Below are 72,089 nucleotides of genomic sequence, written 5' to 3'. Positions count from 1 at the left end.
AAATGTAAAATAAATCTCATAGTTCTTGAAATCCAACGGTTTTCGTGTCCTTACAACCAAGAAAGAGAGTTTAGTCTTCCATATCTACTAAATTATTAATCAAAAAGAAGGAAGAAAACATGATTTTGGGTTCTGTTGGAGGAATGCACGTTTTTCTTCTCTTTGCTAGCCGTCCTCTCTTTTCCTTTCTCTCTTACTTTTTATATTCTAGGAAACCCTAATCCCTTTTCTACAAAATAATCATTTCCTAAGTAGACAATTTATATTTAATTAAGCCTTTCAATAACTATTTTCATAAAAAAAAGGAGAAATAATCTTGCATAAAATTTTTAAGCTTTGAATTTTGACTTAGAAGAGCTAAATTATCGAAATAAAGACTTGGATGATGGTTTGGATACTTTAAGAAGTACTTTGGACTTGTTTCTTCACAAAACCTATCTGCTTGCAGAATTCACGAGTCATCTTAGAAAAATCATATCTCTTTCATATGAGCTCTTTTTTTGTTGAACTTTGGTAAGTTGATAGGTATTTGAGTTAGGATTCCAATAAAATTGTATCAAATGGACTTCTGTAGATCAATATATTTAAGTGAATGGCTAAAGGTCAACATTGGTATAGAATACGAGATTTGACTTTGAAGGATGTGATTTCCATGCTCTTTCTCTTTTTATTTTTCTTTCCTTATATATATAGAAAGGTATGGATGTTAGCTTTCTTATGCAACTAGAATCACTTCATTTCGACCTCTAAAGCTCAAGCTCTAATCAAAACATTGACTGGAGCTCAAATATGCTAATTATCTTCAATTTACTTCTTTTTTAATCTTTCATCCAAAAGTTCCTTTAAAACATAAAACATAGCAAAACACTAGGTAAATATGGGTAAAACTATCAAATAATATGGTTACATCAAATACCCCCCACACTAACTCTTGCTCGTCCTTGAGAAAGGATAGATAAAATCATACTTAAACTTAATTAATAAAATAACCATGACCAATCTTTTAATCTCCCATTAATGTCCAAGAATATATGCATTATAAACAAGAATACAATAAAAAAGGATAGAGAGTACAAATTTTCATGAATTCATTTACATGCAAACTTCAAAACTCAATTATTATTGAGATTTAAATGAAATCTATGCCATGCCAAAGTGATAGGTCCTCTCATTGGTATACACTCCAACACTCATGTGTTTAGGGCTTATGTATTTAAATTTCTGAAATTCAATTAATGAATATGTTCTACCATAAGCTTGCTCTTCAATCTCATCTATATTATTAAATTATTACAAGCAATGCATTAATCAAAAGGTCTTAATTTTTGTTGTTGTAATGGGGTTAGGGTTAAGGTGAGGTAAAATAAAGGAAAAGAAAAGGCTAAAACCAAAGGAAGTAGAGCATTCTAAAAAAAATTGATCTTTCAAACAAGATATTCCATTAAAGCACATGAACTTTTTATCTTTAACCACCAATACTTAACTTCTTTTTGATTTCAAGCTCCATCAAAACATAAAAAATTTAAGAAACTATAAACATAGTAGAACACTTTTTCTTTTCTTTTTCTTCTTTGGCAACTTTGCCTTTTTTTTTTTTTTTCATCAAGCATCACTTTTTCTTTCTTTTCACATAATTTCCAACCATAATCCCATGAGATATCAACAAGTACATGCTCTACTAATCCTTGGCCAGGGGAAAAGGAAAACATATAAAAAGTTAAGGTTTACACATAGGTAAAGCAAGGAAAGAATAAACAAGCTCAAAGGGCCTTCACTAAGGATAATATGCTTTAGGTTGTGATTAGTACTTAAAAGTGCATTTTTATCAAGGTTTTGTATCATAATTTTGCACTTGAAGTATCAATAACTCCTTAACTAGAGCATGTTTTATAATAACATATCTAATAATATAAGATACCTTAATTTATGATAAATAATCATCTTAAATGCAGGCCTATCACATAAATGAAATGATTGATTGGTGAGTTTATGTACTGAAATTAAAAGGACAAATAGAGGGCCAAACTTAGAAAAGAAATGTTGGTGTAATCCAAACTAGAACACTGTTCGGTAATTGGGTCATATCTGGAGCTGTAAATCTCAGATTTAGGTCTGCTTTATATGGATGGAAAGGTAAGACATAGGCCTACAACTTTCATGTGGAGTATAAGATTTAAAAAGGCTGTTTTCAAGTCCAAATTATAGCAACAATGGAAAAGTCCAAATATGTCCTGCAACCCAGACATTGTTTAGTGTTCAGCCCATATTTCGAGTTCTGGAAGTCCAAATGACCTCAATTTTTTTTTCTAAAAAGCTAAGATAATTTCCTAGAACTTTCTTGAGTACAATTGATTCCAATTCTGATGTTAGCAATAACATTTTACTCAAACAAGAAGATAAGGATTTTCACAAAGTCAAGAGTTGGCCACCCACTCAATAATTAGTCATCAAATCAATAGTTCCAAATTTTGGCCTATAAAAGGAGGCATTTGCCATGCATTTAGAGGCTTGGTTATTCAGATCGAGAACTTGCTCTTGCTCTCTCTCTTTATATTTTTTTATAATTCTTAAGTTTTGCTTTCATTAATATCTTGTTTATGCTTTTCATTCCTTTCCTTTACTTAGTTTGCTTGTATGTTTTTATTTTGTTTATTTATGTTTCTCTCTTTCATTATGTTTAGCAAAGTTTATTATGTCAAGGTGAAAATGTTACACTAATGGTGCAAGAAGAAGTATATTATAAACTCAACATGGACCTTAATGTTTAATATTAACACGTCTTATCTTTTTATCTTACTAATTCTTAATACCTTGCTTGTTAAATGGTTAATCTAGATTTGTGTTGTCTAACACTTGGTACAACAAATGCTTGACACTATCATAGCCCAATCGTATGATATTACCTACACCTATGCTATGAAAGACACTTGATTTGTTGTTGTTATAAGTTAGCATCATGAATTCCTGACAATATTTAAAAGTTTGGTGTTACTTAAATAAGATAATTAATATGATCATGTTAACAATTTATAATGAGCTATTAATGACAAATCATCCAATTGGAACCTCCTTTGTGTGTGGTTTCCAGTTGGGTAATAAAAGTTTATACTATACTTGTTTGAAATACCATTAGTAAATCCTCTAACCTTGACACTTGTTTTTATTATTGTTTAATTCTCACATTGATCTTCTATCTCAAAATTCTCATCAACTTCTTCTTCTTCTTCTTTATTATTATTATTATTATTACCATTAATATTAGTATTACTATTACTATTACTATTAATATTAATATTACTACTACTACCACCACCACCACGACTATTATTATTATTTATTATTATTAATATTATTATATTACTATTGTTGTTGTATTATTGTTATTCATAATTTATATAATTAACCTCCATGTGGTTCGACCTCGGTCTTGCCGGGTTATTTATCTTACACTTGGGAGAAGACATAAATCTTTTGGTCGTGTCATGTTTTTGGCACCGTTGCCGAGGAGGTAAATTCTTGTATAAATTATAGTATTTATTTTATTTTCTATTTTCATTTTTCTTGTATCTAACTTTTGTTTTTGGTTTTCTTTTGATTTTCTTCTTCCTTTTATTCTCCTTCTACACATGCATGAGTGTTTGGCCACGTACATTAAGTGGTAGACTTTGTAGGGTATCTTCATCATTTTCAAAAAATATGGCCGAAGAAGATAACCAGTGACTTTCTAATGAGAATAACCGTGTAGAATGCTTAGAGACCACATGAATCCCATAAGAACAAGTGCACCCTCATGCATAGTTTTCCCTCCTAATGCATCTCATTTTAATTCTAAGCCAGACATTATTCAACTTTTACCTTCTTTTCGTGGCTTAGATCTAAAAAATCTATACTTGCATTTGAGAGAATTTGAAGAAGTTTGTAACACCTATAATAACTTAAATTGTAGCATGCATACCATTAGATTAAAGCTTTTTCCTTTTTCATTAAAAGATAAAACTAAAACATGGCTACAAAATCTTAGGTCAGGATTCATTCATGCTTGGGATGAAATGCAAGAACAATTTTTAAAAAAGTTTTTTCCATCTTACAAAACCAACTCTTTCAAAAGACAAATCACCACTTTCACTCAAAAACCAGGTGAAACATTACCAACATTGGGATAGGTATCGAGACTTTCTTAATACTTGCCCTCATTATGGTTTTGAAACATGGAGATTGGTTTCATAATTTTATGAAGAGCTAACACCTAGAGATAGGCAAATGGTTGAATTGATGTGCAATAGAACTTATAAAGATAAAGACCCTAATGAAGCAATCGAGTACCTAGACTTGCTAGCTGAAAATGCACAAAATTGGGACACTACAGGCACTTATAAGGCACCAAGTAAAACCCAACCTCATACATTTAGTGGAGGTATACATAAACTTAGTGAAGATCATGACCTCCAAGCCAAATTTGCATTTTTAGCTAGAAAAGTCAAAGCACTAGAATTGAAAAAGAGTGGTCAATTAAAATCTATTCAAGACATTGTGTGTCAAATATGTGAAACAAATGAACATGCAACCAATGACTGTCCAACTTTGCCTTTTTCCAAGGAATGCCTCCATGAACAAACCCATACTTTAAACAATTTCCAACACTTCCATTTCCTCATGCCATGATCAAACAAAGGAAAGTCAATCACAGTTCTGAAATCCATGAAACTTTCAAACAGGTAAGGATCAATATACCTTTATTGGATGCTATTAAACAGGTACCTTTTTATGCTAATTTTTTGAAAGATCTGTGCATCGTGAAGAGAAAACTGAATGTGAAAAAGAAAGCATTTTTAGCCGAACAAGTAAGTGCTATTCTTCAAAACAATAATGCTTTGAAATATAAAGACCGTGGTTGTCCTATAATTTATTGCTTTATTGGAGAACATAAAATTGAAAGAGCTTTACTTGATCTTAGAGCTAGTGTGAATTTACTTCCATATTCGGTTTTTCAAAGTCTCAATCTAGGTGAGTTAAATCTAACTTCTGTAACTCTTTTACTTGCTGATAGATCTATAAAAGTACCTAGAGGAATAGTTTAGGATGTGTTAGTACAAGTTGATAAATTCATTTACCCTATAGATTTTGTTGTCTTAGATATACAACCTGTTGAAGCATGTAATTCAATTCTTGTTATTTTAGGACATCCATTTCTTACAACTTCTAATGCATTGATTAATTGTAGGAATGGACTGATGAAGCTATCATTTGGAAACATGACATTGGAGATGAATATTTTCAATATTTGCAAGCAACCTGGAGATGATAATGATTTATAGGAAGTGGACTTTATTGAAAAATTAGTTCATGATCAATTTCAAACCACTTCCAGTGAAACTAAGATTGATGAATCTGACGATTTGCAAATGTTCTATTTCTAGAAAGAATCAAAGGCATGTAATTGAAGACCACAAATTGAAGAATTGCCACCACGATCAATCGAGTCCATACCTTCAAGTGTTCAACCATCAAAACTTGATTTGAAGCCGTTTCCATTCAATCTCAAATACTATTTTTTGGGAGAAAATGAAACTTTCCCGGTAATAATCTCTTCAAAACTTAATGCACATCAAGAAGGTAAGTTATTACAAACTCTGAAAATGCACAAAAATGCATTAGGATGGACCATAGTTGACATAAAAGGAATTAGTTTTTTGATTTGCACACATATGATTTATTTGGAGGAAAATGCTAAACCCTCTAGAGAAATGCAACGAAGACTTAATCCTAGTATGAAAAAAAAATAGTGAAAAAATGAAGTCATTAAGCTTTTAGATAATGGAATCATTTATCCTATTTCTAACAGCAAATGGGTAAGTCCTACCCAAGTTGTACCCAAGAAGTTTGGAGTCACTGTGATAACAAATGAGAAAAATGAGTTAATTCCAACTAGGACTATTACTGGTTAGCGCATGTGCATTGACTATAGGAAACTTAATTCAATAACTAGCAAAGATCATTTCCCTTTACCTTTCATGGATCAAATCCTAGAAAGAGTTGCAAGTCATGAATTTTATTGTTTCTTAGATGACTATTCAGGTTACAATCAAATTGAAATTACAATGGAAGATCAAGAAAAGACTACTTTTACATGTCCATTTGGTACTTTTACATATCAAAGAATGCCTTTTAGATTCTGTAATACACCAGGCACATTTCAAAGATGTAGGCTTAGCATATTCAGTGATATGTTTGAATGTTTCCTTGAGATTTTTATGAATGATTTTTTTGTTTTTTGTTGATTCATTTGATGATTGTTTAACTAACTTGGAAAAAGGTTTTGAACAGGTGTGAAAAGAAGAATCTTGTACTGAATTGGAAAAAATGTCACTTTATGGTAACAAACGGTAGTGCACTTGGTCACATTGTTTCATCGAAAGGAATTGAGGTTGACAAATCTAAAATCAAGTTAATTGCTAACTTGCCAATACCAAAATCTATTAAAGATGTTAGATCATTCTTAGGACATGTTGGTTTTTACAAAAGGTTCATCAAAGATTTTAGTGTAATATCTAAACCATTATGTAACCGTCTAACAAAGGAAAATATTTTTGAATTGACTGAATAATGTGAAGAAGTCTTTATTAAACTTAAAAGCTTGCTTACTTTTGCTGTTGTCATTCAACCTCTTGAATAGTCACTACCTTTTGAAATAATATGTGACGCTAGTGATTATACCTTGGGTGCTGTCTTGCAACAAAGAAAAGATAAGAAACCTTATGTGATTTACTATGCAAGTAAAACTTTAAATAGTGCTCAAATGAATTACATTACCACTGAAAAAGAATTACTTGCAGTAGTATTTGCATGTGACAAATTCAGATCTTATCTTGTTGGCTCACCTATTGTTGTTTTTAGTGATCATGCAACATTGAAATATCTTCTCTCTTAGAAAGATTCTAAGGCTAGATTGTTGCGGTGGATTTTGTTACTTCAAGAATTTGATATCACAATCAAAGACAAGAAAGGTACTGAAAATGTTATCGTAGATCATTATCAGGTGAGTCCTCCAATTCTTTCATTTCAAACATGCCTGGAACATGTAAAAGCACTTTTGCAAAGAAATGTCGTGCAAATTGATTGAAAGTCTGTCACAAATATGCCAGATGGACTTGTAATGCAACATGTTGTTTTTTAAGAATGGTATCCGTAAACCGTGAAGATAAAATACAATTCATTAAGGATGGCCTAAGTAACCCTGTCTTTAGATAATCTTCTATTGACTCTTGAGACGCACCCTAATGGAAATGTGCATCATGCAATTCATGATTTATGGCCACAATTCCATAAAGAACATGCTAGACATAGTCTTAGGAATCTGACTAAAAAAGACCATATTTGCCAGTTTTTAAAAACTAGATGAGAAGCCTATCCTCGACCCATAGAGGGCGTTTAAGCCGTTCTTGGATGTAAAACCAAGGGAAGATGTGAGCCACAATCACAACTACCTGTACATACACATGCTTTTTCAAAATAAGTAAATAAATAAAGAGAGAGTGAGACTCCAGTTGGCCTACATATAGGTGGTATGATTTCATTTTCAATTTCTTATCTATAAAATTTTCTCTTCCTTCCCTTCATTTCTACTCAACCCATACATTCAATAAATATAGAAATGTGTAAAAATGACAGGTTCCTCAAGTGATCACATACGAAATATTTGTGTTTTCGGTGGATCTAGTCTTGGGAAAGAAAAGGAGTTTTTAGAATCAGGAAATCATCTTGGTCGGGTACTAGCTTCGCGGAAGATTCATTTTGTGTATAGGGGAGGTAGCCTTAGGTTAATGGGGGGTGTTGCTACCTAATTTTTGACCCATGTTTTGACAATTTTTTTTTAAATAAAAAATAATATAAAAATAAAAAACAAGGGTTTACATGTGGTGATGATATAGAGCATCAGGGTTAAGGAAGCAATATATCAAGGAGATAATTACTAAATCATATATAATTACTGCAATATAAAATATCATAGGTATATGATTTGATTCGTGCTAGTTATGGAAAATAATCATTGCAATATAAAATACCATATATATAGGATTTGTTGGTGCTGGTTATAAAAGATAATCTTTGCAATAATTATTGCAATATTTTCTTAAATAGCATGTGTAGAGATTTTCTATATAAATGAACCTTCAGCCATATACACGAGTAGGAGAAAATTTACAGAGGATAATTTTTTTTAAAAGGAGAAATTTAGGGCAACAAAAAAAAAACCCTATACCTAATTTTTTCTCCTAGCCAAAACAAAGCCACCGCCCCTATCTTTCTAATTTTGTTCCTCTCTTGTTTGGCAGTGTGATTGTGGTTGCTTTTCAAATAACTTTTCGTGCCAAAATACATGCCAATGATTTTTTTGATTTTTTAAAAATCATTTTTTGACATCAGCACATCAAAATGATTTGAAAACAGTAAAAACATATTAATTTGAGGTTAATAAAAAATTTTCAAATTTTTTTAAAAACGCTTTTAAAAACGCAAAAACAAACAGGCAGTGACTAGCCACCAACGAGCCCCACCATTTCTCCATCTCAACCACTGGACCCTGAGAGCCACTGCCCACTAACATAGAAGCCTCCCCTTCTCGGCACCAGACTCTGCCCTGTCATCAGCCAAAGTTTTCCCCTCACAAATCGAGACCCAGCTCTCCTTCTCCCCTTCTCAGCACCAAACTCTCCCCTCTCATCAGCTAAAGTTTTCCCCTCACAAACCGAGACCTAGCTCTCCTTCTCCCCTCGGCCAACAGATCTCCCCTTCTCAACACCAGGCTTCCCTCTTCCATTTGCCACATCGACACCCATTGATTTGTCCTTTCCTTCACCTCAACACCGCCAACAACCTTTACCATCTCTGCAGCAACTCCAACGATCGTAGGTAATAGCAGCAAAGCCAACTGAAGCCGACGATCAAACCACTTCAATCTCCTCCATCTCTGCCGGCCAGACACAATAGAAACACAGTCACTGACAGCCTCTTAGTCATACAACAAGCCACCTGAAATAGAGAAGGGGAAACAAAAATAAAAAAAGCAGACTTGTAAGGAAAGATGCAGATCTGAAAGCAAGGAAAGAAAAACTAAAATCGACCAACTGTTGTGTTTTTGGGTGTTTTGTAGGTCACCGCCGACGAGGAAGGGAAGAAGGGATGAAGCCAAGCTAGATCCACCCAGTCCCCTGTTTTTCTTATGGTGGTGTGTGAATCCAAGCGCCGCCAGTGGCGGTGGTGCATGGAGCAAACACGCCACCACTGTTCCTGCATTCCCAGAAGTGTTCCTCTACAATTCCTGAATATTTGGGGGTCTAGTTTGCAATTTCTGAATTGTATATTAACGTGTTTAGATTTGTTTTGAATATGTTATTTGTAATTACATATGGGTGTATGAGAGAAACATAATAAAAGGGGATGTGTGTGTGTTTGCATTTGTTTTTATGTATGTTATTGAATAATAAAATAAAAAAGATAAAAAATGAATTTAGTGTTTTAATTTGCATATGATCAAGTATTTTAGGAATAGACAAAATCATATTGTATTTCCCGTGAAAATATAAATGATTTATTAAAGCCTTAAGAATTTGACTAATATGTGGTTTTTTTTACTTTAATTGTGATTTACTATGATGTTTGTGTTTTTGACAAAGAAAGTATATAAAAAAATGTTTTATGTGTTGCATACAACCAATACCCTAACATATTTTGAATTTTCTCTTAAAAAAAAAATTAAAGTTTAAAAGAAAAATGTGTGTTTTAGCATGAATTTCCTAAACATGTTATTTCCTCTTGTTAATGGTTTTTATGATAATTTGTTGTATTTTCTTAATTAAGCTATGGAACAGGAATTTCTAACATCTTCAGCAAGGCAATTCATAATCTCTGCTGCTACTGCTGAACAATTGATTGACCAACTACAATCTTTCATCTATGTCATTGATCCCTGCTTGAATCGCCTAAATTCGTCAACTAAGGAAAGCCGTAAAAAGCTTAGATTAGATTTGAGTATTCATTTGTGAAACCTTGTGTCTTTTGGTTTTATTAATAGCATATTATTTTGGTTTTGTTATTTCTTATATTTGTTTAAGTGTGTTTCAGGTTTGTTATTGCTTGTTGTTTCAGGTGATTCTTATATACTCTATCTTTCTACCTTAGGACATTGAGAACAATGTGTTGTTTTGGTTGGGGGGAGAGGGTAGTAGTTGACATAAAAAAAAACTAACTTACTAATTGTTTTTGTTATTATTAAAACCATTTGACAAAATTGTTATTAGAATGATAGAGTAATGAGGAAATTTTATTGACTCTTGAGACACATCTTGGTAAGTATCCTTATCAAAGTCTATCAAAATACTTCTTGAAATATTCAAGTTTACAAACTCTTGCATTGTTATTACTTGATTCTGCTCATATACTTATTTAACAAGTATTATTAAACCTTCATTTTCACACACACACTTTAACATATGATTGTGGGTTGCACATTGGATTATTACATTAATTATGTTTGTTTGTTAAAGGTAACAACTAAGGGAAACAAATAGATATAATTTGCAAAAAAACATTTTTAAAAAAAATTGATTGATAATATTGATGATAATAAAAGCGTAGATAAGTTTGGTTTCATAACCTCCCTAACCTAAGCAATTAAGCCCGAAGGGGTGTTTTAACAACTAATACCCTAAAGTCAACTGGCCCAAAGCTTGTTACATGGGTTAAGGAGAAAAGCTTAAGGGAATCAAACATTGCACTATCTATGTATCAGTATCTGCAACCCGAGTTACTAAGCTCGTAGGGGTGTCTCAAAACCTAATGCCCTAAGACCAACTAGTCTGGGAGTCATTAGCCTGAAGCTCGTTACATAGGTTAAAGATGTATTGTGTTTTAAGATATATGTATATAAATATAATAAAAAAGAGAAAAAAATAAATAAAAATAAAAAATAATCTCAACCCAAGGAAGTTAGCCTTAAACATTAGATAATATTGTTTTTTTCCAACAAAAACCCCATCATTTATGTTTTCATACATTGAGCGTATAAAAAGAAGATTTAGTAATATCTTGTTTAAGAAATATGAAGCAGAAATATAAATTTAATAAGAGTTTGTTTATCTCGATAGATTAATGGAAGTTGAATGATGAATGTCTTCGTTTGTGGAACTTGCAAATTGTTTTAACGCTTTGATTACTAGGGACTAGCAATAAGCTGGTTGGGGGGTGTGATTTAATACTTAAAAGTGTATTTTTTATCAAGGTTTTATATCATCATTTTGCACTTGAAGTATCAATAACTCCTTAACTAAAGCATGTTTTATAATAACAAGACTAATACTATAAGATACCTTAATTTATGGTAAATATTCATCTTAAATGCAGGCCTATCACATAAATCAAAGGATTGATTGATGAATTCAACTACTGAAATTGTGAAGATAAAGAGAAGGTGAAGCTTAAAAATGAGATGCTGGTTCAGTCGAAAATGAAACACTATTCGGTAATTGGGTCATATTTTGAGCTGTAGATCTCGGATTTAGGTCTGCTTTATATGGATGGAAAGCTAAGATATAGGCCTAAAACTTTCATGTGAAGTCCAAGATTTAAAAAGACTATTTTCAAGTCCAAATTATAGCAACAACGAAGAAGTCCGAATTTATCCTGCAGCCCAAACATTGTTCAATATTCAGCCTATATCTTGAGTTCTAGAAGTCCAAATGACCTCAATTTTTTTTTCCTAGAAAGCTAAGACAATTTCCTAGAACTTTCATGAGTGAAGTGGGTTCAAATTCTGATGTTAGCAATGATGTTTTGTTTAGTCATTGCATTATATCTGGAGTTGTAAATCTTGGATTTCAATTTGGTTTATGTGGCTAGAAAGCTAGGACATAGGCCTAAAACATTCATAAGGAGTGTAAGACCTAATTCTGCTGTTTGGAAGTCCAAATTTTAGCAATAATGGAGAAGTGGAAATTTGTCTTGCAGCTTAGACATTGTTCAGTGTTCAGCCCATATCTCAAGTTCTAGAAGTCCAAATGCATTGATTCTTTTTTAGTTGGAATGCTGAGATAATTTTCTAGAACTTTCATCGGACAATCTGTTCAGATTCTGATGTTAGCAATGTTGTTTTGTTCATACAAGAAGATAAGGATTGTCACCAAGTCAAGATGTGGTCACCCAGTTAACAATTAGTCATCAAATCAATAGTTTCAAATTTTGACCTATAAAAGGAGGTATTTGCCATGCATTTGGGCATCTTAGTGTTCAGATCAAGATCTTGCTCTTGCTCTCTTTCTTTGTATTTTTTAATGTTCAAGTTTTATTTTATATTAATCTCTTATTTATGTTTTTCATTTCCTTTACTATACTTATATAATTATGTTCTTATCATGTTTATTTATATTTCTCTCTTTCATTATGTTTAGCTAAATTTATTATGTCAAGGTGAAAAGGTTATACTAATGGTGTAAGAATAAGTATAGTATAAACTCAACATGGACTTTAATGCTTAATACTAACATGTTTTGTATTAGTTATCTTGTTCACTTGTAATACTTTGCTTTCTAGATTTTTGTTGTATAACTCTTAGTATAACAAATACTTGACACTTTCATAACCCAACCGTATGGTATAACTGACACCTGTGCTATGAAAGGAACTTGATTTATTGTTAACATAATTTATAATCATAAATACCTGACAATATTTACAAGTATTCACATTATTTGAATAAAATAACTAATGTAATCATGTTAACAATTTATAATCCGATCGGAACCTTCTTTGTGTGTGGTTTCTAATTGAGTAATAATAATTTATAAATATACTTATTTGAAATATCATTAGTGGATCCTCTAACCTTGACAATTGTTTTTATCATTTTTTAATCCTTATATCAATATTACATCTCAAAGCTCTCTTCAACTTATTATTGTTGTTGTTGTTGTTACTATTACTATTATCATTATTATTATTATTATTATTATTATTATTATAGTTAACCTCCCTATAGTCCAATCCTAGTCTTGCCTGGTTATTTATTACTTCAACACTCCTACACTTAGGAGAAGACATCAACTCTTTGGTCGTGTCACAAACCTGTCAAATATATGAGTCCTGACAAAACCTAAAACAACCTTAGCATCGTTAGTTCGTATGGCTTTCATCTTAATCCATTTAGACACATATTCAACAGCTAGAAAGATATAAAGATTACCAAAAGAAGAAGGAAATGGACCTATAAAATCAATACCCCAAACATAATTTGATTGAAGGCATTTGATTATTATGAGTTATATTACCTATTCTTTGGCATTTTTTACATGATTTGCAAAAATGATATGCATCCTTAAAAATAAAAAGGCCAATAAAGACCACTTTCAAGTACCTTGTAAGCCATTCTTTTTGCTCTAAAATGCCCACCACAAGAATAAGATTGACAAAAAGTGAGAATGGAATGAAATTCATCTTATGGCACATATCTCCTAACTACTTAATCCAAAAAAGTTTCCAAAGATAAGGAGTCTCCTTGTAACATCCCCCATTCCGGAATAAAATGAAAATCTCATGTCAATAAAAAAACAAAAACGTAGTAAATTTTGTGTGTGTGTGTGATACGGTTCAGCCCTGTGATACGACCCAAGTAAGGTCAGATTCGGATTTTGGCGTAAAAAGCGCAATAGTTCAGGTTTACGGCAACAATCATAATTCTCAATCCGACCGTTGGATCGGGCTAATATTTTATGTGGACTGTCCAGACATATCTTACTACCTTGGGTTAAAATTGCAGGTCAATCGGAGTTCGGGAAGGCACCCCAATACTGGTCAACAGAGGCTATACGGATTTTGTTATTTACTTCCATTTGACTTGTGGACTTCCTATTTGATTAGGATTCTTTTCCTCCAAGGATGTGGGAGCTGGTTTTGGGAATTTCCTAGTTCCACAAGGATCTTTAATGAGGTGCAATATAATCTCCTAGTGTGGCAAGGATTCATTAATGTTTCAGAATCCTTTTCTTATAAGGATTCCTTATTCATCCTAGCTACACAAGGAAAGAAGGGTATAATAATTGCAGGTCAATCCTTCTTTTTGAATCTTTCATCCAAAAGTGCCTTCAAACCATTAAAAAAAAAGAATATGAAGATATTTTATTTATAAAATATAGGCAAAACACTAGGTAAATATGGGTAAAACTATCAAATAATATGGTTGCATCACTTTAAAAGAGGAAGTCCTTAGTAGGGCATGTAATTCATCTCAAAGCACTAAGATATACATGGACTTGAAGGAGTAATATTGATGGCCTAAGATGAAAATGAAAATAGTTGAATATGTGGTGAAATGTGTAGTATATTAGCAAGTAAATTTGGAGCATCAACAACCTACATGACAACTGCAACCTTTTTCGATCCTAAAATGAAAATGGGAGAATATCACCATAGACTTTGTGTCTAGATTACTGAGAAGTAAGAAGGGTAATGATATGATTTGGGTGATTGTGGATTGATTAACAAAATCTACCTTATTCCTACCAATGAATATATACGTGTATGTGTGTGTGTGTAGATAAACTGAACATAATGTATATGAATAAAGTGGTTAGACTTTATGGTGTTCCAGAATTAATAGTTTCAGATAGAGATCCATGATTTACCTCTAGGTTATGGCCGAGTATACAGCATACCATGGGCACAAAGTTGAACTTAAACACTACTTTTCATCCATAGACAGCCAAACAATCTAAGAGAATAATTCAAATTTTATAACATCTATTAAGGTTTACCTTTTAGAGTTTGGAGAATGTTGGGAGGATTATCTACCATTAATGGAATTTATGTATAACAATAGATATCATCTACCATTGGTATGACACCTTATGAAGCTCTGCATGGAAAGAAGTATCGCACTCCCATATGCTCGAAAGTAGTTGGTGAAAGGTAGCTTGGGCTAGAATTGGAGAAGCTGACTACTAATAAAGTAATAATACTTAGAGAAAGGATAAAATAAGCTCAAAATAGACAAAAGAGTTATGTGGATAACCAAATAAGGCCATTTGAATTTGAAGTAGAAGATTAAATATTTCTAAAAGTTGCACTCAAAATGAAAAGCAAATTGGCACCAAGGTATATTGGAACTATTAAAGTTATTGAAAGAATAAGCTTTATTGCTTACCTCATAGAGTTACCCTCACATATAAGGTGAGTATATGGCATGTTCCATGTATCATTACTTTGAAAAATAGAATTAGATCTCGCAAGGGTGTTATCGCAAGTTCCTAAAGAAACTCAAGAGGACTTAACTATAAAAGTTTGACTTGTAAGAATCTTGGACCGAAGTGTAAAAGAATTCAGAAATAAGAAAGTTCTTTTGATGAAAATGTTGTGGAAAATCTCCCAAATTGAAGAAAAAACCTGGGAATGGGAGTCTAAAATGATGACAAAACATTCAGGACTATTTCCATGTTAGTTTAATATGCTTTGTAGCCAATTGATTAGTTACATGTGCATTATTATATTCATATAAATACATATTTATTATTAATAAAGAATTAATTTATCTTTAATATTCATATAATATTAGATTAATGAATTTAATATTTAATTTATGAATCTAGAGTAAAGATAAAGTTCATGGGATAAAATATTTTGCAAAAAGAATTTAAAAGTTGTTATAATTATGGGATTTCTATCGCATTAAAAAATTGTTCTTAAAATATTTATAGTCGATGCTCTCTTAAATACTAGACATTTATTAGAGTCATAGAGAATGATACATATTATGTTATTTTCTTTATTAAATGAAGCAATTATTCTAATAAACTGAGGTATAAGAGATACCTAGAACTAATATGTAGGTGTTTGTCATAAGAAATGTATATTGAACTGATCCGCGTGAGAATTTGATGTGGAAATATCACTTATGTCTATGGAAAAGCTCACGTGATAGTTGTAAAAATAATCCTTAGATTCAATTATTAAGTTATCTTATATATAGAATGTTATGTTTTGATCCTATTACATGTTATGTTTATCAAGATAACAAAAGGAAAAACATTAGTATATCATAAACTATATGAAGGTATTTAAGTCATCAAAAGAGGATTCATCACTCTAGATAAATTAGAAAAAAAATATTTCATCTGTTCTCAAATAATATTGACTAAGAAATTCTTGGCCAATATGGAATGGGATTTGAAAAGAGTTTCAAATATTATTGAAACAATAAATTAATATTATGTAGAGAATAAACATGATTTTAACATGGCAGATATACTTCAAGTTTTAATGTTAAATCAGAATATTATTGATGAAAAGATATTAATTACACTAAGAAATTGATCATTGAAAGGTTAAGTCAAATCATTAATTATTTTTCTAATATTTAGGAATCATAACACATTGTTAGATAATGCACCAAATCTTCAAATATAAATTAATCAATTGTTGAATTGACAATAAATTAAATTTTTTAATTTATCTTCAAATATAAATTAATCAATTGTTGAATTGATAATAAATTAAATTTTTTAATTTATTTAATTCTATTTAATTAAAATTATAATTTATATTTGGGCCAATATATTAGGAACCTAATGAGTCACACACATTAAGAACCACTAATCAGAAATTAAACTAGGATGATTTAATTAAGTATGACTTGATTAAAATATATTTTAGAAATTAAGGACTATAATATAATTAATTCAGGGATTATATTTTTAAACCTAGAAAAATCAAGGACTTGTTTAAGTTAATTTCTAAAATTATCCTGAATTAATATATCGATATTATTCAGGGGGGAAATTGATATTTTTCTAATTTATATAATTTTTATATTTTTTCTATAAATAGTAAGTTATGCCTCTTATTTTGGAGTTGTTGTCAGTTAAACAAAATAACTACGTAAATCACAGAATAGAGAACTAGCACTCTAGGCATAATAATCTTTCTCTCCTAAATATGGATGTAGGAGATTTCTCCCTGGTAAAATCCATATGGACAGTAAGGTAAATATTATGAAAAAACAATAAATTAAAATTTATACTTGGGGAATGAAAAAGGATTATAAGATTGGAATAAAATATTTATGTCCTAATTACAAAAAAATAATAACATCTGAAAATGGTTGAAAAAAAAATACATAAACATAAATAAAAATCAAATGAAAATGAAATAAAAGGAAATAAAAATAATGGAATGTAATTTAAAGAGATTTGAAATAGCCTACCTTAAATTTGATATAAATGTGTTGAAAATTGGGAAACGTTTACTTGGAAAAACAAAAGGGTATTAATGAGGGATATAATGGGAATTACCTAAAACTATTTAAAATATATGTGTGTGTGTGGTTGGGAGTAGTGTGGCTGACTATAGAGACAGAAGAAAAGAGAAATGGGTAGGAAAGCCTAGAAATTTAAAGGAAAATCAAGAAATTGAGAGAAGCTCTTGAAGTTTGCAAGGATTAAACACTATAAAAATCAAGATTTAGAGAAAAAATAAAGTAAGAAAGAGGGTAGAGAGAGTGAGTAAGTCATGACAAAATAAATTAGGAAGTAATGAGGAAGAAAATTGACAAAAAGTTTGATTTCTCTTGCAAATTATCCTTATTTCCTTGTGATTAGAAAGTGAGGATCGCTTTTACCATGAATCTTTGTGTTATTGATGAATTTTGAAGCTTTTAGTTAGGGTTTACATTATGAAATATTGAGTTTTATAGGTTAAAATGTTTATGATGATGATTTTTGTTTAGAATGGTATTCTCAAGTATGAAATAATGATGAGTAATATGTTAATTGAAGGAAATTGAAAACAAAAAAATAATGTGTTCTTCCTTGTTGAATTTTAGCCAAACATGAAAATAAGGAGTTATATTGATTTTATTGTTATGGGATTTGTGTTTCATCAGGTTAGTTGAAGTATTTAATATATGGGAAATTAATAAAATTGCATAAAGAAGTAAAGGAAATTCATGAATTTGATTTTTGTGATGGGTTGGCTTAAATGTTAAAAGTGTGAAAAAGTTTATTAAATTGTGTTATTGGATGTGTATGTTTAGGCCAAATGGAGCTAAAATGGATATAAGAAAAGGATGTTTAAATTGTGATGTAATATAAATGTTAAGATGGACATGGATGAAATGGTCTTGTATGGAGAGGATACTTCAGTAGCTAAACCACAGGCCAGAGCAAGTGTTGGGATGTTATTGCAGATAAGTGCTTGACACCTATAATATGTTAATTTAGGAGCTTTATTTAATTAGTTTTGTTAAATTAGTGTTTGTATTAATTAAGTTGTATGGAAGAAATAAGTAAAAGAAAGGGAAAGGAAAAAGGAAAAAGGAAAATGATGTTTGATTAGTTATCCATGTGTTGGAAGCTAAGGATGTTAGTTTGGCTAGCATTAACAAATCCTAATGATCAAGAGAATACAACATGAAAGAGAATAAGAATCTAATTAACCTTTACAACTGAGGAAGGTTAAAGATATCAATTAGAATAAATTGATATTAGCATTATAAGATTAATGAATAAGGAATATAAAAGGAGTTAAATTAAAGAATAAATAGTTAGCCATGAGTTTCTTATTGCAGAAAAGATATTTATATTTAATTATTGTTGTGAAAGTGAATAAGTTATGAATAAGTAAGTTTCTTTGCTATTTCTTGTATTTTTCAGGTCTATCTTTTGTATAACTAAAGTAGTGTTGAAGGTTTTATATTGTTAATGTAAATTAAGCATCTTCTGTTATGCACAATGTCAGATGGCGGGTCACGCTTCCTGGATTGAGGGGTTTTGGATGCATTAGGATAAATCATAAAATTATGATTTGAAAGGGTTCAAAAGTTGTCACATAGTATTATGGTCATTAGAAAACCTAATGGTCTATGAGAGTCTAGGTAACAAAATTAGTTGTGCAAGGGGAAGACATATCATCCCTAATGCACTCTACCTATAGGAAGCTATATTGTTGATTGTTAAAAGTCATGTTTCTATTCGTTAGTCAGTCTAAAGTTTTAAAAAAATCCTTCTCAGTAAAAAGATTCTTATCTTATCATATTAAAACCCAATCATTTTAAAGTCTAAAAAAAATATTTGTCTAAGGTTTAAGAAAAGTCCTCCTCGGTAAGGAAATCCTTATCTCATCGGGTTAAAACTTAACCATCCTAATGCCAAAAAAAAATATTTGTTATTTGAAATTGTAGTTAAATCCTAATGGATAATCGCAAACTTGTTATAATACTTGTCTTAACCCAATTTTGGGTTTCCCCTAAAATCATCTTAAAAAAAGCAAAAAAATAAAAAAGGACTAATAACTTGGCAAAAATAAAAAAAAAGGTAGGCTGAGAAGAGCTCTAAGCACATGGAGGAAAAAAAACTGAGATTTTGGAAAAAATTAAGAACTCAAATATACCCAAGATTGAAAGACAATGTAGATTCAAGATTAAAGAAAATGATTATTGAGTGAATTTCAATAAAAATTAAGTATGGGGACTTAGTTAGATTTTTAATAAGTTAATTTTATTTAATCACAAACTTAATTAAAGGTTTAATTAAGTTTAACAATTAATTTGCACTTTTAATATGTCAAATTCACTTTATTAAGGGCTTAATTGATGAAAAAATAAGTGTGAAAGCTTAATTTGGGCTTAATTGAGAATAATGGAATTTTAGATGATCAAGTTTAATTTTTATAAAGTTAATTGGATGAAATCATGGACAAAATTGAAAGAAAATCAAAGTTTAAGGTCAATTAAGGATAAAATTGAATAAATTCAAACCAAGGATCTTTTTGCAAAAGGCATTCCAATTCGGGGACTCAATTTGGTTGAAAACAGGATGAAATTAAAGAAATTAGAAGTTTGAAGGTCAATTATGGATAAAATTCAAAATATTTAAGACCAAGACTAAGTTGAAAAACACGTTGAAATCAAGAGATGTTTTTGAGACTTGACAAGGGAAAAATTAAAGTGATTCTTAAAATCAAAATGCAATTAAGAACTTAATTGAAAAAATTAAAAGATTGATGATTGAAATTAAAAGAGGAAGTTTAAAACCTAAATTAACCCAAAACACCAAAACAACATTGTTTCATTTAAATAAAATGGTGCGATTTGTGTTGTTTTGACCTAAACGACGAGTTTTGAATTCATACAACAGTGTTTTGGTCAACAAAAAAAAAAAAAAAAACTTTGTCAGACAAAATATTGTCTTGCACTGTTCTTCATTCTCTTTAAACAAACCATGAAGCCACCTTTCAAGGCTATTTAATACCTCATTTCTTCCCCAAACAAGACAAAAAACACACCACCCTTGTTACTTGATATTGTACTACACTCTCTTTTATTAATATCTTCTCTTTTATTTTATTTTTTTTTACTTTGTGTTGATTTTTTATTAAAATTTTAATTAATACTCATATTTTTAAAATTATTTGGTTCAACCTTTTTATAAATGTTAATTAATTCTTTAAAGTCATAATATTTCCAAGAGATTATTGCAATTTATCTTTTAATTTTTTTCCTTTTATATTTTTTATAAATAAATTATGTCTGATATTTTTATAAAAACAAAAATAAAATTTGTTCTTAGCAGTAAAAAATAATATCTGATATAAAATAAAAAAAAATAAGTTAAATATTTGCAAAATTCTTTTTTATTTACCAATTCATATAGATTTTTTATAATTTATTTTATTTAACAAAAACACCACCTTTCAATTTTTCAATTTAAAAAATAATGATACATAAAAACTCATACATGATATTGACATCTTTTATTCTTACATTAAAAATTTAGTTCATGTGCTTAAAACATCAGAGTATTTACGGTCGACTAGTGTGTTAACAAACGACAATCAGTTTGCTTTCAATATTAGGAGTTTCCATGTTGCAGTTATTGCCCAATAACAACATAAATGACTTTCTAAGAAAAATCTTATTATTTTTCATTGCATTGGGATCTACTTGAGAAGACCAAAATTAACCAAACCCGAATTCAGAACAGCTACGAAACAGCCTAACAAAGAATAAAACCCAAAACTGAAGTCAAGCCCATCCAAGGAAGTAAGGGAACAGCTTAATGTAAGCCTTAAGCTTCACCCAAAAATAAAGAGAAGAGAAAACCCTATTTTATATTACAATTTGCTGAGGATCTACAAAAGTTTTTGCTTCAGTGGCTACAACAAACACAGTGAAACATTACCAGATAGAACAAATATATGATATGATATGCCCTCACATATGAAACAAGGTCAGATATTGCGGTATATTCCAGAACTCGGCAATCCATCCTACCAAATTATCCAGTAATCATAGTGATGTTCCCTATCCTGAGATACACCTGATAGTTGTAATATCTGTTGATTCAAAATAAAAAAATATATATCAAAATAAGAAGTCTAGAATTGATGACAGGAAAATATATAACAGCCATCAAAACATCAGACTCTTGCTAGTATACTCTGCTTTAACCAGATGATGTAAACAGCATGTGGTGAGACAGACATGTGACTTGTTTGTGTAAGAAAGTTTGTGTTGATCCAGTGCACGCAGAAATCAGTTTGACAAACAATTTCAAAATTTTTCCACAAATTGTCAAACCACAACTTAACAGCAACAGCAACTGCGTACCACTTTCAATGATCCATCTTAGCAAAACGTCCCCTAATTCTTGTTCTGCCTTCTGCCCGAACCTTGCGGGATTCATACCTGATATGTTTGCTGTACCTGTTGTTTTTAACAAAAAGAATGCTGGTTTACAAGTTCCAGAAAAATGACATCCAAAGATCACTCATCTCATGCTAATGAACCATCCTGCTAAGATTCTACGTCTTATTTAGGTGGTCCACTTGACTTGTCCATGTTCAATAATTTAAAATTCTCAACAATCCATCTGTCACAAGACTACCCTTAAAATGTAGAGTAATTACTAGGTAAAGTTGTTTCCAGTCCATGAAACATATAGAAGAGCTTGTTGAAGACTGATGCGTCTTCTTCAATGTAAATTTATTCAGACCAAAAAGGTGTTCATTTTGAATCTTAATTTCTCAGTTTCCTCGATCCAATCAGAACATGCTAACGCAATTCATTTCCTTGGAGACCCCAAACTATCAGAGAGTTTTAGAAAATCTAACACTTAAACCAAAGCTAAATATTACAAAAATTAATCACTTTCGATGGATATAGGAAATGTCGATCTCAGAAAGCACATGTTCAAGTTCCTTTCAAATTGAAAACATAGATTGCAATATAATACTATCAAAGAACTGGTGATCCAAATACCTCCTTGTTTTCTTCTTCTCCTTGTATCGTGAAATAGCAGAATCTCTCTCCTGGCTGTTTAATTCATATGTCACAACATTTGGGAGAGCTGGTAATGTTTCGATTGTAAGAGGTTGTGGCTCTGCTGCATGATCATCATGGACGTGACTTGCACTGCCAATAATATTTAACTCTTTGTCAGGAACTGCACAACTTTCCTCAAAGTTGCTTCTTGGTAATGTAGAAGGAAAACAAACTTGATGAGCAGCTTCACCATAATCAGCAAGCCAGTCAGGCAGATTTTCCTGAATGAAGGAAAAATAAATTATTCCTCTTTTATTCTACTGAAAGAACATCTGATACTGATAATTGCAAGAACTGAATTAAAACAAAACCAAAAGACAAGAAAATAAGTTTACATAAGAAGCTCTCTAATGATTAAGCCAGCTAATAAGTGATCATGAGCCTGCCACTCATGCTTTAAAGTAAAATAGGTTTCATGCAAAAAATCTAGTGACCCTGGAGACAATGGGATAAATTGTAGACACAATCAAGAACAAACTGATCTAAAACCCAGGAAAAGTTTATTTTGACATATAACCAATGTCTTGTATGCCCATTTCATGTGAAAAATTCATTAACCCTGGAGACCACAAGACGGCCTCTCTTCCACATGAAAACAAAGATCTAATAGATGATATTTAATCGATTTGCTTTTTTGCATGTGTGTGCCTTGGTGGACAGGCAAGTTATAAATCTTTGCGTGCACCCGCTGATAAAGCTTTGCTTCTCAATTGCCAACCCTAAAACCCTTGATCATCCACATGGACCAGTGTGCCAAACCAACAAGGCAACAAGAAGACTCGTATTACCACTTAGAGTACGAAAAGACATGTTGATGATATTTTGAATTCAGATCCAGTCCTACTGAGATTGTTCTCTTTCCTTCCACATGTAGATCACTATGTCATACTTAATTCGGATAATGAATTAGCTCAACAATGGCGAGGCAGATAGATAAAAGGAAATTAATTCCACAACCACAATAAAAAATGCTAATGCTCACAAATTATACGAGGTAGAAAACATGAAAGTTTACAAGTGAATGCCGTAGACTACATGACTACATGGAACAGATTTACCTTGTATGAAGTGAATGCCCCAGGATCACCAATTGTATTTAAATTCGGTGGCTGCGGATCAGCATCCAGTGATTGGAGGATATTAGCAGGGTCAACGTCTGCATTTCCATATGGATCAGGCTTCCATCTCACTAGTTCACGAAGCTGACAAAGGATTTCTTCCTTGTGCTGCCCACAAGCAGCATTACGATTCTGATTCAAGAATGACATCCTCAACCAGGTCAAAACCACAGCAGTCCATTGACAAATTTTGACTAGTATTTAGCAACAAAGATTTTTCATATGGAGAACATCATAATTCAAAAACACTAAAAACCTACACAAATTTACTTAGAACTTTAATTTTTAGAAAACTAAAATTTATAGCCAATGACTTATCAAGCTTGTACTTTAATTTTCCCACATAAAACTTTCTGGATAATTTTCAGTCAGAAAAAAAAAAAAAAAAAAAAAAAAAAAAAGAGTGAATCTCAATTAAACTCGTGCATTTATCAACAAAGGAACCTAAAGGGAAACACAATTAGTCAACTAAGTTTTTTTTTCTTTTTTTTTTAAAAAAAAAAACAGTTGTGTTTGGTTGCCAGCAATCCGATCAAAAAAGCTTCTTTTTTTTTAAGATCTTTTCGTAGTTCAAACCAATGAAACCTACCGCAACCACATGGATTTTTTAAAGTGAGACTTTTCAGTACAGCATAAGCAGAATTGGAACCTTCATCTGAAGCTAACAAAAAACCCCTCGGACACACTAATTTAAACTTTACAGTGATTATTAAGAAGCACAAATAGATAATTACCTTAGGCAAAGGAGGGACTCCTAAAGTCTGGAAATGTGAACACGAATCAGTGGAAACTATCAAATCATCAATGCAAACGGCAGGGCTATCCCAAAGAAACAAATCCGAACAGCTATCATCAAGTTCAGACCCCATAAACCCATCACTTTCTTCACTAAAAAACAGAGACTTTTTGAGACCCAGATCTTCAAACCCCAAAATTGTCATCAATTCATTCCCTGAAGGACACCCAGTAAAACCCTCAATCGGCCTACGAATGTGTGTTGAAGACAAAGAAGAAAGACTGTGTTTTTCCCAGTCGCAGTTTTGGCAAAAAACAGAGTGCTCTGTTTGACAGAAGATTGATACAGGGGATGCGTGACAGGCATCACATAGCAGTGAACGAGTGTGCTTGGAGAAGAGCTGGTTCGTTGAGTGGACTTCATGATCACAAGCGAAACAAAGCTTGGCTGAGTCAGCTCTGCAATATAGGAGAGCTGTGGTGTCATTACAGTAATCACAAAGCCTTTTTTGTTGTTGTCTGGGCTTCATGACTGTTGCTGTTTGGAGTTTTGGTTGTTGGTGTTGCCGATATTGGGGGTTAAGAGAATCGGTCATTGCGGTACATTTGCTATATACATGGATATTGTTTGATTATTGATTACTTTTGAGATAATTTAATGTGTTGAAAAGGATGAGACAGCTTATCTTCCTTGTTGTCCAAGAAAATTGATTGTACGTTTTGTTTGATTTTTCTTTCAATCAATTAAATGAATTGAAAAGGCATCCTCATCTTTTCACTTTTTTCTTTTTTAGTTGCGCACTTGTGTTTTGCTTTCTTGCCTGCCTGGCTACCAGAATTTTCATTGTTTGAATATTTGTACATTCATTTCAAATAATCTTATTTTAATTTTCAAAATTAATAAATTCCAAAAATCTTATAGATTTCAGTGAACTTATAGAATTCTGGCAAACTTAAAACTATTCATTGATATTATTGTTATTTTTTAAAATATTTTTTATTTAAAAATATATTAAAATAATATTTTTTTTATTTTTTAAAAATTATTTTTAACATCAACACATTAAAATAATTTAAAAATATCAAAAAATATTAATTTAAAACTAAAAAAAATTCAAATTTTTTTAAATATATTTTTAAAACATAAAAACAAATATAATCTTTATATTTTCTCTTTGACTAATATTTTAGTAAATTAGTTGTTCTTGAAGAGAAAATTCAACATCCACGAGTGCTATTACAGAGATTTTGTTTGAAAAACTGTAGTTTTTGGTCCTTTTTTAAAAAAAAATAAAAAAAGAGTATTTAATAAAATTCTAAAATTTATTTTGAAATTCACTTTATAGTCAAAATTCAAGTCATCGGATGAAAATTTTGGATTTTAATTTTATTTAATGCAAAGCAATCTTTTTTAGCACATTTTACCAAATATTGTTGCAACAATAGTAAAACAAAAATATAACATCCACCAATCCTTTGTATTTATTATAAGTTATTTGTGGTGATAGATATTAAGTTTAATTTCTTTTCTTTTTCAAGTTTAATTATTAACAAGTACTTGACTTGTATGAAAAGGAATTATAATGACAAGAGTACCAAATTATATGTCCACGTTAGTAAAAAATAACGATAAATTTAAGTGATGTAAATAGACTCTTGTCCACATAGCAGTTATAATCCTCTACCATTTACAACACATCAATTTATCATATTTGTTTTTAATGATATTGGAATTTCTTATAGACTTTAAGCAAAAATAAAATAAAAAAAAATCCTTCCATTGATTTTTTTTAAAACATCTTTTCATTGTGAGTTAAATTTAAAGAAAAAAATACAAGGAGATTTTACTATGCATCTCATTACAAAATACTATTATTTTAATACTGTTTTTTTTTTTTTATTCCACCTATGATTTCTTTTTTATTTTAATTATATCCTTCAATATTAGGTTTATTGGAGATTGAACTTTTTAATTTTTTTCAATTTATTTTTTATAAGGTTATTTTAGTCTATTGACTTGAACCACGGGTTTGATTTGACGAGTTGACTCATGTTTTCTTTTTCTTTTTCTACTGAGTTTTTTTTTTTTTTTAATTTCACCATTCAACATTGAGTTGATTAAAAATTAAACTTTATAATTTTTTTTGTTTACTTTTTATGACGTTATTTTTGTCATATGACTCGAATTACAGGTTTGGTAGGTTAATTTGAGTTGAAGCAAGTTTATTTTTTATTATTTTTTAATTTTATCCTTTAATATCAGGTTTATTGATGATTGAGCTTCATAATTTTTCTCAATTTATTTTTTATGAGATTATTCTAGTTTCATGACCCGAACCGTGAGTTTGATGAACTAACTCGGTTAAATCTAGTTTTTCTTCCTTTTTTTATTGATTTTTCTCTCTCAATTTTATTATTCAGTATCGGGGTGATTGCAAATTAGGTTTCGTGATTTGTTTCGGTTTGTTTTTTATGAAGTTATCTTCATCTTATAACTCAAGTCACATGTTCGATAGGCTAGCTTAAGTTGACTTCAGTTATTTTTTTTGTGTAATTTTTAATTGATATTTTTTTCAATTTTATCTTTTAATATATGATTAATTGGAAATTTGATTTTATAATTTGTTTAAATTTGTTTTCTACTGGGTTATCCTGATCCTATGACTTGAGTTGTGAGTTTAACATGTTAACCCTAGTTAACTTAGGTTATTTTTTTAGGATGTTTTTTTAATTGAATTTTTTTTCAATTTTATCATTTAACAATGAATTTATTAAAATTTTAGCTTTATAATTTATTTTGATTTTCTTTCTATATAACTATAATGATCTCATAACCTGACATGCAGATTAGTTGGTAAATCCAGGTTGACATAAATGGGTTCAATAAGTTATTGCCTTGGTATTTATAAAAAATAAATCATTTTTAATATTTATTTTAAATCTAATTAAATTTTTATCAGTTATCTAGATTATCTTTAAATTTATCAAGTTAACTGATTTATATCATATCATTCTTTACATATTTAAACAAAATTTCAGCAATAAAAAAATATTAATAATAACTAAATGTTTTTTAACTATTAGAAAAAGAATTCATATATTGCGCGAGCCAATCTAGTAGGCTGCTATTGCCAACATGTTCCCTTTATTTATTTCAAATGCAATTAATGAAAAGAGATATTTTAGAAAAGGAGGAGATTTTTTAGGATTTTGCCTCGCTTACTTTCCTATCAACTTAGATATTTATGTGTGTTTGGAGCTCTCCTCCACTGGAGAACTTGCTGGATCCGCCTCAGATAACAATACGACAAAGGAAGGCCAATCATGTCTTTTACTAACCAAAAAAGGCTAATTCCGTGCAAAATCACGTACTCATGTTGATATCGCAATTCGCAAGCCTCTCCTGCTCCACTCATTTCATTTTTAAATAGATTCATATTAATTATTTTACATGTGTTTTATTATTGGTTGAATAATGTTTTTTTTATAAGAAAAAAACTTTTTAAATATTTTTTATAGCACAAATTTGAATTATAAATAAAAAAATATATCCATGCATTTAATTAAATAAATTAAAAATTATATTTGTTAATAAAAAAAGTGTTAAAACATTTATTCAACTCACCTTACTACAAGTTAAATAATTTTTTTCTCTAACACAAATAAATTAATGTGCAGTGTTATTAACATATTTTTTTGACAATAAGTAAAAAACTATAAATATGGAGAAAAATAATTAATACTTACATGTAATAAAATATAACAAATATTATATATGTTAATAAAAACATGTAAAATATCAAGCTTATTTTAACATTGTTGAAAAATAAGACAACGTTAATTATTATATTAAAACGCTATTTCCTTAATGTTTGTATAAGAATTTTTTGAAAAGCAAAAAGTGTAATGAAAAATATTTAAAAACAAATTACAAAAAAATAAAGATTAGAACAAAAATAATGATATAAATAGGTTAAGTGTAGAGTGATAAATATTTCATGTATAAAGAATAAAAAAAATAATATGTTTTTCAAAAAAAACATGTAAAGAAGAAAAAAAGAAAAACTAAAAAATTATGAAAATATGAAGATAAAAAAAATGATAATGAATAGACCAAGTGTAAAATGGTTAAAATATCAAGTATAAAAAGAAAAAAATATATAAGAAAAAATTATTATCTAAAAATCAAATATTATAGAATTTTCACCGTGCTATACTACCTGTTATAACGAAAAAATTAGAAAAAAATTCAATTGTGACATTTCATTAGTAAAATGGTGTTTTCTTTTGATATATATAATTTTCTTATTCATAGAAGAATTTTATATTTGATTGGAAATAATTTTTTATTTAATAAAAAAATATTTCTATATATGAATCATTTGTTTAATAAATAAGAAAAGTTACAACTTTAATTTATGGATTTTAACTCATATCATTTGTATTTCTCAAAATAACTGCTTTTATTTTTCTAATTTGAATTATTCTTCATAAATGATTTGTGAAAAGAATTTAAAAATTACAACTCAATGAAATAATAATTTTCTTAAATATTATACTATACTTTAAAAGGCATGAGAAAAACATTGTGCATGTACTGTGGACATATATTCATTGCACTATGGACCACACTGTAAATATAAAGTGTTTGCACTATAGATGACACTGTAACACCATAGAGGCTTTGTCTTTTTTGATTTTTAGTCAAAAAGTATTGTTGAGGGTGTTGTCTTTTCTGTTTTCCATGCCAAAAGCTATTGGGTTTAGCTTGACAGTCACACCCAAATCACTTCCAACAAGTGTTGGGTTTGCCGCACAGCCAGACATAGATATTTTCATTTTTATTATTTTGCCTCTTTAGATTTTCTTTTCTTTTCTTTTATTTAATTTTTTTCTTATAAGGTAAAAAGGAAATAAATTGATTAGATTTTTTTTTTATATATATATATATATTGTACAAAAGTTGGGTGATGATAATTGTTTTTCATTTGAGGTTAGGTTGTGTTGAATTTATTTTATCTTGTCGTTCGGTCCTGCTGGTTTTTCTCTTATTTTTTTATATGGTAAAGAGGAAATATATTTATGAGATTTTTTTTATATTGTACAAAAATTGAATGATAATAATCATTTTTCATTTGAGGTTAGGTTGTCCTACTGCCACCAGGACCCAATAGAGTTGGGGCTTGCCGGGCAGCCAGACTCATTAGTATTGGGTTTGGCTACCCAGCCAAACCCAATAGCTTTTAGACTTCTTGGTCGTCAAACCCAATGTTATTGGATGCGGCTTTTCTGTTAGATCCAAGGCTCTTAGATCTGGTTTGGTTGTTAGACTCAATGTTATCGGGTACTTGGAGCCAGATCCAAAGCTATTTTGGATCTGGTTTGGTTGCTAGATCAAAATACTTAATATATTTTATATACTCTTCATATATTTTTATATATATATTTGTAAAAAAAATATTATTAACTTGTTGCGAATAACTATATTGTAAACCGCATGAATTATGACACATATGTAATATGTTTCAAAATTGGTTCACCGTTAAAAAGTGTGGGTGGATTGCTAGCATCATGTTTGATATTGTGTTTATTTTTATTTTTTAAAATTATTATTTTTTATCTAAACAAATATTAAAAAAATAATTTTAAGTATTTTTTATTGATTTTGTTGTGTTTATTTTTTAAAAAAATATAAATTATTTTAATATATTTTTAATTAAAATATACCCTATATCACAACTAATGTTTGTTTATTATGATAGTGAATAGTGTTTTTAAAATATCACTTTCTAGTAAAACAGCCAAAAAAGCAAGAAGAAAAATCTAATGTCCAGAACCCCACACTTTATAACTATAACAACATAAAAATCTGACTTCCCTAAATTATTGCAGAATACTACTCTGTAGTAAAACAAATTATAAACAATAGTAACTACAATTATCATGTAAGTTATGAAACAAAATCTTTAAGCAACTATAACAATCAAAAAAGATATACAGGGAAAAAAACCTTGGGTTAACTTCTCCTAAATTCTTATTTAAGAGAGAGAAATTAATATGCGTAAAGTGCTAATTTTTAATTTTGTATTTATATAGTTTTTATATCTAACTAACAACTACTCCTCTTTTTTCACTTATAAAATAATAGGCTTAGATTTATATTTATAGGGAATTCTAAAAACCCTATAAATGACAAAATATATATTTACCCCTTAAATAATATCCTTATATTATTTAATGATAATTTTAGAAATTTAAACAATCGAGTCCTTACTTGATTTTTCTAAGTCTATGATATAATCTCTATATTAATTATATTCTTGTTCTTGATTTCTAAAATACATTTTAATCAAATCATACTTAATTAAATCATCTTAGTTTAATTTATGACTAATGGTTCTTAATGTGTATGACCTATTAGGTTCCTAATATAAAATATAATTCTAATTAAATAGAATTAAATAAATTAAACAATTTAATTTATTATCAATTCATCAATTGATTAATTTATATTTGAAGATCAAATGTATCGTCTAATAACATGTCATGATCCCCCAAATATTAGAAAAGTCATTAGTGGTTTGACTTAACCTTTCAATGACCAGTTTCTTAGTGTAATTAATATCCTTTCATCAATAATGTTCCGATTTAACATTAAAGCATGAAGTATGTCTGCCATGTTAAATCATGTTTGTTCTCTACATAATAATCATTGATCATTTGAAACTTTTTTCAAATCTTATTTCATTTTGGCTAAGGATTTCTTAATTAATACTATTTGAGAATAGATGAAATATTTTTTCTGATTCACTTAGGGTGATGAATCCTCTCTTGATCATTCAAGTACTTCATATGATTCATGCTACATCCAATGTTTGCCCTTTCATTACCTCGTTTAAGATAATATGTGATAAGATCAAAGCATAACATTTTCTATATAAGATGACTTAATGATTTTAAGTCTAAAGATCACTTACACAACCGTCATGTGAGCCTTTCCATAGACATAGATGATCTCTCCATATAGAATTCTCATGCAGGTCAATTCTAAGTATCCCTTATACCTTAACTTATGAGAATAATTGTTTCTTTTTATAAATGAAAAAACATAATATGTACTAATCTTTATGGGTCTAATAACTTTTTAATATTTAAGAGAGCATTGACCAAAAACATTTAAGGAACAATGTTTTGATGCAATAGAAATTTCATAATTATAACAATTTTATAATTTCCTTTACAAAGCAGTTTTGTTCCATGAACTTTATCTTTACTCCAGATTCATTAATCTAATATTATATGAATATTAAAGATAAATTAAACATTTATTAATAATAATTATGTATTTACATGAATATAATAATGTCACATGTAACTAATCGATTGATTATAAGACACATTAAACTAACAATCTCCCGCTTGCACTAAAATCAATCACACATGTATCTAATACCATATTGCTCCATGTAGGATTAATGCTTCTGCATGGATAATGACTTATTAAGAGGATCTTTTAGATTCTCCTTGGTGATTACTCACTCTATCTTTACATCTTTCATTTCATTGATTTCTCAAATCAAATTGAATTTCTAAAATACTTGTTTGAATCATTGATGAGACTTTGGTTCCTTTGCTTATTCAATGGCTCCTTTGTTATCACAGTATAAGGCAATTGGATCAACAATGCTAAGAATCAACCTAGTTCATTAATGAACTTCTTGATCCAAACAACCTTATTGTTTCCTTAAAGGTGAAGGTGTACTCTTATTCAATTATAGAATCAGTTGTGCTTTTTTATTTGGAACTCTTCCAACTTAGAGCACTACCATTTAGAGTAAAACATATATTGATAGATATTTACCATTTTTCCAATATTTCATTGAAAAAAATCTTTATTCAAACAATTTTAAACTTTTAGTTTATCTTCTCCATTAATGGATTCTATAGCCAAGTATAAGATACCATTTCCATCATATCTCTCCCAATCCGTGTCTTAGAGCATATGTTTTTGGAGGGAGGTGTTCCATGTAAAATAAATAAGAATTTAATCTTAGATTCTTTCATGTTGAGCTATTTTAACATTTAGTCTATATACATGGATTTAGACAATCTAAACAACCTTTTATATCTATCTTTATAGATCTCTATATCCAATATATAGGTTTCTCCTTCCAATTTCCTTATTGAAAAAATTTTAGGCAACCAAAACTTTACTGATTAAATAAAAGATATGTTGTTTCTAAACATTTCATATATATATATAAACAACACTATTCTCACTAACCTTTTATAAACACAAGGTTTATCCATATTTTTTATGAAATCAAATATGTTGCTTATACCTATTGGTACTCAATTTCTTACCTCATTTTTGAAAAAAAATAAAAAAGAAAGAAAGAAAGCAAAGCACAACAAAAAGCAAAAAAATATGTTCTTAATTTCTTTATGTCACTTGCAACATCTTTTTTCTATGCATTCAATTGTTAACGCGTTCTTTTTCAAAAAAATCAAAATACAAAAAATAAAAAAAAATCAAACTTTACAAAAAAACCAGATGTGAAAAGAAAAAAAGTTAAGGGACCAAATTGTTTTTGGGTTACTTGGTCACCAATCAATTAAAAATGACAAACTTTTTTTCCACCTATAAATACGTGCCTAACATACAAAAAAAAAAGGGGGGATTTTGAAGGGAAAAAAATTAGGTGGACACAAAAAAAGAAGAAATTATTCTCATATTCTCTCCCCACACCCATAAAAATAAAAAACCCTAGACCTATTATCCCTTGTCCAGCTACCAGCCATAAGGAAACAACGTAAAAAACCAAACCTAAAAAAGGCCACCCACATACTTTCACCCATACAAACTATGTTTGTAACATCTCCATATCCAGGATAAAACAACAATCTCATGGCGAATAGAAAACAAGAATATATATATATATATATATATATATATATATATATATATATTTTTCATATGAAATTCTATCAAAATTTCTACTGAAATTTTGATAGAGTTTTCCCTATACCGAGAAATCTCAAGTTATCGACATATAACCTGTTTACACTTTTAATATTTCACATCTTATAACTTAGTCACGACCTAATCATCTTTGGTCTCAATCCCACAAACATCATCATTATCATAATCATAATATTTATAACATACATTAAACAACAAATATCATTGTAAAGGAATAAATGAGATAAACACGTATATATGGACATAATCATTTTAGAGTTAAGATTATATATTCAAGTTTAAACATCAATTATACAAATTAAGTTATATAAAAGTTGTAAAATTACAAAATACAAGGATATACTCCTTAGAACCTAGATTACAAAAAGTGAACTTAAGCTAGGATCTACTTCTCTCGTGCATGCGATGGTCCTGAAACAAAATACATATTATTGAAACATGAATATCATAATAAATATAACAACACAAATATCCAACAATTTTAAAAGGCCAATATGCATTCATATGCTATTCACTTCTCCTTTCTGGTTTCCATTAGAACTCTTTCTCATTCAACTACTAAATACCGTTTCCTCTTCCATTATCAATCCTCATCCGAGATTTCATAAAATCAACAACAATTATTTTTGCCTAACACATTACTGATACCAATTTTACTTGTATCATCATCATCTCGTAGGAGTCGATGCATAACTATCCCCTTACCCGAGATCCTAACATATACTAAATATATGTTAGCCAATACATGGTGATTCCCTTACTTGGAATCCTAACATACACTAAATGTATGTTAGTCAAAACATGGCGATCCTTTTACCTGAGATCCTAACATACAATAAAGTATGCTAGTCCACGCCACATATCATATTTCTCATATTTCATTTGTCAGTAATAATTTCATCACTTGGGCAATTAACACAAGAACCATTTACCTTGAATACAGATACATTCAGAATACTATCCAAAATATCAACATTATTACGTAAACTTTCATCCTTTCACATAATATCCAACATTCGTTAATTCACATTTCATATCAATAACATATTAAATCATGGAATTTAACTAGAAAGAATAGGTGTGAATCACCTACTTGTAATAAAAGCTCTACTCGCCCTTGCTGCTACTACACCACGCTTGTGGTCCCTCCTGGTAATCATAGACATTTCTTATAAATCATACTCATTTAAGGATACTTTTTATAATAACCATATTAACAGCCAATTCAAGTCTTTCTTTTAGTTATTCCTTTCTTTATATTTTATGTTTTCTCATTTCATTCATTAATATCGTTATTCTTCGTCCGACCATAGTTATCATTACAAATTTCCATTTTAAATATGGATCATTTCTTTTGGAAATTAAAATTTAATATCACATGTTTCCTGAAGTGAAATGACCTCATTTTCACCCTTAACGCATCTAGATAGTCACTTTAGTGACTTTCTGAATATGTCAGCAAAGGTCGCATTCCAACCTCTCCTCATATATTTTTTATTATTATTATATTAAGAGTTCTAGGACTTTGTTTCAAGCAAGGTCAGTCTAGTTAGAAAGCTAAGACACGGGGCTACAAGTCCCTTGAAGATAGAAGAACCCAGTTCTACCTCCAAGACACTCAAATCTACTCGTCAACAAATCAAATCTACTACCCTATAGGGTCTGTAATGACCCAATCTCGGTTGGTGAACCTTAAGTGGAGTTCTATAGCTTCAAATTGAGTAAGATCAATTTTCTTAGTTAGTCAACATCTAAAACTACAATTCCTATGAAGGAACCTGATCGTACTTCCCTCATCCTCTCACTCGAATTCTCTTCAAAAGTCAAGAGATAAATCTGTCCAAATTCGTCAACTTTTCCATTTCCACACAACATCCTCAATTCAACTTTCTCTATTTTATCTCAACTCCTAGCTATATCACATACCATAGATTGTAAAAAATATCTTTTAAGAGCCAATTTACTCTATTTATTTAAATCTTCCATCTTTTCCTCTTTGCTCTTCATATGGCCGGTCACCCCTAACTCAATTACTCATACATTTTCTTTGATGAATCATCATGATTTCTTGTTCTCAATCACATACAATACATGAATTAACTTAATTTTAATAATTAATATATTTCTCCCAATTCAAGTCTAAGAATCCTAATTAAATTTCAATACTAAGGCATCAATTTGTAATTGAATTCGAAATGACTTATAGAACCATGTTTAGAACTCCTTACCTGGTAAGAATCAAGGTCTTGATCCTTAACCAGTCAAAAAATTTCAACTCTCCCTTTTCTAACGATAGCAGGCTCCCCCTTGTCTCTCTCCCTTTAAAATTTCTTTTTAATTCTTTGCCCACAAGTTTTTATTTTACCTATAAACCCTTAATCTTGGATGTGTTCTTGGAATTTTTTGTGTTTCTCTTTTAATTTGGCAAGAACAAAGTAAAAACTCACTCCCTTTCTCTTGATAGTTGCTACTAGTTTTTGATGAGCAAGAAAGAGGGGTATTTATACCCCATAATTTTTTTTATTTGCACTTAGAACCCTTTTTTTTTAAGTGATTTTCCCCTACATATTTTCTTTTTTTATAATTAAGCTATACATTTCTTATAATTCTACTCCTCAACTTTTTAGTTTAGTTCATTTTTTTTTTTAATTTAATCCAACCCTTAATATTTCTAGGTTATATTTATAATATCTTAAAATATTTTATCAAAAAATTTATATTTGAAAATTTTTAAAATCCCGTTTTATTTAAATCTATACATAAATTTCTCTACTTTTATTTTTCACTTATTTAGTTTGCAATTTACGCCGGGGTTTACAATGTTGCCGACCAACCTAGTAACCCTGTCCTTTTCCAGCTCTTCCCCACCGAAACCACTGCCCTCATCCTCATCTTCAACACCTGTTTTTGCCTTTCCCCCCATAATAGCTGCCTCGTTTCTCCCTCATCAAGACAAGCCCGAGATTGTTCATCTCCCACCTCTTTTATTAACCTGTTGCAACCACCAACACACTTCTCTGTTAGCTTCACCCTTCTCTTTTGGTCTTCCTCAACAACGACCTCTCCTTCTTCCACTCACCATCAGTCGCTAAGCAACACCACCACCACCACCACCACCACCTATAAATCCTTAGCTTTCCTTCCCACAAAGGCAGAGAAGCAATACCCATAGACCCATCATCTCTGGCTCTTGGTCGTTTACAACGTAGAATACCAGCGCCTCCAAGACAGTCGTCAGCCCCTCTCCCTGCCAAAAGAAGAACTCCATTATCAACCATTGGAAGTCAGCCTTTCCTCTCTCTTCAACCTTATAAACAAAGAACCATCCATTTTTTTCTCTTTCTTTTCGGCTGAATGATAGCACCAAACCCAACACCAACGGTAGCCACCACAGACTCACCTTAACAACCTTTATTTCTCCTCAAAACCATTATATCGATAAACCAACACTGACGAACAACCAAAACATCCAGTGGAGAGGCGGATCTGTAAGGAAGAAGAAGAAATAAAACTGTTTTGTCTTGTGTTGATTTCCTTGTTTTGCAGGTGGCACAGTAGCTCTCACCTCCAGCGCAGGAAGAAAGAAGGGAAAAGCTCACTCTTGTTCCACCGGTTTTCTTGTCACTAGTAATGATACGTGCGACCATGCGCGCTAGCGGCGATGGTGCATGAAACCCAAGCGTTGCTATTATTCCTGCAACTCAAAAGCTTCCTAACATTATTCCTTAATTCCCATAAATTTCTCCACATTGATTTGGAAATTTTTGTAAATATTTAATGTGTTGTTTGGATTATTTTGAATTTTAATGATTTGTAAATTGATAATTATGGGTGTGTGAGAGTAAAATATAGTAAAAAAAAGAAAATGTTTGTGTGTTTATTTTCTTTTTATTGTTTTTTTTTTTTTTACTTTGTGTTAAATGAATGACAAAAAAATTTTAATTAATTAAATGTTTTAAATTGCATACACCGCAATTTCTAAAAAAAGTAAAAATTCATATCTTGTTTTTTTAAAAAATACATGGTAAGTTTTATTTTTATAGTATGCATTTTGAATTTAATAACCAGTTACTGAATCCATGAGAATTAGACAAATGTTTCAATAACTCATAAATTTTAATTCATGAGAATTAATGGTCAATATTTTGGTATAAATATTGGACCTACAAGTAAGACTAATATTTCAATATCAAGAGTTGATTAGAAAATTCTCAAAGTTACTCTAAATATTCACCAATTTTAATTAGAAGTGTTTTTTTTACTGTAGTATACGAATAATAAAAAATCACTTTTCATAAGAATGTATTCACATATATGAGCCCATAATAAATTCTTAACACCAGATTTATTCAGACGAATAAATCCCCATCCTAAATCATAGACAAACTACCGGCTAAAAACCCATTAAAACACTCTAAACCACATTCCTACCACAATGCAATTTACTTCAGGTAGGGTGCATTAGAGGTGCTAATACCTTTCTTAGTTACAACTAGTCCCTTACCCTTGAATCTATCATAAAACCAATATACTCGGGTTTCCTAGCAATCTTGAACCAAATAATTAGATAGTGACTTCCATTGACCCCTTGATGTCGCGTGTCCACATGCGACAAAAGAGCGACTCCACTGGAGATGACATTATTTCTTACAGTATTAGACTAAGCTTCATGTATTTAATGTGATTTTATCTGTTTTGATGTGTTTAAATTTTTTTCATTTGGCTTATTTTATTTTATTTTATTTATGCTTTAGCATATTTTATCATACTCATGAGTATATGTTTTCATGCACCATTAGTTTATTTTTAATATATCACTCTAGGATGAGTATATGAAAACTTCAGGTTAGGTGGAGGAGTAACAACTTACCCTACGACTTTCAGTCAGGATTTAAGTTAATAAAACCATACAACTCTTTATTGAGTGCTTCAATTGATAGTGATTGATATACGTGTTATCTCATTACCTACTGAGCTCTTATATTGCTTTCACGAGCATGATTACTAGGACAATGAGAGATCCTTTTTAGAGATCAAGTAGTAAACATACCCCATATCTTTTCATATTTTAGTGTCACTCCAAGAATTTTGGTCCAATCATTTTGTTAACATTATGTATGCTTCATAGGGATATATTACTACTCATTTTGATCTATAAACCTATTTATATAAAGATAGAGAGTATTAGTTTCATGCATATATATTTAAATTTTAAATTTAGATAAGGTTTTTAATTCTAATTTGATCTCCTACTATTTTCTTACAAATTAATAGCCCTCCCTGTTAATTTGGAAAATCTCGCATAGATTTTTCTAGTGATCTAGGATCCCATTTAATTTATCCAACCTTGAGTGACTCAATAAATTAAAATATATTAAATTAAGTAGATAACATAATTTATCAATTATATCTCTATATGACTCCTAGATCAGTTAGGTGGCAATTTTTTATTTAGACATATCTTATATGTTTCGCATAATCCATGCTTCTAACTTTAAATGATCACAAGTAACTCATTTAAATCATACAAGTTAGTTAAGTAGGATCCAATTTTATAGCATTAAACATATTTGATTAATGGTAACCTTGAGTGACTCAACAAATTATCCATGAATAAAACTCGTTTTATGTATATAGAATTGAAAGGCAACTATTCATTTTCTTAACATGTATTTAATATATTAATGAGGGATTTAGTATCAATTAACTAGGTCTCATACATGACATGACATAATATATAGACATTTCATACATAATAATTTATATATAAACATACACCCCTACCATTTCATGCTGATTGGACGAATATGAACATAAGTCTATTGCAATCACTTTGGTTATAGCCTTCATTGCCATTTCTTTCTTAGTCTTGAATTACATAATAATTTCCTACCTAAATTCTAAAATTTTTAAATTATATAACATTTACATAATTAATTAAGAAATCTTGATTTACATTCAAAGGGAAGGGGAATTAGATGAGAAAAGAATTATAACTTAGAAGAAAAAATTGAGAAAAGGCAGGATACCCAGGCCTTATTTAATAAAATTACAATTGTTCAACCATTAAATAAAAACACAATCACATTGATCTTTAATGCCTATAACCATCCATCATGTATAACAACATATTAATATGCATAATAAAATTATTGCATGCTTCAATTCTAATTATTGGCTATATGTGCTATTTTTAAAATAATATTTATAAGATTTAGAAATATTAAATCAAATCCAATTTGAAAATTTCCCAAACATAATAAATTTTTATTTAATAAAATTTTTCTTTTAAATTTTTTTTTCAAAATTTAATAAGAAAATTAATCACAATAAAATTATTATTAATATCCTCAACTATTTTAGGATTAATTAAATAACATTTTTGGCTTAAAAAACTCTCATTATTTAGAAAAAAACATTTTTCTAAATATTATTTAATTAAACTATTTAATTAAATAAATCCTAATCCCATTAGGATATCATAAAATTCAAGAAAACGAAATTAAATATTTTAGTTCTATCCTAATCTAATTAGCAAAATTAATTCTATAATTAATTTAATTTAGGATTTCAATTTTAATATATAAAATCAAAATTTTATATAAGGAGGGGTAGAATTATAATTCTATCCCAAAAACCAAAAGTAATAAGTAATAAATTGTAAGGGGTAAATTCATAAATTCCACTCCAAAAACCTTTTTGTAATTAACTATAAGTGAAAGGGGTATAATAGTAATTATACATGAAAACCCTAAAAAGGCATCAGGGTAGATTCGTAAATTCCTCCTATTCTCCTTCTCTCTTTCACAGCAGCTGTTGCTGCCAGCGTGGGATGCCCACGCTAACGGCAGCATCCAACGATGGCAGCATTGCTACCGCTAATGTTGCCGCTACTCCTGGTGTAGCGCGAGTAGTAGCCCTAGCGAGCTGCTGCTGTATCTGCAGCGTAATGGTTGCTGGAGCAACCATGGCGAGCTGCTGCTATATTTACAACCTCACGCTGCTGCTATATTTACAACCTCGCGCTGCCAGCAACATTGTGGCTGTTAGAGCACCCATGGCGAGCAGCTGCCACTCGCCAGCTGCCATGGAAAATCATAGAAAGAAAAAATTACATTTTAAAAAAATAATTTTTGTACATAAAATTATTTTGAAATTAACACCAATAGCAATTAAAACATGTAATAAAAAAACCCTAACTTAAGGATAGCTCTGATACCACTGCTGAGTTTTCCAAATATAATATACACAGTGGAAACTATGAAATAAAATTATTTTGGAGTTCTTAGGATCCTGTTAGATAAATCTAAAGTTATTTAGAGATTTATTACTTGAAGATTTGATATTCTTCGGCTTTGAATATTTCTTTAAATGTTAGGTTATCATAAACCATAAGTCATCTAATTGTTTAGTTTTCAATAATAATCCACACAAACCACCTATGAGAAATCTTCTAAATCTCTATTTAGAAGAAAGGGATTGCTATGGCTAAAGTGCTAGCTTTAATTTTGTGTTTCTATAGCTTTTTTGTCAAACAAACAATTTTTTTTTTTCACTTACAATATAATAGGCTTAGCATTATATTTATGGGGAATCCTAAAAACCTTATAAAAAACAAAATATCTATTTGCCCTTTAAATAATATCTATTTATTATTTAATGATAATTTTAAAAATTTAATCAATCAAGTCCTTACTTGATTTTTCTAAGTCTAGAAATATAATCTATGTATTAATTATATTATACTTCTTCATTTCTAAAATATATTTTAATCAAATAATATTTAATTAAATCATCTCAGTTTAATTTTTGACTAATGGTTAATGTGTGTGACTCATTAGGTTCCTAATATATTAGTCCAAATATAAAATATAATTCTAATTAAATAGAATTAAATATAAATTAATCAATTAATGAATTAATAATAAATTAAAATAATTTAATTTATTATTAATTCATTAATTAATTAATTTATATTTGAATATTAGGTGCATCGTCCAACAATGTGTCATGATCCCCTAAATATTAGAAAAGTCATTAGTGGTTCAACTTAACATTTTAATGACCGGTTTTTCAAAGTACTTAATATCATTTCATTAATAATGTTCTAATTTATCATTAAAGCATGAAATATATTTTTCATGTTAAATCATTTTTGTTCTCCATATAATAGTCATTGATCGTTTGATTAAGATTTAAAACTCTTTTCAAATCTCATTCCACATTTGCCAAGGATTTCTCATTTAATTCTATTTGAGAATAGATGTATTAATCCTTATGACTCTAATGAATGTCCAGTATTTAAGAGAGCATTAATTAAAAATATTTTAGGAACAATGCTTTGATGCAATAGAAATCTCATAATTATAACAACTTTATAATTTTCTTTGCAAAATATTTTTGTCCCATGAACTTTATCTTTACTTTATATTCATTAATCTAATATTATATGAATATGAAAGATAAATTAAGACTTTATTAATAAATATATATTTACATGAATATAATAATACCACATGTAACTAATCGATTTTGATTGATTACAAGTATTAAACCAACACTTGTCCATTCAATGACCTTTGGCATTACAAAAACTCGCAATGTCATCCATTAACCATTTATAATCTCTACTTGACTGCATGAGATCAACTCATATACGAGTTCATCTGCATTGTTTATTTTGTTGTTGATCAACAATGAAAAATTTATTGCCCATCCGTTGATTTATCCAATAAATATTTTTTAAAACGTGAATTTTTTAAATATTTTTTTCTCATTTATTGAAATTCTTATAATTATTTGTGTATATTTCAAAATAGTAGAAAAAATATAAAAAAACATAAATTAATACTAGAAATTATTTTATCAACAATGATAAGTCAAATAAAAAAAATTTCATAATAAATTTCAAAATTTTATTAAACTTACACCAATAGATAAGTTACAATTTAATAGATAAGTCACAATTTAATAAATATGTTCTGTTATGAAGGTAGTGGTGGAAACAAACCAAGATAATGTTGACTATCATAAAGTGAGATCAATATATGGTGGTTGAGGCCTAGGTCGATATACTGGTATACACAGGGGATACATTTGTTGTGATGTCGTGGTCGCACAAATTAATTACCCTAGCTTAAAACACAACACATAAGATAGTATAGAGCAAGCAAGGGGTCGATCCCACGAGGAAGATTCAAGTCAGATTTTTATGCTAGATGATATGCAATTTGGGGGGGTTAGTTGTTATCTAGGCTAAAGCAAAAGAGAATAGAAAACTATCAAACAAAATTTAATAAAATCAAAAAATTATCAAGAGAACAAACCTTGGTCGCAAGCACACATCCACCTATAGAAATCAGAATTGATCCTTGAAACGAAACTCCAGTTTATATTATGAATTTTTATCTTTTCTTAACATTGGTTAATTAACAGATCCGCCATATAACTAACCCTAACCAACAAATAATCACAGTGTCCGTACTAATGATTTAATCCAATGACAGCCTTAAGATATAGATAAATTCATTAATCTTAACAACCAAGTTGTCTGCTTATGTTGCTTTGATCGAATGTTCTCCCTAAGTTTAATAATGTAGTTCCACTACAATTATCAAGCTTAGTTGCTTCACAAGTTTATATACCACAACTCCGGTTTTGATATCAAACTTAGCAATAGATTGTTTACAATAATAACTTAGAGTTCGCTCTAGCAAATTAAGATAAACAATCATAGGAAGTATGCATAGGAAAACAAACATACTCATTCATAATACAAACTGAAAATAAATGGAAGAATAAATCTCACAGTTCTTGAAATCTGAAGGTTTCCGTGTCTTTGCAACCAAGAAAATAAGTTTAGCCTTGCATGTTTGTTGAACAACTAATAAAAAAGATGGAAGAATGCATGATTTAGGGTTTCTTGAAAGGAGGGGGGGCGTTTTTCTCCTCTTGGGTGGCTGTCCCCCTCTCTTCTCTCATTCTTTTTATATGCTAGGAAACCCTAATCTCTATTTTACAAAATAGTCCTCCCTTAAGTAGACAATTTACATTTAAGTAGTTCAATAACTATTGTCCTAAAAAAGAAGAAATAGCTTTGCATGAAATCTTCAAGCTTTGACTTAGAGGAGCTACATTGCTGAAATAAAAACTTGGATGTCGGTTTAGATGCTTCGGAACGTAATTTGGACTCATTTTTTCACGAAACCTGTTTGCTGGCAGAATTCAATTATCATCTTTGAAAAATCATATCTCCCTCATATGACATTGTTTTTGGCTGAAATTTGGAGTGTTTATAGGCCTTTGAGTCAGGAATCCAAAACAATTGAGTTTGCATCAATTGGACTTTTGTAGCTCTAGATATTCAAGTTGAAATGACTGAAGGTCAACACTAGATTGCGAGATTTGACTTTGAAAGCTGCGATTTCCATGCTCTTCCTTATTTTATTATCTTGCCTTAGATGTCCAGAAAGGTAAGGATGTTATCTTTTTAATGCCACTGGAATCACTTCATTTCGACCTTTAGAGCTCACACTCTACACAAAATATCGACTGAACGTTAAATCTGCCAATTACCTTCAATTTACTCCTTTTTGCATCTTTTATCCAAAAGTGCCTTCAAAACATAAAACAAAGAATATCAAGGCATTTTATATATAAAACATAGGCAAAACACTAGTTAAATGTGGGTGAAACTATCGAATAATATGGTTGCATCAGATACATCTGTGTAGCCACATGTGATGATATAGATGAAGTCATAGGTGCTGAAATACATTGGTCCATATTTGATGTCCAAGTTTGATATCCCATGTGATATGGTTCAGGTTCGTCCTTGGATTTCTTATAATAAGCATTTAGTTATGTGTTTGAGAGTGGTTGTTGATATGGTTCAGCCCTTGTTTTTTCATGATGGGTTTTTACATAGGGATGCATTCAGTCAGATTGAGGCTCTTATAGATGATGGGTTTAGCTTAATTTTTTTGTTGGGTAATTCGGCTAGACAGGCTATGCATGATGTTGTTACCCAATTTTTTACCCATGTTTTGATAAATTTTCAAAAAATAAAGAAAATAAAAAATAAGGATTTACATGTGGCGATAACATAGAGCATCAGGGATAATATTAAGAAGGCAATACGTTAAAGAGATAATGACTGAATCATATATAATTACTGCAATATAACATAACATAAATATATGATTTGATTCATGCTGGTTATGGAATACAATCTCTGTAATATAAAATACCATATATATAGGATTTGTTGGTGCTAGTTATAGAAGAGAATCTCTACAATAATTATTGTAATATTTTCGTGAATAGCATGTATATGGATTTTCTATATAAGTGAACCTACAACCATAATAAGAGGAGGAGAAAAGAAATATTCACGAGAACAAATATTCAAAAGGGGGCAATTTTTCAGAAAAGAGGAGCAAAAACAAAAAAAAACCCTAAACCCGTTTCATCTTCTTCTTCTGGTCGCTCCCTCCCTTTGAAAAGAAAAGAAAAAAAAAAAAACAAGGCCGCCCTCCCTGCTTTTGATTTTCGCTCCCATGAATCAGCAGAAGCCTTCCTCTTCTCCATCCAACAGCCCTGCTCACTGCCCCTGCACTCTCCTTTCTCCCCGATTCCAGCCTTTTCCCTTCGGTTTCATTTTCCCCTCTCGTTAGCCAAAAGCTTTCCTTTCCCCTCAGCCCCAAAACAAACCCAAACCAGCCATTTCCAGTTTCTGGTCCCATAGCCGGCCATCAACACAAACTCTTAGTCTCTCCCACCAGCTGTCCCGTCTCTTCCCTCATCTCTCTCAACAGACTCAGCTGCACCATCTCTCTTCTCCCTGGTGACATTAGGTCCTGCCAGCAAGTTTCACCGTGCTCCTTCTGACCGCGTCCATTGTCTCCTCAGTCGTGAACAGTAGTAGCAACGCCATCTCTGCTGCACCGTGGCCTGCACTAGTAAACAACCAACAACGAGCCAAGCCACCAGCCCAGCTGTAGCCTCTTCCACTGTAACTCCCTTCCATCTAGTCTAGACCATCAAAGCCTCTTTCACCATAGCTCCTTCCTCCCAGAGTAGCAATAGCAGTGGCAGCACGACAGCCGAACACTCTTTTAGCCTCCATTGAAGCAACGTCTGGAAGTTCTTCCTCACGCGAGCAACCCTATCTCCACTGTGACCAGAAAGTTGGATTCTCAGACCGTGACCAACAGCTCCATTCCCCTTCCATAACGGCGAGGAGCAGCAGAAACCAGAAAGGAAAAGGGGAGAGAATAGAGAAAAAGAAAAATAGAGAGGAGGAAAAGAAGAAGAACAGAGAGACAGAGAGAAAACTGGCAACCAAAACAAGTGAAGATAAGAAGAAACAGAAACAGAGACATTGGTTAACCAGCCCTCCCTCATCATCTTCTTCGTCTTCAAGCAGCGACTCCAAGAACAGTATTAGCCGAAGCAGCAGCCCAGCAATGAGACCAGTTGTTTCATCTCCGTTAACGCCACCCACCAGCTTCATCCCCGAGCACCAGCTTCATCCCTGCACCAGAACCGGTTACTGGTTTGAGCCAGTAACCGGGTTGAGCTTGGAAATAAATCCTCGAGCACCAGCTTCGTCCCTGCATGACACGACCAAAAGCTTGATGTCTTTTCCCAAGTACAAGAGTGTCGAAGTAATAAATAACTCAGTAAGATCGGGGTCGAACCACAGAGAGGTTAATTGTATAAATTATAAATAACAATACAACAACAACAATAACAACAATAACAATAATTATTATTATAATACTCAGTACGTGGCGTTGTTACACCTGAGAATGATCCAAAGATCGGGTCACAAGTTTCCAGCCTATATACTGAGTTTATGAAAAGATCAAAGGGATATATTACAGAATGTAAATAACAACAACAACAATAATAAAAATAATAATAGTAGTAGTAGTAGCAATAGAAGAAGATGAAGAAATTAATGAGAACTTTGAGTTGGAAGATTAATGTAAGGATTAAACAATGATAAAAACGAATGTCAAGGTTAGAGGATCCACTAATGGTACTTCAAACAAGTATAATATAAACTCTTATTACTCAATTGGAAACCACATATAAAGGAGGTTCCAATCAGATTATAAATTGTTAACATGATTACATTAGTTATCTTATTCGAATAAAGCTAATACTTGTAAATGTTGGCAGGCGTTCATGATTATAACTTATGTTAACAACAAATCAAGTCCCTTTCATAGCTCAGGTGTCGGTTATACCATACAGTATGGGCTATGAAAGTACCAAGTATTTGTTGTACCAAGTGTTATACAACATAAATCTAGATTAACCATTTAACAAGCAAAGTATTAAAAGTGAACAAGATAACAAATATAAAACATGTTAGTATCCATCGTTAAGGTCCATGTTAAGTTTATATTATACTTATTCTTACACCATTAGTGTGCCCTTTTCACCTTGACATAATTAACTTAGCTAAACATAATGAAAGAAAGAAACATAAATAAACAAGATAAGAACATAAATGAGAAAGAAGTTAACTAAGTAAAAGAAAGGAAATGAAGTGCATAAACTTGATATTAATGAAAGCAAGACATAAGCAATACAAAGAGAGAAAGCAAGAGCATGATCTTGATCTGAACACCAAGATGCCTCAATACATGGTAAGTGCCTCCTTTTATAGGCCAAAATTTGGAACTATTGATTTGTTGACTAATTGATGAGTGGGTGGCCACATCTTGACTAGATAACAATCCTTATCTTCTTGTCTGATCAAGACGTCATTGCTAACATCATAATTTGCCCAGAATCCTCAAGAATGTTCTAGGAAATTGTCTCAGCTTTCCAACAAAAAAAAAGATGAGGTCATTTGAACTTCTAGAACTCAAGATATGGGCTGAACACTAAATAGTGTTTGGGCTGCAGGACAGCTTCGGACTTCTTCGTTGTTCCTTCAATTTGGACTTCAAAACGACCTTTTCAAATCTTGGGCTCCTCATGAAAGTTGTAGGCTTTTGTCTTACCTTTCCATCCATATAAAGTGGACCTAAATCCGAAATCTAGAGCTCCAGATATGATCCAATTACCGAGCAATGTTCCGGTTTGGACTGCACCGACATCTCTTTTCTAAGTTTGGCCATCTCTTTGTCCTTTAACTTTCAATGCTTAAACTCATCAATCAATCCTTTTATTTATGTGATAGTCCTGCATTTAAAATGAGCATTTACCATAAATTAAGGTATCTTATAATATCAAACTTGTTATTATAAAACATGCTTTAGTTAAGGAGTTATTGATACTTCAAGTGCAAAATGATGATATAAAACCTTGATAAACATGCACTTTTAAGTACTAATCACACCCCCCAACCAGCTTATTACTAGTCCCTAGTAATCTAAAACGTTAAAATAGAGAAACAATTTGCAAGTTCCACAAAGCAAGGCATTCATCATTCAACTTCCATTAATCTATCCAGATAAACAAACTCTCATTAAATTTATATTCCTGCTTCATACTTCGTAAACAAGATATTAATAAACCTTCTTTTTGTGTGCTCAATGAAAACATAGATGATGGGGCTTTTGTTGGAAGAAAACAATATTATGTTCAAATGTTTAAGGTGAACTTCCTTGGGTTTGGGATTTTTTTTCTTCTTTTTTTTTTTTTCTTTTTTTATTTATATACACATACAACTTAAAACACAATGTATCTTTAACCCATGTAACGAGTTTTAGGCTAATGACTCCCAGACCAGTTGGTCTTAGGGCATTAGGTGTTGAGACACCCCTACGAGCTTAACAACTCGGGTTGCAGATACTGATACGTAGATAGTGCAATGTTTGATTCCCTTAAGCTTTTCTCCTTAACCCATGTAACAAGCTTTGGGCCAATAGCTCCCAAGTCAGTTGACTTTAGGGTATTAGGTGTTAAAACACCCCTTCGGGCTTAATTGCTTAGGTTAGGGAGGCTACGAAACCAAACTTATCCACGTTTTATTATCATCAATACTATCTTCTTTTTTTTTTTTTTTTTTCTCTTTTTTTTTTCTTTGCAAATTATATACTATCCTTTTCCCTTAGTTGTTACCTTCAACAAAAGAACATAATTAATGTAATAATCCAATGTGCAACCCACAATCATATGTTAAAGTGTGTGTGTGAAAATGAAGGTTTAATAATACTTGTTAAATGAGTATAGGAGCAAAATCAAGTGATAACAATGTGAGAGTTTGTAAACCTGAATATTTCAAGAAGTATTATGATAGACATTGGTAATGAAACTTACTAAGATGCGTCTCTAGAGTCAATAAAATTGATTCCATACTCTGCCATCCTAATAACAATTTTGTCAAATGGTTTTAATAATAGCAAAAACAGTTAGCAAGTTAGTATTTTTTTTTTTTTTAAACTACTACCCTCTCCCCCCCAACCAAAACGAGACATTGTCCTCAATGTTCAAAGGTAGAAAGATAGAGTATAAAAGACATCACCTAAAACAGCGAACAATGACAAACCTGAAACACACTTAAACAAACATAAGAAGTAACAAAACAAAATAATATGCTATTAATAAAACCAAAAGACACAAGGTTTCACAGATGAAGGCTCAAATCTAATCTAAGCTTTTTACGGCTTTCCTTAGTTGACCAATCTAGACGACTCATGCAAGGATCAATGACAGGGATGAAAGATTGTAGTTGGTCAATCAATTGTTCAGCAGTAGCAGCAGAGATTATGATTCGTCGTGTCGAAGATGTTAGAAATTCCTGTTCCACAGCTTGATCAAGGAAAGACAGCAACTTATCATAAAAACCATTAACATTTAACAAACCTATAGGTTTATGGTGAATGTGCAGTTGGGCCCAAGATGAAATATGAAAGATCTCTTCCAATGTGCCCAGACCACCTGGTAAGGCAATGAAGGCATCAGCATGGTTAAACATGGTATTCAGTCGGTCAGACATTGTTGGGACCTGTAGTTCCTCTCCAATTGTTTTTCCAATGATGTCCCCAGTTGCTAAAGCTTTGGGGACAACCCCCAAAACTTGACTGCCTCCTAAAAATGCAGCCATTGACACACCTCCCATTAACCCAAGGCTGCCTCCCCCATACACTAAATGAATCTTTCTCTCAGCTAGTACCCGACCAAGATGATTTGCTGATTCTAAAAACTCTTTTTCTTTCCCAGAACTGGATCCACCGAAAACACAAATATTTCTTATATGATGACTTGAGGAACCTGCCATTTCTACACACTTCTATATTTGATGAATATATGGGATGAGTAGAAATGAAGGGAAGGAAGAGAAGAATTTATAGATGAAAAAGTGAAAATGCAATCATACCACCTATATGTAGGCCAGCTGTAGTCTCACAAACTCTCTCTCTCTCTCTCTCTTTATTAATTATTTATTTTGAAAAAGCATGTATGTACATGTAGTTGTGATTGTGGCTCACATCTTCCCTTGGTTTTACGTCCAAGAATGGCTTAAACGCCCTCTATGGGTCGGGGATAGGCTTCCCATCCAGTTTTCTTAAAAACTGGCAAACAGGGTCTTTTTTAGTCAGATTCCCAAGACTAAGTCGATCATGTTCTTTATGGAATTGTGGCCATAAATCATGAATTACACGATGCACATCTCCACTAGGATGCGTCTCAAGGGTCAACAAAAGATTATCTAAAGACCCCTTACTCAGGCCATCCTTAATGAATTGTATCTTATCTTCACGGTTTACAGATACCATTCCTAAAGAACGACATGTCGTATTACAAGTCCATCTGGCACATCGATGACAGACTTTCAGTCGTTTTGCACGACGTTTCTTTGCAAAAGTGCTTTTACCTGTTCCAGGCATGTGTGAAATGAAAGAATTGGATGACTCACCTGATAATCGAACCTTTGCTTCAATTAACCAACGGATATCTTCAGGAATTCCATGATTCATTAACAACCTCAATCTTGCACACCTAGCACGGTAAATTTTATTAATCGCATGTGGAGGCAAAGCGGGAAAATACCTTTTCAACTTTTCAAGAGTGGTGTCCATTTTCAAAAGAGAATTAGAGAAGCGATTCAAAGAAGGAAGAAAGAGCTAAGAATTATACAAACATATACAGATATCAGTTATTTGGGAAACTGAAAGAACCGACTTAAGTCACGGAGTACCGTTATCCGCCATTTGACCGGGGTGAAAGAGAGACTAGCAAAACAACAAAACACAAAACAATGTGAGAAAAAGAATCAATCTTTATATACAGGATCACTCAATTCAATAGAGTCATTTTCAACCGAAAAATTGTCAAAATAAACTTTCAAACGATGCCCATTTACCTTGAAAACATTGCCATTCTTTGGATTCTCAATATCACAGGCCCCATATGGATACACATGTTTCACAATAAAAGGACCGCTCCATCTTGTTCTTAGTTTTCCAGGAAATAAATGGAGTCGAGAATTATAAAGCAAGACTTTTTGACCAACATTGAATGTTTTTCTCAGTATTTTCTTGTCATGAAACTCTTTAATTCTTGCTTTATGAATTTTTGAATTGTCATATGCATCATTTCTTATTTCCTCAAGCTCATTTATTTGCAATTTTCGCAGCTGACTAGCATCATCAAGGCTTGAATTGAAAGCTTTAATAGCCCAATAAGCTTTATGTTCAATTTCCACAGGCAAGTGACAAGGTTTTCCATAGACTAGTCTATAAGGTGACATACCTAATGATGTTTTATAAGCAGTTCGATAAGCCCAAAGTGCATCATTAAGTCTTAAAGACCAGTCTTTCCTATTAGGGTTTACTGTTTTCTCCAAGATCTGTTTGATCTCCCTATTAGCAAGCTCTACTTGTCCACTTGTCTGAGGGTGATAAGGGGTGGCAACTTTATGTGTGATTCCATATTTCTTCATTAAAGACTCAAATGGCTTGTTGCAAAAGTGTGTTCCACCGTCACTTATCATGGCTCGAGGGATTCCAAATCGACTTAAAATGTTTTCTTTCAAAAACTTTATCACTATTTTGTGATCATTGGTTCGACTTGGAATTGCCTCTATCCATTTTGAAACATAATCTACTGCGACCAATATGTACAAGAAACCAAATGATGGAGGAAATGGACCCATGAAATCTATACCCCAACAATCAAAGATCTCAATGACAAGAATAGGATTTAAAGGAATCATGTGACGTTTCGAAATAGATCCCAACTTTTGACAATTTTCACAAATCTTACAGAATGCATGTGAGTCTTTGAACATGGTGGGCCAATAGAATCCACTTTGTAAGATTTTTGCAGTTGTCTTTCTTGATGAGAAATGACCCCCACATGCCTCAGAATGACAAAATTTAATGACACTACTTACCTCATTGTCAGGAATGCATCTTCGAAATATTTGATCAGGACAATATTTGAATAAATAAGGGTCATCCCAATAAAAGTTCTTTACTTCGTTCAAGAACTTTTTTTTGTCTTGGGTACTCCAATGAGCTGGCAATTGTCCTGAAACAAGAAAATTAACAATATTAGCAAACCAAGGCATCGTAGAGACAGAAAATAAAGATTCATCATGAAGTAGTCATCGATTGGTGTAATGTCAGATCTCGAATCGGTTGTCAATCTTGACAAATGATCCGCGACAACATTTTCGGTGCCTTTCTTGTCTTTGATTGTGATATCGAATTCTTGAAGTAACAAAATCCACCGCACCAATCTAGCCTTAGAATCTTTCTTAGAGAGAAGATATTTCAATGCTGCATGATCACTAAAAACAATAACAGGTGAGCCAACAAGATAAGATCTGAACTTGTCACATGCAAATACTACTGCAAGTAATTCTTTTTCAGTGGTAGTGTAATTCATTTGAGCACTATTTAAAGTTTTACTTGCATAGTAAATCACATAAGGTTTCTTATCTTTCCTTTGTCCCAAGACAGCACCCACGGCATAATCACTAGCATCACACATTATTTCAAAAGGTAATGACCAATCAGGAGGTTGAATGACAGGAGCAGAAGTAAGCAAGTTTTTAAGTTTAACAAAGGCTTCCTCACAATGTTCAGTCCATTCAAAAATATTATCCTTTGTTAGAAGGTTACTCAAGGGCTTAGATATTACACTAAAATCTTTGATGAACCTTCTGTAAAAACCAGCATGTCCTAAGAATGATCTAACATCTTTAACAGATTTTGGTGTTGGTAAGTTGGCAATTAACTCGATTTTAGATTTGTCAACCTCAATTCCTTTCGATGAAACAATGTGACCAAGTACGATGCCGTTTGTTACCATAAAGTGACATTTTTCCCAATTTAGTACAAGATTCTTCTCTTCACACCTGCTCAAAACCTTTTCTAAGTTAGTCAAACAATCATCAAATGAATCACCAAAAACAGAAAAATCATCCATAAAAATTTCAAGAAAACGTTCAACCATATCACTGAATATGCTAAGCATGCATCTTTGAAACGTGGCTGGTGCATTACATAATCCAAAAGGCATCCTTCGATATGCAAAAAGTACCAAATGGACATGTGAAAGTAGTCTTCTCTTGATCTTCCAATGCAATTTCAATTTGATTGTAACCTGAATAACCATCTAGGAAACAATAAAATTCATGACCTGCAACTCTTTCTAGGATTTGGTCCATGAAAGGTAAAGGGAAATGATCTTTTCTAGTCATTGAATTAAGTTTCCTATAGTCAATGCACATGCGCCAACCCGTAACAGTCCTAGTTGGAATTAACTCATTTTTCTCATTTGTTATCACAGTGACTCCAGACTTTTTGGGTACAACTTGGGTAGGACTTACCCATTTGCTATCAGAAATAGGATAAATGATTCCATTATCTAGAAGCTTAATGACTTCATTTTTCACTACTTCTTTCATATTAGGATTAAGCCTTCGTTGCATTTCTCTAGAGGGTTTAGCATTTTCCTCCAAATAAATCCTGTGTGTGCAAATCAAAGGGCTAATTCCTTTTATGTCAGCTATGGTCCATCCTAATGCATTTTTGTGCATTTTCAGAGTCTGTAATAACTTACCTTCTTGATGCGCATTAAGTTTGGAAGAGATTATTACCGGAAAAGTTTCATTTTCTCCCAAAAATGAGTATTTGAGATTAAATGGTAACGGCTTCAATTCAGGTTTTGGTGGTTGAACACTTGAAGGTATGGGCTCAATTGATCGTGGTGGCAATTCTTCAATTTGTGGTCTCCAATTGCATGCCTTTGATTCCTGAAAGTAGACCATTTGCAAATCATCAGATTCATCAATCTCAGTTTCACTAGAAGTGGTTTGAAATTGATCATGAACTAATTTTTCAATAAAGTCCACTTCCTGTAAATCATTATCATCTCCAGGTTGCTTGTAAATGTTGAAAAATATTCATCTCCAATGTCATGTTTCCAAATGATAGCTTCATCAGTCCATTCCTACAATTAATCAATGCATTAGAAGTGGCAAGAAATGGACGTCCTAAAATGACAGGAATTGAATTACATGCTTCAACAGGTTGCGTGTCCAAGACAACAAAATCCACAGGATAAATGAATTTATCAACTTGTACCAACACATCTTCAATTATTCCTCTAGGCACTTTTACAGATCTATCGGCGAGTAAAAGAGTTACAGAGGTTGATTTTAACTCACCTAGATTGAGACTCTGAAAAACTGAATATGGAAGTAAATTCACACTAGCTCCAAGATCAAGTAAGGCTCTTTCAATTTTATGTTCTCCAATAAAGCAAGAAATTGTAGGACAACCAGGGTCTTTATATTTCAAAGCATTATTGTTCTGAAGAATGGCACTTACTTGTTCAGCTAAAAATGCTTTCTTTTTCACATTCAATTTTCTCTTCACAGTGCATAGATCTTTCAAAAATTTAGCATAGGAAGGAACCTGTTTAATAGCATCCAACAAAGGTATATTGATCCTTACCTGTTTGAAAATTTCAAAGATTTCAGAGTTGTGACTAACTTTCCTTTGTTTGATCATGGCATGAGGAAATGGAAGTGCTGGCGGGGAATCAGCCTTTTCTTTGCAATGTTCAGGTTCAACCCCTTCCTTACCCTCAGAGATAGACTCATCATCTTTCTCACAAGGTTCAAGAATAGGTTTTTCAATAACCTTACCACTACGAAGAGTGATGACTGATTTGACTTGATCCATGTGTTGGCTTCCAGAACTACTTGCATTTGCATTGTATTGCCCCTTTGGATTTTGCTGTGGTTGAGAAGGAAACTTACCTTTCTCTTGGAAACTGAGAGCAGATGTTAATTTTGCAAGAGCATCTTTAAAATCGATCATGCTTTGAGCAAGTTGAGTGTTGATTGTCTCCTGCTTTTCAATGAATGCATGCAATGTTTCCTCAAAATTTCTTCTAGGAGGTGGAGCATAAGGAGGTGCATATCCATGAGAATTTTGGAAATTATGGTGTGCTTGAAACGGTGGATGTGAAGTTTGTGCATTGTTGCTATCACTCTTCCAACTAAAATTTGGGTGATTTCTCCAACCAGAGTTATATGTTTGTGAGTATGGGTTATGGTTGGGTCTTTGGAAACTGTTTAAAGCATGGGCTTGTTCATGGAGGCATTCCTTGAAAGAAGGCAAAGTTGGACAATCATTGGTTGCATGCTCATTTGTTTCACAGATTTGACACACAATGTCTTGAACAGATTTTAATTGACCACTCTTTTTTAATTCTAGTGCCTCGACTTTTCTAGCTAAAGATGCAAACTTGGCTTGGAGGTCATGATCTTCCCTAAGGTTGTGCATACCCCCACTAGATGTATGAGGTTGAGTTTTACCTGGTGCCTCATAAGTACCTGTGGTGTCCCAATTTTGAGCATTTTCAGCTAGCAAGTCTAGGTACTCCATTGCTTCATTAGGGTCTTTATCTTCAAAAGTTCCATTGCACATCAATTCAACCATTTGCCTATCTCTAGGTGTTAAACCCTCATAAAAATGTGAAACCAATCTCCATGTTTCAAAACCATGATGTGGGCAAGTATTAAGCAAATCTCGATACCTATCCCAACATTGGTAAAATGTTTCTCCTGGCTTTTGAGTGAAAGTGATGATTTGTCTTTTGAAAGAGTTTGTTCTGTGAGATGGAAAAAAACTTCTTTAAAAATTGTTGTTGCATATCATCCCAAGCACGAATGGATCCTGGTCTCAAATTTTTGTAGCCATGTTTTTAGCTTTATCTTTTAATGAAAAAGGAAAAAGCTTTAATCGAATGGTGTTCATGCTACAATTTGAGTCATTATAGGTATTACAGACCTCCTCAAATTCCATTAAATGCAAGTATGGATTTTTCTAAGTCTAAGCCATGAAAAGATGGTAAAAGTTGAATAATGCCTGGCTTAAAATTAAAATGAGATGCATCAGGAGGGAAAACTATGCATAAGGGTGCACTTGTTCTTGTGGGATTCATGTGGTCTCTAAGTGTTCTCATACGGTTATTCTCATTATTCTCATTATGAAGTGATTGATTATCTTCTTCGGCCATATTTTCTGAAAATGATGAGGATACCCTACAAAGTCTACCACTTAATGTACGTGACCAAACTCTCATGCACGTGTAAGAAGAGAATAAAAGCAAGAAAAGAAAATAGAAGAAAAAGAAACAAAACAAAACAAAGGAAACAAAAATAGATAAAATGAAAAGTGAAAAGAGAAAATAAATTAAATATTATAATTTATACAAGAATTTACCTCCCCGGCAACGGCGCCAAAAACTTGACACGACCAAAAGCTTGATGTCTTTTCCCAAGTGCAGGAGTGTCGAAGTAATAAATAACCCAGTAAGATCGGGGTCGAACCACAGAGAGGTTAATTGTATAAATTATAAATAACAATACAACAACAACAATAACAACAATAACAATAATTATTATTATAATACTCAGTACGTGGCGTTGTTACACCTGAGAATGATCCAAAGATCGGGTCACAAGTTTCCAGCCTATATACTGAGTTTATGAAAAGATCAAAGGGATATATTACAGAATGTAAATAACAACAACAACAATAATAAAAATAATAATAGTAGTAGTAGTAGCAATAGAAGAAGATGAAGAAATTAATGAGAACTTTGAGTTGGAAGATTAATGTAAGGATTAAACAATGATAAAAACGAATGTCAAGGTTAGAGGATCCACTAATGGTACTTCAAACAAGTATAATATAAACTCTTATTACTCAATTGGAAACCACATATAAAGGAGGTTCCAATCAGATTATAAATTGTTAACATGATTACATTAGTTATCTTATTCGAATAAAGCTAATACTTGTAAATGTTGGCAGGCGTTCATGATTATAACTTATGTTAACAACAAATCAAGTCCCTTTCATAGCTCAGGTGTCGGTTATACCATACAGTATGGGCTATGAAAGTACCAAGTATTTGTTGTACCAAGTGTTATACAACATAAATCTAGATTAACCATTTAACAAGCAAAGTATTAAAAGTGAACAAGATAACAAATATAAAACATGTTAGTATCCATCGTTAAGGTCCATGTTAAGTTTATATTATACTTATTCTTACACCATTAGTGTGCCCTTTTCACCTTGACATAATTAACTTAGCTAAACATAATGAAAGAAAGAAACATAAATAAACAAGATAAGAACATAAATGAGAAAGAAGTTAACTAAGTAAAAGAAAGGAAATGAAGTGCATAAACTTGATATTAATGAAAGCAAGACATAAGCAATACAAAGAGAGAAAGCAAGAGCATGATCTTGATCTGAACACCAAGATGCCTCAATACATGGTAAGTGCCTCCTTTTATAGGCCAAAATTTGGAACTATTGATTTGTTGACTAATTGATGAGTGGGTGGCCACATCTTGACTAGATAACAATCCTTATCTTCTTGTCTGATCAAGACGTCATTGCTAACATCATAATTTGCCCAGAATCCTCAAGAATGTTCTAGGAAATTGTCTCAGCTTTCCAACAAAAAAAAAGATGAGGTCATTTGGACTTCTAGAACTCAAGATATGGGCTGAACACTAAATAGTGTTTGGGCTGCAGGACAGCTTCGGACTTCTTCGTTGTTCCTTCAATTTGGACTTCAAAACGACCTTTTCAAATCTTGGGCTCCTCATGAAAGTTGTAGGCTTTTGTCTTACCTTTCCATCCATATAAAGTGGACCTAAATCCGAAATCTAGAGCTCCAGATATGATCCAATTACCGAGCAATGTTCCGGTTTGGACTGCACCGACATCTCTTTTCTAAGTTTGGCCATCTCTTTGTCCTTTAACTTTCAATGCTTAAACTCATCAATCAATCCTTTTATTTATGTGATAGTCCTGCATTTAAAATGAGCATTTACCATAAATTAAGGTATCTTATAATATCAAACTTGTTATTATAAAACATGCTTTAGTTAAGGAGTTATTGATACTTCAAGTGCAAAATGATGATATAAAACCTTGATAAACATGCACTTTTAAGTACTAATCACTGCACCAGGTAAGTCTTTCTTTCCCTGTCTTTACCAAATTAATTACTGCCACTGTAGCATGCATATGCATGTAACTGTGGCAGAACCGGTTACTGGTTTAGGCCAGTAACCGGGTTGGGTTTTGTTGTTTTTAATTGCGATTACCTGTGATGCTTGTTTTTTTTTCCCCAATATAAAAATATAAAAAAAATATTTTTGTGTGTTGTATACGGCCAATACCTTAACATTTATTTGAATTTCCTCTAAAAAAAACAAATACTTGAAGTTTTTGAAAATGTGTTTTTGCATGGATTTCTTAAACACAACAAAATTATTTTCTTGCATTTCTGGATTTTACAACATGTTTGTAAAACTCCAAAGGGTATTGGCCAATATTCCAAAAAATACAAAAATCTTATTTTGGGGGAATTCATCTATTATTCACCGTTAATGTTTGGATAAAGAAATCCCAAACGGATTAATATCCAAAATATTATTGGGAATAACTTGTTATTATTCACCGTTAATGTTTGGATAAAGAAATCTTTAAAGGATGAATATCCAAAATATTATTGGGAATAATTTGTTATTATTCACTGTTAATATTTGGATAAAGAGACCCGGAGTGGTAAATATCCAAAATATTATTGGGAGTAATAAATCCGCACACATCCTTGAAAGAAGCCTCGATTATAATCGAGGACATTTCAAAATTTCAAATTTTGACTCCACGGTTTACGAGCCGTGAAAGTATGAAATACTAAGGCAAAATAAGGCTTTTAAAGCGCTCTGAATTTCCTTAGATTTCTAAATCTTTGTCCTTCCTTGTTGCGATTTACGAGTCGCAAACTCTTGAAATACTAAGTGAAATATAAGCTTTTACAGCACATGGAATCTCCTTGGATTTCTATCTTAATAAATTTAGTTTGAATCAAACACAGATTTCAAGAGATCTGCATTGGTTCTCCTTGGTACTTTATAGACATATCTAAGGGTGTGATCCATATTGACCAAGGGTTCTTTTTTTTTTTTTTTAGAATTTGAGTCCAAGTTTGTTCATCATAGCAAACCTATCATAGGAAAACTGATGGGATTAGAAAACACCAACACCATAGCAATTATAAGATAAACCAAACACCATGCAGCTTATCTTAGGTAGGGCGTATTAGGGGTGCTAATACCTTCCCTTTATGCAACCAGTTCCTTGCCTTAGAAACTCTGAAACACCAGTTAGGGTTCCTAGTAACCAAAATACTAGGTGGCGACTCCAAAGAACCGAATCAAGAAACACATAACGAGAAAAATCGCCATCGGACGCCGCGCGGATTTGGACGTGCGACACATGAGATGTTTTTGGGCAGCAAAAAAAATTTATTTGGAGTGTATTTTAGGTATGATTTGGTCCCTATTAATGAATATGAGTTTGGGTTACATGGGGTTCAAAGTTTGCTTGTGTTAATTAAGATGTTGGGATCAATTCAAATTTATTTGGGGTTGATTTTCTAATTCTACAAAGACTTATATTAGCAAAATATCCTCATAAAATTCAAGAAAATTTCATTCATTATTTTCCTTATTATTTAGTAAAATATTTATCAACAAAGAAGAAAGTTTTATAGTCAATAAAAAATTCTAAAGGGGCTACCAAATGTGATTTTCTAAGCTAGGAAAGATTAATTAATGATTCTCATAGTTTAGGAATGAAACTAAATTAACAGGTATAAAAGAAGGAGATTTTTTTTCATTAATTGTCCATGTAAAGTAAGGAAAATAAGTACAACAAGGTAAGAAGACTTCATAATTAATTCCACATTCAGATCAAATTTTCTATTCTTGGAACTTTTTAAGGGTGAAAAATTTGATTCTAGCATATCTAAGATATTACTTTTGGATTTTTATTATTTTCTTATCAGGGTCAATTTTGTAAGTGGGCTCAAATTAGCCTACACATGGGGATCCATTAGGGTTATTTGAAGCATTGTATAATTGTTTTGTATTCTAAAAAATAGGTAGCCATGTATTTATGAAATAAACTTGTGTTTTATGTGATACAATATGTTATCTTGCTAGGACAAAAATCAAATATGACTTATCAAGGTATAACTCACCTTGTAGCGTCATTTGATTCAATTCCAATAGTGCTGGTGCTTTGAGACAAGTTTCCATTGTGTCACACTTCTCAAACTTGATTTTTGGTTTTCTTGGAGAAGTATCATCTTCGTTAGGGGTTGTTTACCCACGTGAACAAGAGGTTCGCATCACCATGTTACTAAGAATTTTTTTGACAAAAGTCATCTCCTGTTTTAGTGATAAAATATGACCATCTCCTTCCTTTATTTGCTCTTTCAATGCCCGAATTGATGAACCAGGAGGTGTTGACTCCATCATGTAGGATTGTGACGAAGAACTTGTACTAACCATGGACTTCGGCATACCAGGTGCACCATATATTCTACCCTTTGTAACTCCCTCCTATAGCTATACACCAAGCTGCTCCATCAGATGAAGGATGATTTTCCTGATCAATTCTATATCTTGAATTTATCTCCTTTTTATTATTCTCCTACCAGAAAATTAAATGTAATAATAAATTCATTTGAATTTTAAATAATAATTAAATTACATAAAAAGTAATCATAACAATCTTTTAAGACTTGTTATTTATGAAGGTTTCAGATTTCTTGGCATTCTGATGCAATGCCAAAAACACATCATCCCATATAGGTTCTTTTCCACTTGCTTTTTCTTGCTATCTCCAAAAAATAATAAAAATTATAAAAGATAAATATAAAATTTTAACAAAAAAAAAAATCCTTACCATTTTAGCTCGATATGATGCAAATGATACTATACCTCTAGAATGAGTGCTTAATTTACTATATGTTTCAGTTAGCAGATTATTCCTTTTAGATTTTGATCTCCTTTGAAATTCAGGGGTGAATCAAATATCTTTAAACATTTGATTCTAATTGTTATTATTTATCAAAACTAGACCTTTATTAATGCAATCCTTAATATTTATTGTATTTCTGTCAGACATATCTCTTTATGAGCTTGTCTCAACTGTTGGTTAAAAGCAATTCTAGTCTTATCTTTCCAAATCTTATGACAATTGATTCATCATCCACAAAAAAATGCATATTTTTTCTACCAAAAAACCAAAGCCAAATCTTATAAAACAATTGGATCATGGATGCAAACTTGTATTCATGTTAATCTAGACTTTTTTTATGTTATAACAAATCTCCAATTTATAATCTTATACATTATCTATAGTAGCTGCTCAACATATGTTAACTTATATCACTAATTTCTTTTTTTTTCTGGCCCTCAATTGCCTATCTAAAAAGTGTTAGTTTATATTGTATTATGATTAAGTTCTATTGAAAGCTTGAGAGTTTTTTAAAATGGATATATTTGTAGTTCTTATGATGTAGTTTCTACTAAACATAAGAAAATGCATATCAACATATAAAAGAAAAATAACTTATAGTATTTGTTGACATAAAATAAACTTGAAGATATAGATTGAGGCAAGGATCAATCTTCTTGTTGGGTTTCTTGAAACACATATACATAATAAAATCAATAAATTTAAAATTTTTTCAGGAGTCCCAATAAACCCGTTAGATAGGTCAAGGGTTATTTAGAGTTTATATGAAGAATACCTAAATATCAAATGTTCCTTTTAGCTTTCAATAATTGCTTCAAGGCTAGGTTGTCGCAAACCACAAGCCCATTCAAATATTTGGCCTCTAACAGTAATCCACATGAATTACCAGTAAGAAATCTCTTAAATCCTTTTAGAAGAGAGAGATTGCTATATCTTAGAGTGCTTGTTTTTTTTCTTTTATATTTTAGATGTTTATGTATTGTACTCCACTTATGCTTTATATCACGTAGAAAATAAGCGGCATAATACTCTATTTATAAGGAAACCTAAAAACCCTATAAATGATAAAATATCAATTAGCCCCTTAAAATAACATATATTATTTTAAGCTAATTTTAAAAATTTATTCAATCAAGCCTTTACTTGATTGTTTCTATGTCTAGAATTCTAATCTACTGTATTAATTACATTTCAGTCATCAATTTATAAAATTTATATACAATCAAGTCCCACTTGATTAATTATCCTATTTTTAATTTATGACTTATAGTTCTTATATGTGTGACCCCATTAGATTCCATAATAAGTTGATCCAAATATAAATCACAATCCTAAATAAAATAGGATTAAATAAATTAAACAAAAATAATTTATTATCAATTCAACAATTGAATGATTTATATTTGAAGATCAAGTACAACGTGTAGCAACTTGTCATGATCCCCCAAATATTATAAAAGTCAAAGTGGTTTGACTTAACCTTTCAGTGACTAGTTTCTCAGTGTAATTATTATTCCTTCATCAATAATATTCTGATTTAGACATTGTAGTATGAAGTGTGTCTACTCTGTCAAATCATGTTTATTCTTAACACCATAGTCATTGCTTATTTGAATAAGATTTGAATTTTTTTTCAAATCTCATTCCACCTTACGTTAGGATTTACAATCAATACTATTTGAGAACATATGAAATATTTTTTTTAAGTCACCATGGGTGATGAATCTTCTCTTGATTACTTAATTACCTTTATATAGTTCATGTTATACCTAATATCTGCTCATTTGTTACCTTTGATTAGGACAACGTGTAGCATAATCAAAATATAGCACTCCCTATATAAGATAACTTAGTGATTTCAAGTTTAAAGATCACTTACACAACTGTTATGTGAGCCTTTTTCATAGACACAAGTGATCTATCTATATGGAATTCTCATATGAGTCAATTTAGTGTACATATCATCTGATAAATACCTACATATTAGTTCTAGGTATCCCTCATATCTTAGTTTATGAGAACAACTGCATTCTTTAATAAAGGAAAGAATATAAATATGTACTAGTCTCGATAACTCTAATTAATGTCATATCTTAATAGAGCATTGACTAGGAACATTTAGGAACAATGCTTTGATGCAAAAAGAATCTCAGATGTTTCCTTTACAATTTCCTTTACAAAGCATTTTTGTTTCATGAACTTTATCTTTACTCTAGATTCATTAATCAAATTTTAGATGAGTTTTAATGATAAATAAGCCTTTATTAATAAATTAAATATATATACATGAACAAAGCTAATGCCATGTGTAACCAACCGATTGACTATATTGGCATACACACTAATACTTCTACCTTAAAACAATTTATTGCTTACTCCTTAATGCTAGCAGTGTGATTGCAATTTTGTTTCCCAGGCTTACTAAATCTCTTATTCTTGGTAGCACAACTGAGAATAAATGAAGAACCTAAAATTTGTATGTTACTCTTTGTAACAAACAAGTAGGACTTGTATGTTACTCCCAGTAAAAAAGTAGAGGGATGTTGATAGAAATAAAGTAAAAGGGAGAGGTTTTAGAAAGATTAGAAGTTTTTTGAATGATTAAAACCATGTTAGAATTTTTTCCTTAGATAGGCACTTTCTAACCGTTAAATTAACATAACTTTTATTTAAAATAAACAAACATATCTTTATAAGGATATAGTTAAATTAACATTACTTTATTTTAGAAGAACACAACTTTTCATGCATCAGGTATAACTTTTCATTAACCTTAACAATATCTACCATTAGTAACCTTTATGCCATTTACTAAACTTACAGTAAATAATATTCAAGAAACAAACTATCCAAAAAAATAAATCCATAAAACTATCTATAGAGCTTGAGCCTTATTATCAAGACTGAAATATTATTAAGCCTTATAATATATTGGCATCAATAACAAGTTTTTAATGGGTTTAAATCCTAGGATTTTAGTTTAGGATCGAAACCCATTTGAACAAAATCATGATGATTCTTTGATAATCTAAATGAATAGATGTTACATTATTCATATGATGATTCTTTGATAATCGAAATGAATAGATGTTACATTATTCATTCTTGGATAATTCACAACATGTTTATGGCCTTATTTTGATTGTATCTGGTCTTGTTAGAGAGTCATGTTGTTTGAATTGGTATGCATGTTCTTCATGTTCTTTGTTTTCTTCATTGTTTTCCAGGTCTGATCCATTTTTGGTTAATGTTTTTTGAGTTTTTTCTATTTTTCTAAGTTTGATTTGTTTTAAGTTTTGATTTCATTTTTTATTTAGTTTTTAGGTCAAACCATTTCTTTGGTTCGGTTTATGGTCGAACCAAAGATTTTGGGTTGACCTGGTCAAGTCAAAATTAGATAAAAGGTTAAGATCCTATTTGTCTAGCAAAGTTTTTGCTAAAGATTTTCTTCGGCTTAAAGGTGTGTTTGACAAATAATCTCTAAGCCTATTTAACAATTTTGGGAAAAATGGGTTTATGCAATACATGTCCTTAAAAAAAACATTTTTGCTTGTTACATATGGCCTAATCCTTACAAAAAATTGCATTTTATTTATAAAAAAGAGAAATTATTTTAGCATTGTTTAAGATTTTTTTTTTGTATTTCTTTGCATTTTTATGGAATTTACAACAAGTTTGTAAAATTCCTTGAGGATTTGACTAATGTTTCAACAACACAAATTAAATTGGAAGAACAAGGAAAAAAACTCTCTGAATGAGAAGTTGAAAAGTTTAATATTATTGCAAAAGTCCCAAAACATGGTCTGAAATATCATTATATACTTGGAACAACCCTTCAAGTCTAGGAAATACCAAAATAACATAATGGAGACCTAAATAAATGACTTTGTTCAGGAAACTAGACAAATAATAAATAACAAACTTTTTTTACTTATAGAAGACACAAACAAACACACAAAACCAAAACAACCAAAACTTTTTGTACAAAACTCCAATGCATGCATGGTTGAAAAATCTGAAAAGATGACATTTTGAACTTGAAAACCATGTAGAATAGGCTTTATTTTCCCATGCATTAAACAAGAGTAAATTCAGGCCAAAATTGGTCCATAGGTTGACAACAAACTCAAACTCATCAAAACTCCCAAATGATGACCCAAGCCTTGTTTGTAGAATCATATTTGAACCATTTCCATTCAGTTCACAAACCCTGAAACTCATTAAAGCTTCAGTTACGCTAATCTGACTTGTTAAGGCACTTTGTAGTTGTTTTGCTCAAGCTCTCGTCATTGGACCATCTGAATGCCCATATACATTAGAATTATCCCTTTCCATGTTAGAATCATGATGCATATTAGATCATTTCCAAGTTATTTAGGATGTTAACGATGAAGTAATTATGAAAGACGATGTATTTCAAGTTGATGAGTTAGTTCATGCATATCAAGTTGCCCCATCTACTGAATTAGATGAAATTTCAAATTTTCATGTAGATGAGAGTATTTTTATTGATGTTGATGCTAAGAGACACAAACCAAGTCAGGTCTAGACATATCTCTTAAACCATACATTGGATCAAGCTAAACTTTTACAAGGAGATGCTAGACACAGGGAAATATATTATGGAAAATGTTCAGGTCAAATGAAATTCCAAAACATATTATTTTAGAGGGTAAAAGTTACTATATGAATCTTGTCAAATCTGCCATACTTTTATGTACTGTTTTGGACACACATAGAGCTACAAATGGAATTTCACTACTATTCAAGTTAGGATGAAAACTAGAAATCTTAAGCTTTTTAACCATATATTATTTACTTAGTAAATAATCCAAATAAAGGAAAATGACATGTTTGAATTCGGAATTGATATCTGCCAAGAATGTGCAGAAATTGGAGATTCAGGCTACATTAAGGAATTTTAACATGATAACTTTGTTTTTTATTATCTTATTTTAATTCTTTATTTATTTTTTAATAATTATTTTTAATTAGGGTTTGTTCTAGCCCATTAGACAATGTTTAGGTGTTTATTTCATTATTGGACTTATATTAGTTGATTACTAGTTTAGGCTCAATAGATTGTAACCTAAAAAGGTCCAATAGGGTTAGTTAGAGAAGACTGTATTATGTTTTTTGTAGCTTCAAATTTGAGCTGCAAGTTGAAGAATAAACATGAGTTTTTTTTTTTGATCAAATGTAAGAGATATATAGATAATAAAAGAGCAAGACAAGCTTGCAGTACAAGCTGGAAACCAACAAAACATTACATATATCAACATAGGGAATAGACTCCCTGGAACAGATCATAGTAAACACAAAAGACTAGTACAGGGGAACATTTTCCCTAGCACCAGCCAATCCGAGAAAAGGATAGGATCCCATATACAGAAGCATGGACAACCCCCATGCAGGCAAAATAGAAAACCATAAGGCCCAAGGGAACATGCTCCTACATAGCCAAACAAAAACCAACCAAAAGCAGCATCCAGACAACCTGGACCACTAACTTCCCCAGGAGACCAACATCAGCCAACCAAGCCAACATCAACAGCAACAGACCCAAAAAGGGCTCCCAGGAGTGAACAGGCTTCCCAAAACAAAGCAAAATAGATGAAGGAATAGTCTCCTACAACAAACCATCAGAGAAACAAGCCTATCAGAAGGCCCCAACCATCATCCAACATAATGAGCAGCTACCCTGCAATCCAAACCAGCAGCACAACAACAGGCTAACTACGCCAACAAGAAAACAGGCCTACAAAGGCAACACCAGAACAGCATCCAAGCTACCACAAAAGTATCCCAAATCCAAAACAGGCTTCCAACTAGAGACAACAAGCCAACAATAAATGTAAGGCTAGCAAAAAAATCCAATAAAGGAAACAGAAAGGGTTCCAACAACCCAAAACTAGCAAAGCAACAACACAACATAAATAGCAACATATAGGACAAGCTTATGAAAGCAACAACAGAATACCATAAGAAAAACCCAAAAAGACACAAGGATATATTCCTTGGCCAAAGTTTTTCTTTTGCTTGTTTATGGTAGAATAACTTTTCTTTGTAGGGACAAAGATCGTATACTAACTTATCGAATATTAACTGGCTTTGTGGCATCATTTGCATACTTAGTGTTTTTAGGTACAAGGTTATTTGTTATCTACTTTGTTGGGGGTTGTTTGACCACGTGATCAAGAGGTCTACATCAATTGGTATCAGAGCAAGGCTCCAAAATCAAGTTATATCCTTTATTTTCTTCTTATTAGTTTTAGCTTCTTTAGCTTTAGTTGTCTTTTGTTCAATTTTTAATTATTTCATATCTAGAGCTTAATAGTTTGCATCCAGGGTTCCTAAAAAATTATTATTTTAGTTTGTTGTTGTCTCAGAATATATCAGTAGTATAAAGATTAAAATAGAAAATGAAGGAAAAGAACGTTCAAAGAAGAGCAACTGAAATTGAAGAAGGTGAGGATGGTTGAAAATGATAGCTTGTATATCAGGATGACCTTCTTTGCTAATAATGTTCTTCTTGGTTTTAATGATGATGCTATTGTTCAGCTTGGTACTAATTTGTTAACATTATAAGATGTTTTCCATGAAACATAATCAAGGTCGAATCCTTATAAAGAAGGGAGGATGATACAAACCATGTCACGTTTGAATTTGACATTGAAATGTTTGCTGACCGTGTTTGCAAGATCAGACTTATATATCAAACCATACATTGGATCAACCTGAAATTGTACATGGACATACTAGACATAGGGATCTATGTTGTGGTAAAAGTTAAGGTCAAATGGATTTTGGAAATATATTATCTTAAAAGGTCTAAGTTACAAAATGAATCTTGTCAAATCTGCTAAACTATACCTTCATATATTGTTTGGGACATATCTAGAGCTACAAGTGGAATTTCTATACAATTCAAATTGGGATGGAAACTATACATTTCAAGATTTCCAACTATTATGGTAGACCTAGTAATTGATCCATATAAGAGAGAATGACATGTTTGAATTTAGGATTGAAATTTGCCAAAAATGTGTAGAAATTGGAGATTCAGGCTACATGGAGGAGTTTTAGTATGAAGGCTTTGATTTTATTATCCTATTTTATTTATTTATTTAATGTTTAATAGTTATTTTTAATTTGGGTTTGTTCTTGCCCATTAGACATTGTTTAGGGGTTTATTTCATTATTAGACTTATATTAGTTGATTACTAGTTTAGACCCATTAGCTTTTGGCCTAAAAAGAGTCTATTAGGGTTAGTTAAAGGATGCTATATTATATTCTTTTAGCTGCAAATTTGAGCAGCAAGTTGAAGAATAAACTTGAGTTTTTTTTTTTTAATGGCAAAACAACCTTTCCTTGTAGTGAAAAGATTGTGTATTGACTTATCGAATATTAATTGGCTTCATGTCATCATTTTCTTATTTAGGGTACATAGATACAAGGTTATTTGTGGGTCCAAGTCTTCTTCCAATACCTTTAGTTCTTAGGTACAAGGTACCACCTTTGTGTCAGAGTTCTATCAAATCTAATTTTTAGCTTTTCGGGTTGTTATCTACTTTATTGCGGGTTGCTTGACAAAGTGATCAAGAGGTCCACATCACTAAGGAGTTAAATGACATATTGAGAACTAGTGGACATATAGAAGCCAATGAAGATGATATCGACGAGCTTCAATTCAAGGAAGAAGATTATGATAGGTATGGCAATTATCAAATTGAAGAAGAGGAAGAAGACAATTCTGATTAAAAAAATTTCAAACTGATTTTAAATGTAAAACATCAATATATAATGAAATTTACTTTAATGTAATCTTTTTTGTTTTTTCTTTGCAATGAACTATTGGTAACATTGATGGAATATTTATTATTGTGATTTTATTATTAAGTTATTGAACAAAATTGGTTTTGTGAGTTTACTGTATTTGTTTGTTGGATAGATAGGGAATAAAATAATATCTAGAAAAAAAAATTTTTATAATATAATTACCAACATAATGTAAAATACCTACAAAGTTACCAACGAACTAAGTCCCTTAAAAACATTTCAGAGAGTTGAAAAAAAATTACAAAACCTTGCCACTGAATATTATAAACGAAATTACCAATGAAATAAGTCCTTCAGAAAGTTTTAAAGAGTTGGAAAAAGATGACAAGATCTTGCCCACAGAGAATTACAAACAAAATTAGCAACAGACTTAGTTCCTCCGGAAGTTGCAAAGAGTTGAAAAAAAATTACAAGAGCTTTCCACTAAACATTACATGCGAAATCATCGATGGACTGAGAACCTCGAAAAGTTCTAGAGAGTTGATAAAATTACAAGACTTTGCCACTAATAATTACAGGAAAAATTATAGACGAAATGAAATTTTATTGAAGAAGTTTGGGGGTTATTTTAAAATTTTAGGTTTAATTGAAAATTTCAAGTTTTAATTACCAACATGACTTTTTACAAATGTTAAAAAAATATATATTTAATTTCCATCACTAATTTGATCGATAAAAAGCCCCAATTAAAGACCATTATCCCTAATTTCAAAAGAACAATGTCTTCTTCATCTCTCTTCCTTTCTTCTCTCTCTAGCACCAATTTCTTCTCTCTCTATCAATCTATTCTCTCTCTCTCTCTCTATCTATCTATAGTTGTTGTTGTTGTTCATCATATAAACATCTTGTCATTTTCTTCCTCCTTCTTCTTTCCTTCTTTTTCTTTATGATTCTTTATAGTAAAAGGTAGCTGAAGAATTGAATTCACATATTGTTGTTCCATGTGTAGTGATTAGTACTTAAAAGTGCATTTTTATCAAGGTTTTATATCATCATTTTGCACTTGAAGTGTCAATAACTCCTTAATTAAAGCATGTTTTATAATAACATATCTAATAATATAAGATACCTTTAATTTATGGTAAATGTTCATCTTAAATACAGGCCTATCACATAAATGAAAGGATTGATTGATGAGTTTAAGTATTGAAATTGAAAGGACAAAGAGAGGGCCAAACTTAGAAAATAGATGTTAGAGCAGTCCAAAATGGAACACTGTTTGATAATTGGGTCATATCTCGAGTTCTAAATGTCTAAATGACCTCAAATTTTAGGATAGATTTGGTAAGACATAGGCCTACAACTTTCATGTGAAGTCCAAGATCTAAAAAGGCTGTTTTCAAGTCCAAATTATAACAACAACGGAGAAGTTCGAATCTATCTTGCAACCCAGACACTGTTCAGTGTTCTGCCTATATCTCAAGTCCTAGAAGTCCAAATGACCTCAATTTTTTTTGTTGGAAAGCTAAGAAAATTTCCGATAACTTTCATAAGTATAGGTGAATCTCGTTCTGATGCTAGCAATGATGTTTTATTCAGACAAGAAGATAAGGATTTTCACCAAGTTAAGAGTTAGCCACCCACTCAATAATTAGTCATCAAATCAATAGTTCCAACTTTTGGCCTATAAAAGGAGGCATTAGCCATGCATTTAGGGGCTTGGTTGTTCAGATCAAGAACTTGCTCTTGCTCTCTTTTTATATTTTTTTTTGTAATTCTTAAGTTTTGCTTTCATTAATATCTTGTTTATGCTTTTCATTTCCTTTCCTTTACTTAGTTAACTTGTATCTTATTTATGTTCTTGTTTTGTTTATTCCTGTTTCTCTTCTTCATTATGTTAGCTAAGTTTATTATGTCAAGGTGAAAAGGTTACACTAATGGTGTAAGAATAAGTATAGTGTAAACTCAACATGAACCTTAATGTTTAATATTAACATGTCTTATCTTTTTATCTTACTAATTCTTAATACCTTACTTGTTAAATGGTTAATCTAGATTTGTGTTGTATAACACTTGACACAAAAAATATTTGGCACTCTTATAGCCCAACTGTATGGTACCTACACCTATGCTATGAAAGGAACTAGATTTGTTGTTAATATAATTAGCATCATGAATTCGTGATAATATTTAAAAGTTTGGTGTTACGTAAAATAAGATAATTAATATGATCATGTTAATAATTTATAATGAGCTATTAATGATAAATCATCATATTGGAACCTCCTTTGTGTGTGGTTTCTAGTTGAATATTAAGAGTTTAGACTATACTTGTTTGAAATACCATTAGTGGATCCTCTAACCTTGACATTTGTTTTTATCATTGTTTAATCCTTACATTAATCTTCCATGTCAAAGTTCTCATTAACTTCTTCTTCATCTTCATCTTCTTTATTATTATTATTATTGTTGTTGTTGGTATTGTTGTTGTATTATTGTTGCCTATAATTTATACAATTAACCTCCCTGTGGTTCGACCCCGGTCTTACCGGGTTATTTATTACTTTGACACTCCTGCACTTGGGAGAAAACATCAATTTTTTAGTCGTGTCAAGTTTTTGGCGCCATTGCTGGTGAGGTAAATTCTTGTACAAATTATAGTATTTATTTTATTTTCTCTTTTCACTTTTCTTGTATCTAACTTTGTTTCTTTTGTTTTATTTTATTTTATTTGCTTTTCTTCCTTTTATTCTCTTTCTACACGTGCATGAGTGTTTGGTCACGTACATTAAGTGGTAAACTTTGCAGGGTATCCTCATCATTTTTAGAAAATATGGCCGAAGAAGATAACCGGTCACCTCATAATGAGAATAATGAGAATAACCATGTTAGGACACTTAGAGACCACATGAATCCCATAAGAACAAGTGCACCCTTATGCATAGTTTTCCCTCCTGATGCATTTCATTTTAATTTTAAGCCAGACATTATTCAACTCTTACCTTCTTTTCATGGCTCAGATCTATAAAATCCATACTTGCATTTGAGAGAATTTGAAGAAGTTTGTAACACCTATAATGACTTAAATTGTAGCATGAATACCATTAGATTAAAGCTTTTTTCCTTTTTCATTAAAAGATAAAACTAAAACATGGCTATAAAATCTTAGGTCAGGATTCATTCGTGTTTGGGATAAAATGCAACAACAATTTTTAAAGAAGTTTTTTCCATCTCATAGAACCAACTCTTTCAAAATACAAATAACCACTTTCACTCAAAAACCAGGTGAAACATTTTACCAATGTTGGGATAGGTATTGAGACTTGCTTAATACTTGCCCTCATCATGGTTTTGAAACATGGAGATTGGTTTCATAATTTTATGAAGGGTTAACACCTAAAGATAGGCAAATTCTTGAATTGATGTGCAATGGAACTTTTGAAGATAAAGACCCTAATGAAGCAATGGAGTACCTAGATTTGCTAGCTGAAAATGCGCAAAATTGGGACACTACGGGCACTTATGAGGCACCAAGTAAAACCCAACCTCATACATCTAGTGGAGGTATGTATAACCTTAGGGAAGATCATGACCTCCAAGCCAAGTTTGCATCATTAGCTAGAAAAGTCGAGGCACTAGAATTGAAAAAGAGTGGTCAATTAAAATCTGTTCAAGACATTATGTGTTAAATCTGTGAAACAAATGAGCATGCAACCAATTACTGTCCAACTTTGCATTCTTTCAGGGAATGTCTCCATGAACAAAC

The 72,089-nt window shown here is 31.2% G+C and overlaps 1 protein-coding gene across 1 annotated transcript; it reads right to left on the bottom strand.

The window, feature by feature from the left end:
* Positions 1-21,122: 21,122 nt before the first annotated feature.
* Positions 21,123-24,896, bottom strand: LOC118032460 (zinc finger protein CONSTANS-LIKE 13). The gene is made up of 5 exons (XM_035037170.2): positions 24,213-24,896; positions 23,419-23,610; positions 22,298-22,581; positions 21,647-21,742; positions 21,123-21,372 (listed from the first exon to the last, which is right to left on the bottom strand). The coding sequence occupies exons 1-4, from the start codon at positions 24,807-24,809 to the stop codon at positions 21,652-21,654; spliced, it is 1,164 nt and encodes a 387-aa protein (XP_034893061.1). The 5' UTR covers positions 24,810-24,896; the 3' UTR covers positions 21,123-21,372; positions 21,647-21,651.
* Positions 24,897-72,089: the final 47,193 nt, after the last annotated feature.

This window comes from Populus alba, chromosome 2, assembly GCF_005239225.2.
Source record: "Populus alba chromosome 2, ASM523922v2, whole genome shotgun sequence".
Classification (NCBI taxonomy): Eukaryota; Viridiplantae; Streptophyta; class Magnoliopsida; order Malpighiales; family Salicaceae; genus Populus; species Populus alba.
Note: the sequence above shows the minus strand (reverse complement) of the source record. Positions and strands in the feature narration are given on the sequence as shown.

What these genes read in the sequence shown, in the direction of transcription:
- LOC118032460 (XM_035037170.2), bottom strand. Translation starts at nt 24,809, where the DNA reads ATGACCGATTCTCTTAACCCCCAATATCGGCAACACCAACAACCAAAA. An exon ending in GGGCATTCACTTCATACAAG is followed by an intron (nt 22,582 to 23,418) that starts GTAAATCTGTTC and finishes TCCTTCATTCAG; the next exon opens with GAAAATCTGCCTGACTGGCT. An exon ending in GAGAAGAAGAAAACAAGGAG is followed by an intron (nt 21,743 to 22,297) that starts GTATTTGGATCA and finishes TAAAAACAACAG; the next exon opens with GTACAGCAAACATATCAGGT.